The sequence below is a fragment of the Lathyrus oleraceus genome, chromosome 7 (assembly GCF_024323335.1).
Source record: "Lathyrus oleraceus cultivar Zhongwan6 chromosome 7, CAAS_Psat_ZW6_1.0, whole genome shotgun sequence".
Lineage (NCBI taxonomy): Eukaryota > Viridiplantae > Streptophyta > Magnoliopsida > Fabales > Fabaceae > Lathyrus > Lathyrus oleraceus.
Genome location: NC_066585.1, coordinates 342,109,686 through 342,181,774, shown reverse-complemented (window position 1 = coordinate 342,181,774; position 72,089 = coordinate 342,109,686). Strand labels below are relative to the sequence as shown.

The 72,089-nt window shown below is 37.4% G+C and overlaps 2 protein-coding genes across 2 annotated transcripts; one reads left to right on the top strand and one right to left on the bottom strand.

Moving 5' to 3' along the window:
- The first annotated feature begins 33,935 nt into the window (after positions 1–33,935).
- On the top strand, positions 33,936–39,056 carry LOC127101496 (proteinaceous RNase P 2). The gene is made up of 7 exons (XM_051038925.1): positions 33,936–34,139; positions 34,283–35,212; positions 35,443–35,544; positions 35,714–35,889; positions 38,223–38,343; positions 38,443–38,511; positions 38,605–39,056. The coding sequence occupies exons 2-7, from the start codon at positions 34,289–34,291 to the stop codon at positions 38,866–38,868; spliced, it is 1,656 nt and encodes a 551-aa protein (XP_050894882.1). The 5' UTR covers positions 33,936–34,139; positions 34,283–34,288; the 3' UTR covers positions 38,869–39,056.
- Positions 39,057–45,185: 6,129 nt separating this feature from the next.
- LOC127101497 (ALA-interacting subunit 3) lies at positions 45,186–48,757 on the bottom strand. Its single transcript, XM_051038926.1, has 9 exons — positions 48,573–48,757; positions 48,369–48,471; positions 47,421–47,479; positions 47,247–47,321; positions 47,025–47,135; positions 46,813–46,883; positions 45,933–46,230; positions 45,500–45,789; positions 45,186–45,395 (listed from the first exon to the last, which is right to left on the bottom strand). Exons 2-9 carry the CDS (start codon positions 48,433–48,435, stop codon positions 45,341–45,343), a joined length of 1,026 nt encoding a protein of 341 aa, XP_050894883.1. The 5' UTR covers positions 48,436–48,471; positions 48,573–48,757; the 3' UTR covers positions 45,186–45,340.
- Positions 48,758–72,089: the final 23,332 nt, after the last annotated feature.

Genomic DNA, 72,089 nt, shown 5'->3' with positions numbered 1-72,089 from the left:
ACCAGATTTTTCCCATGATCATGCTTGTCTATTGCTGAATGATGTGCTGTTGTTGGTTTGCTGGCTATGAGAATGTGGTACCAATGCCCTGCAGTTGTGATTGTATGATAGAAACTGGTTTATTTGATGTTAGTTGTTGACATGCTGTTATGATTATTGTTCGAACTTGTCTGATGATTGATGAACTTGCATGAGGTTGCCATGAATGCTGTGCTGCTTAAACATAACCTTGTCCAGAATTTGCTCATGATCTTGTTGGGATTGTATGCTGTGTGAGAAACCTAGTATTGCATGAAAACTCATAAAATTCAAAGTTGATTGACTACTGTTTGTGTGTTACATGAATCTGCTGTACCAAGGCCATAACATTATGTGTTTATGCTTGAAACTTATTGGATGATTGGTGAACCCTACTGCTGAACCGTGCTGCTACAACCAACTATGCTCATGACTTTTCCTGCTTGTGTATGCCTTGTTGTTCATGTTGCTTGATGTTGCCATACCATTACCATGCTGCTTTTGAATGATACCTTGTTTCGATTTCTGTTTACATGAAGATGGTATTGCTTGCTATTATGATGAACTGCCCAGGAATTCCACCTGTTGTGTTTGTATAGTTGCTGCATGATGATGATGAGTATGCCATGCTATTGTCTGTTTTGTTTGATTGCATAAGGATGAATGAATCCTGCTTCTGTTAAACCCTGCCACGCCTAGAATTTCTTTGATTTATGTCTGTTTAATATTGTTTGAGATCCACAATGCCATGCATGCTGCAGTTTTGGAGATCCCATAAACATAATGAGTGATGTTGTTTTGATGATTACATATTGATGATGAATATGCCAATGCTGCTGTTTGAATTTTCCTGAACATTGCTCATAAAAAAAACTACATGAATTGTACTTTTTGTGTTTGGTTTACTGTGTTTTGATGTTGCATAATTGAGAGTGGCCATGCTGTTACATGATTGCTTGGTGTTGCATGGTCGTGCTTACTAATTATGATATGCTTGTGTGTTTGGTTCGATGATGATGCTGTTTGCCAAGCCATGCTGTCTGCTGGATGTTGTTTGTCCATGATCGTTGCTTAACATGCCATGATTATTTGTGGATGATGATGAAACATGATAATGATGTTTGTTGCTGCTGTTATTTAAACCAATCACCTTGTCCATAATTATACCATGCTGTTGTTTATTTGGTTGGTTGATAAATGATGATGAATGTGTGATTGGTGATGAACCGTGTTGCTGTTGCTCCTATACCATGCTGCTGTTTCGAAACTTGCCATGACTTCAATGTTGGTTACATGAACCCTGCTTGCTAAATCCATGTTGTTGTGTGCTGTTGTTCATTTTGTTTGGATGTTGATAGACACCATGAGCCATGCTGCTAAAATGAACTCTGTCATTATTTCTAGCGGAAAATTCAGCTTCATAGATGCATGAGTATTGTTGCATATTTGTTCTGTTGTATGCTGCTGTCCATTTGGTTTTGTTTGATCGATTTGCTTGAAGCATAACATGATACCATTGCTGAATGCTGTTGTTTTTTTGGTGAACATTGTTGTATGATGGATGTCCTGCTGTTGAAATTGTTGGTCGAGGGTTATGTGGATGCTTGAGAATGCCTTTGCACATGCTGTTAGAAACCCCTAGGGTTTTAGAAAATTCAAAATTCAAGTTGGTTGGCCATGTTACTGTTTTATTGGCTGAGAGCTAATCAAAACATTTCGTTTTGTAGGGCCAAAACGCAGCACTTCAATAAGTGACTGCAGAATTACGCAAATGCCATTGTTGACCTTGTTTGCCATGCTTGTTTGTTCATATTTCATCAATTATTCATCAAACTTCCATAATTATTTGCTCTTTCATTTCAACTCCAAAAATTATGATTTTTTTTGCATGATGATCACAAAGATGTCTATTATTTAATCATGATTTTTAATTAATTTTTGGTTGGCTGAATTTTAATTGATAAATGATTTCTTCACATGTGTGCATAAATGATACATTGTGCCATTTCAATTGTGAAATACCCATGTTATATCCAATGCCTTTGAAATTTTTTGTGGTGAAACTAGACACATTGATCTTCATTTCCATATAAAGTTTGTGGATTTCTCATTTGTGGTTTGATAGATATGAATTTTTGAACTAGGGTGTGACAATTTGTGTCACACCAATGATATGCAAATGTATGATTTTTGTTCACATGCTTCCTCTTATCCAAATGACTTGAAATTTTGCATGAATGATCCCTTGCATGTCTAATTGCTGTATGAATTTTCTTGGAATTAATCTTGCTGTTTTCCATTTGATTGAGAATTTTCTTCCATATGTGGTCATTGGTTGACTTTTTGTGCTATACCTTGCCAAATCTTTTGTGAAATTCTCAAATCTTATTGTATGACCTTGAAATTTCATATGTGATAACTAGACATCTCAAGCTTTGCATTGATGTTAATCTCATTCATTTATCTTCTGTTTTCAAATTGATATGATTTTTTGAAGTTGACCTATGCTTGTTGACTTTCACCATGCTTGCTTGAATTTGATTTGACTTCATGAATTTCATTGACTGCCTTCCTCTCATCCAAATGCCATGAAATTTTACATGTATACCATGTTAGATGTTAGGATTGAGTGTGATTTATTTCATAATTTTTGAAAATGTTTGAGTTGACTTTTGAATGAAGTCTTTGCTGTTGACTTTTGTATGCTTCTTTTGCCATGCTTTGCATCCTTTTGCATATGAAATGACCTTGATGCATGATGTAAGTTTGAATCCAATTGTATTTGCTTCTTACATGATTGGAGTTGACTTTGATTGAATATTGCTTGCTGCCTTGGCCTTTTTCTTTCATCTTTGACCCTAGGCTAGTCTAGTGGTCTTCTGAGCTTACAATTGAGCTGTTTGTTTCAGGTTGAGCACCAATGCCCCAAAGACCTTTCAATTTTGATTGAGTTGGTTTGTTTATCATGTGCTAACATTTGTTTTGTAGGTGACTCATATGCTTGAGTCTTTGTGCCTTGCACAATTGGTCTTTCTGTGTGACTATTGGTTCATTTTCTTTTGCTTTTGATTGTTGACTTGTTTACTAATGAGTTTGACTTTTTCAGGTACTTTAGTTGCCTAAGTTCTTTGAACTTGATTGCTTGCTTTGCTTTATAGCATTTGCTTTGAGGTATAATTACTTCTTCTTCATGTAGTCTGGAGACCCGGTCTGTTATTTGACCGGGCAAACTGTCTGAAGTCCTCCTTAAGAGGCAATGCCTGTGTTTGTTTATATTTGTCCTAAGCAGGAAAAGTCCTTCAAGTAAGGCAATTGGTGGAAGGTAGGGATAAGCAATCTATCCCCCACTATTCAGTGTGTCCTCTCTTTGCTCCCAGTACCTGGTTGAAGCAATGAGATAAAAACCCAAGATCTAATCGAGTCAATAATGTGGAGAGAGTTCCTACTTTCTGAACTCCCACACTTTCTTTGATGCTCTCTCTGATTTGAGATAGAAGCAATGAGGCATACTCCTCATCTCCTATTCATCTGCTTCACCTGAGCCCCTCAATGGCCAGGTTAAGAGCAACCTTTACCCATTACAGTGGACTTTTAAAGTCAAACCCTCTTGTGTGAGCCCCCATTGTTTGGCTATAGAGTGTGTTGTTTGATATTCATTGATTGATTGATTGCTTCATGTGCACTTGCTTGCCTGTATGCTATGCATTTATCATCATCATCAATTGCCATTAATGCATGATCATCTCATTTATCTTTGTGATGCTATCATTGTTGTTTGCCCATTGAGGACAATTGTAAGTCCATTGCTTTGGCATTTGCTCCTGTGATATGGAAGGATAGAGTGTAAGACCTCATTGGTCACTCATATCTTCCGTTGATCTGTTTGTATGTGAGGTTACAGTTATAAGTCCCTGTAAGTTGGCATCTGTTAGCCTGTGATCATAATTTGATCTGTTTAGCTTCTGTATGTGAGGATACAGTTATAAGTCCCTGTAAGTTGGCATCTGTTATCCTGTGATCATAATTTGATCTGTTTGTTTGTATGAGAGGTTGCAATTATAAGTCCCTGTAAGTTGGCATTTGCATTCCTGTGATCATATTGTTCTTTTGTTCTTGTATGTGAGGATCCATTGTAAGCCCCTGTGATGTGGCATTGGATTTCCTGTGAGCATACTGTGGAGTTAACCTAAGTCCAGATAGATTGGCAGTTGACTTCCGTGTTTCATTTTTGTTTTCTTCTGAGGAGATTAGTGTAAGTCCATTGAGTGGCATCTGATATCCTATTCTGTTTTAGGAGACTGGTGTAAATCCATCTATTGGTATCCGGTATCCGCTTTTATTTCTTTGCCTGTGGAGATTAGTGTAAGTCCATTGAGTGGCATCTGACATCCCGTTTTGTTTTAGGAGATTGGTATAAGACCATTGATTGGCATCCGATATCCGCCTTTGCTTTGTTTGTTTATTATTAATTGCTATTCCAAAGGACACACTTGAATCATCTGCTATATGATTTCAAGAAGTGAACCTTCTAAGAAGTTTTACTATCCATCCTCATCCATTCATCATTCATTACGTCTTAGAACCTTTTCACACCTTATCTTTTAAACTTGACATAAGTGTTGTGCAAACATCTTCATGTTTTCTAACTAAAAACCTGGACTCAAGTCCTTGACCTTTTTTCAAAACTTCATTTTCATAATACTTATTTGAATTGATCTTAATCATACTTTGACTCCGTTTTTATAATCATAATCAGTAACTTCACTCATTCACTTGTTTTGGCTTTGTCCATTAATCTTTTCATACATGAGCTATAGGTTTGATTTATCTTAGTGGTTGATGTTAATCTCACCTTCTGTCTTTAGTGATTGAATTGTAAGTCTTCCTCGCCTATTATAGGGTTAACCCCTCTCTGGCCAGTTGAAGCTGTTCTCACATGGTGGACGTTGTTGTTTGTATAAGGTTGAGTTTTCTCCCGTGGATAACGTAAGACCTGGGGTTTGTGTTTAAAATTGAACCTAACCCACTTTTGGAAATCTTTTAGCCGAACTACGGCGTTCTGATCCTTACCTTTGATGGAAGGTACGTAGGCAACGGGTTCATCCGTTCGAACCCAATAACCCATTAACAATAAAATGTATATTCTTTTCTCATCATCCCAATCATGTTTGCACAATCTTTATGTCATAACAAATAATAATTTTTGCATAACAAGTGTGAAAAGGGCTCCCTAGGAGTACCTAGGACGTAGTGGGTGCCTAACACCTTCCCATTGCGTAATTTACCCCTTACCCAGACTCTCTGATCTTTTTATTAGTTTTCTACGTGTAAAACTTCTTAGGCTTTTGTTCGCTTTTTAGCCAATCCTTTGGATAAATAAAAGTGCGGTGGCGACTCGAAATTTTCATGTATCTCCTAGCTTATGATTTAATCGATAGATCATATAGCGACGAATACACCGCTACAGAAAAGTGGCGACTCTGCTGGGGATCGAACCCAGAATCTCTGGTTGTATTGCCTACTTTTCACCCTTGTTGTGCTATATTGTTATTCTTTATCTGACATATTTTTGTACAATTTGGGATGAATGTATTGATTGTAATGTGTGAATTGCTTGATATACATTTGCTGTGTGCTTTGGTGATCTGTGAGATGAGTTCTGTACCCGAACTCGAGTGCTCTCTAGGATAGGAGAATGGCATAGTCTTGTCGACTGGTGTGGAGTAGTCCTTAGCCAGTTGACTTGCGAGTCCATTCACTTGGTGGAGGTCATGTTGAACTAATAATGTCACACAAGTTATTTGTGGTTAGGCATTATTCTTTCAATCATGTTCCGCAGAAGCCAAGGACCTTAGTTTACCAAACCCATCTTGGCCTATTTTTAGGACCGTAGTGCGGAGGTCGTTCAGATGTCAGTTCTGATACGATTGTTACGCGATACTACACTCATAAGAGTTTCTCTTGAGAATATTCTTGGAATACGAGTATTCGTTCCTCCGATAATATTCGAAAGATGGAACGATGATTATGGGAACCTCTGATAGAACATGTCTGGCAGGTTTAAACCCTAGTACACTCCCTTTGGGTGGTTCTTAACCGAGACCCATGCTCGTGACTCTCAACAAACCCGTGATTCGTGGTTGAGTCGTTCAAGCATTGTTAATATCAATGGATCCCGGATCAGGTGTAAAACCTAAAATCCATCAAAGCGGCTGGTTGATATTAGGAATGTTTGAACCGGTTCATGTACCGTTAATATCAATGGAACTTGGGTGTCGATAAGGTGAAAACCTAAATCCACCAAAATGGATGATTGATATTAGGGATACATAGAGCTTTCCCACGACCTTTGTTTGGTGTGCTTTGCTTGATCCTTGAGTGTGTTTGTTGCATTCATGCATTCACGCATTCATCCGCATTCATGTCATCAAAAGAGAAAATTTTCAAGGAACTTAAAGGGTTATTTGCAAAATTTTCAGACATGGAAAGACCGAAAAGGCATACAAAGAAGTACAGCTTTAAGCAGCCTGATGTAAAAGAGTTAAGGAATCTGACATCATATGTATTAGATCCCTTGGGTTTCAAGGCTCGATATGGGAAGCTTCTGCCGTTGCTGACTACTCAAGTGGATGAGGGATTGATGAGCACTCTTGCTCAGTTCTATGATCCGCTCTATCATTGCTTCTTATTTCCGGACTTCCAGTTGTTGCCGACTTTGGAAGAATACTCTCACCTTATTGGGATTCCGATTCTGGATCAAGTGCCGTTCAGTGGCTTAGAGAGTATTCCATCTGCTCGAGAGATTTCCAGCTTGTTGCACATAGATGAAGATCTGATTAGAGCTAATCTGACTACCAAAGGCGGAATTCAGGGTTTTCCTTCCGAGTTCCTTATTGCTCAAGCCACTTTCTATGGGAAGGCCATGAGTGAGGATGCCTTTGAGGCTCTATTTGTATTGCTTATCTATGGATTGGTGCTGTTTCCCAACTTTGACAAGTTCGTCGACATGAACGCCATTAGGATCTTTTCAGTTCTTAATCCGGTTCCGACCTTGTTGGGTGATGCATATGTCTCCATGCATCTGAGGAATATGAAGAATGGAGGAGTCATTGTCTGCTGTTTACCCCTGCTGTACAAGTGGTTTATTTCGCACTTGCCGCAGACAGTTGCTTTCAAGGAGAACAAGGGATGTCTACGGTGGTCTCAGAGACTCATGTCTCTCACCAATGATGATATCACCTGGTATGATCGCGTGTATGATACCGTTCAGATCATCAATTCTTGTGGTGAATTCCCCAATGTGCCTCTTCTTGGTACATGTGGTGGGATTACCTACAACCCTACGCTTGCACGTCGTCAGCTTGGGTTCCCCCTAAAGGATAAACCCCATAACATTCTGTTAGAAGGTGTATTCTTTCAGGAGGGTAAAGATCCCCAAGGCCTGAAAGCCAGATTTGTCCGCGCTTGGCGCAATATTCGCATAAAGAGTAGGAATGAATTGGGTCCAAAGAACTGCATTGCTTTGGAGCCATATACCTCTTGGGTCAGACAGAGGGCTGCTACCTACCTGATGCCGTATGATCATCCGAGACCTACACTGTTGGATGTGGCTGGGCCTTCAACCCTCCCTACCCAACGTGTAGAGGAGTTGAGAGAAGAAGACCTTTCGCGTGCCTGGATCCGCGAGAGAGAGGAATTGCTGCAGCAGCTCAAGGAGAAAGATGATATGATTGAATTTCTCGAGCACCGAGTGATCGACGATCCGAACGACACTTGGACTTCTCTGCTTCCTCAGTCGTCCAAATTCTGGAAAAGGAAGTATGATCAACTTGCAAAGGAGAAAGCTGATATGGAGGCCGCCTATGAGAGAGAGATCAAGAAGTTGTACACTTCTCGTCTTCCAGCATCCCGAGCTAATAGGGATCCATAGGATGTTATTTGCCTTTTCTCTTTGTAATATTTAAAAGAATGCTGTACTTCTTTGTCTTAATATTTTGAATGAAATATTTTCCATGAGCAATCAAAATGTTTAAAGTTCAAAATATTGCAAACAAAACCCTAAGGTTTCCTTGAAAATCAAAGCATTTGCACAAGCATTTCATGCATCATTCCTGCATAAACAGGTACCCATTTTTTTTCTGGTCTTCCGGTTCTAACATCTGATCTTCATTTATTTTGAAGACAAGCTGACTCACCGGTATTATACGAGAGTCAACTCCGCCAGAATTATGGAGCAGTTGGAACAAGAGAACCAGAGTTTGAGGGATGAAGTCGCCAGACTTGGCGCTCTGATGGAGCAACTTCTTGCTGCCCAGAATCAGCCTGCTCCTCAACCAGCAACTCCCGTTCAGCGGACGGTTATATCTGAGAGTAGCTACTTCAACGGTGCCTGTCAGTGCCCATCAGCCAAATGCCATGCCTCCCGGTTTTCCTTGGGGGATGCCTCCTGGCTTCATGCCTGATCTGCCAGCTCCTATTTGCACAAATGCCGGCATCTAGCCCGGTCCCTATTCCCGTTCCTCCTGTCGTGCATACCATGCCGAGGGTAGACGACACCATTTATCACTCTGAAGCGTCTGAGGGCTCAGATGTTCATGAGAAAATGGATGCAATGAACGATCAATTCCTTGAGCTGAGAAAGGAATTGAGAACTCTTAGAGGCAAAGATCTCTTCGGCAAGTCAGCAGCCGAACTTTGTCTAGTTCCCGGTGTGAAAATACCAGTCAAATTCAAGGTCCCAGACTTTGAGAAGTATAAAGGGAACACTTGTCCTTTGGCACACTTGGTCATGTATGCCAGAAAGATGTCCACGCAGACCGACAACGATCAACTCTTGATCCACTACTTCCAAGACAGTTTGTCTGGTGCTGCTCTCCGTTGGTACATGAGCCTGGACAGTGCCAACATCCGCTCTTTCAATGACCTTGGCGAAGCTTTCGTCAAGCAATATAAATACAACGTTGACATGGCGCCTGACAGAGATCAACTCAGGTCTATGTCACAAAAGGACAAAGAGACGTTCAAGGAGTACGCCCAGAGATGGCGTGAGCTGGCAGCTCAAATCACTCCACCATTAGAAGAGAAAGAGATGACCAAGATCTTTCTGAAGACTCTTGGGTCATTTTATTATGAGAGAATGGTGGCCAGCGCTCCCTCTGATTTCACCGAGATGGTGAACATGGGGATGCGTCTTGAAGAAGGTGTCCGCGAAGGACGGTTAACAAAAGATGATGGTTCTTCCTCTAAACGATATGGAGCGTTTAAGAGGAAAGAAGGTGAAGCGCATGCTGTGCAGTCTCAGCCCAAACATCGAAGACCCTCTGTTCAGAGGAAGCCTGCACATCGTGCCGGACATCAGCATCAGGTGGCTAGTGTAGCGCCTGTATTCAAGGATAATGCTCAGCAGTATCAGCATCAGCAGCAATATCCACAACCGCAATATCAACAGCAACAGCAACGTCCACAGCAACAGGCTTACCAGCCTCGTGGAAGTACGACCAACCAAGCAAATGTGAACTATGATAGGAAGAAGGTCAGCTTCGACCCTATTCCGATGACATATACAGAGCTTTATCCCTCCTTGTTGGAGAGGAAGTTGGTTTCTCCTAGGGATCCTCCTGCTATTCCTGCCAACCCGCAATGGTGGTACAAACCAGACCAGCATTGTGTCTACCATTCCGGTGCTCCGGGCCATAACGTTGAGAACTGTTTCCCGCTGAAGAATAAGGTTCAAGACCTTATGAGAAGTGGAATTCTGAGTTTTGAAGACTCCAATCCGAACGTCACCAGAAACCCATTGCCTTCGCATGGGAAATCTGTGAATATGGTTCAGGAAGACCTTGGGAGATACAAAGTGAAGTACATCAGCCATATCCGGCAATCGTTGGTTGATTTACATAAGATGCTGTGTCAGCACAGTTATTTGGAGCATAACCATGACCAGTGCCGTGTCTGTTCTGTTAATCGCTTGGGTTGCGATCAGGTTCGCCGAGAACTGCAAACGCTGTTGAATGAAGGTACCATTGAGATTCTCCAGAATCGCAATGTTGATACAGTTGAACCCGAGGTGAATGTCATATCACCAGTGTTCAAGTTGCCAGAACCCGTTGTTATTCGCTATAATAGCAACAAGCCTAAGGCATCCCCTGCTTTGATTATCAAACCAGCTGGCCCTGTGCCGTATTCATCTGATAAAGCCGTACCGTTCCGGTACAATCCTGGCTGTCCAGGATGGGTTGAAGTGCCTCTGCCGTCCACTTCTGTGACCACTATTGCTGATGTTAGTGGATTGACCCGCAGTGGTCGTGTCTTTTCTGCGCCTGCTAAGGCTGTTGCTTCTGAATCTGTTGTACATCCCGTAGGGAATGCTGTGAATGTTCAGAATCCGGCACTTGATGTTGCCAAACCCTCCTCGTCTGTACAAAAGACTCCTGTTTCTTCAGATGGCCCGAGTGGCATTGTTGATGAAGAATCTGATGAGATGCTGAGGCTCATCAGAAAGAGTGAGTACAATATTGTAGACCAGCTTCTACACACGCCCTCCAAGATTTCTATTCTTTCTCTATTGCTGAACTCAGAGCCTCATCGGGAATCTCTGCAGAAAGTCTTGGATCTGGCGTATGTCGATCACGACGTCACCCTGGAACAATTTGATAGCATTGTTGCAAACATTACCGCTTGCAACACTCTGAGCTTTTGTGACGCTGATCTCCCTGAGGAGGGAAGAGACCACAACATGGCTTTACACATATCTATGAACTGCAAATCTGATGCAATGTCCAATGTACTGGTGGACACTGGATCATCTCTGAACGTATTGCCAAAATCCACACTCTCTCGTCTGTCATATCAAGGTCCTCCTATGAGGCAGAGTGGGGTTGTTGTTAAAGCTTTTGATGGGTCGCGTAAGACCGTGATTGGGGAAGTTGATCTCCCGATCAAGATTGGACCAAGTGATTTCCAGATCACTTTTCAAGTAATGGATATTCACCCATCATACAGCTGTCTCTTGGGCAGACCATGGATTCACGAGGCTGGCGCCGTGACATCCACCCTACACCAAAAGTTGAAGTTTGTGAAAAACAAGAAATTGGTTGTAGTAGGGGGAGAAAAGGCTCTCCTGGTCAGTAATCTGTCTTCTTTCTCGTACATTGATGCAGAGGATGAAGTTGGAACTCAGTTCCAAGCTTTATCTATTGATAAACCAATCGAGAAGAAGTCTCCTTCATTCACTTCCTACCGTGATGCAAAGCTGGCCATCGAATGTGGTGCAGTCGCTGGATTAGGGAAAGTGCTGGAACTTGAAGATAACCGATCCCGGGCTGGCATTGGCTATGGTTCTGGGGCATTCAACGAGCAAGGTCTGTTCACCAGTGGAGGATTCATTCACGCCGATCAACCTGTAGAGGAGGAAGCTGCTGCTATCATTGAAGAAGAAGATGCAGAAGACTTGAACAATTTTGTTATTCCTGGTGGTGTCTGCCACAATTGGGTCGCTGTGGATGTTCCTACAGTTACCCATAGATCAGAGTAATTGTTCATTTTGTTTAAAACCCTTCTCCCATGCCAAAAGGAGAAGTGATGACATTGTTGGCAAAGCATATATACAATGATATTTTCATTCAATTTTTGCATTGTCAAAACATTTGTTTTTCCTTTGTTTTCACTTTTTGCTTTTCTTTATGAAATCAGTGATCACAAAAAACCATAAAAACAAAAATAAAAGCTGTAAAAGCAACATTTTTCATCTGCATAATGATTTGTTTGTTTAAATTCTGAAGTTTTTCTTAACCAAAATCATTATGCAGGTTGATCATAAAACCCATTGAACATAATGATCCAACGCCATCTCCCAATTTTGAATTCCCTGTATTTGAGGCAGAGGAAGATGACGTTGAAGAGATCCCTGATGAGATCACCCGTCTCCTTGAGCACGAAGAGAAGATCATTCAGCCGCATCTCGAAGACTTGGAAACAGTCAACTTGGGATCTGAAGATTGTGAGCGCCTGGTGAAGATTGGGGCACTACTTGAAGGGTCTGTTAAAGAAGATTTGATCAGTTTGCTACGGGAATATTCAGATATCTTTGCTTGGTCCTATGAAGACATGCCGGGTTTAGATACAGATATTGTGCAACATTTCCTGCCTTTGAAGCCTGAGTGCGTGCCTGTGAAGCAGAAGCTCAGAAGAACTCATCCAGATATGGCAGTGAAGATCAAAGAGGAAGTTCAGAAGCAAATTGATGCGGGGTTTCTGGTGACTTCGACATATCCTCTATGGGTGGCCAATATTGTGCCTGTTCCTAAGAAGGACGGAAAAGTCCGTATGTGCGTTGATTACAGAGATTTGAATAAAGCTAGCCCAAAAGATGATTTTCCTCTACCACACATTGACATGTTGGTAGACAATACAGCTAAATTCAAAGTCTTTTCCTTTATGGACGGATTTTCCGGATATAATCAAATCAAGATGGCACCAGAGGATATGGAGAAGACAACATTCATCACACCTTGGGGAACATTCTGTTATCGAGTGATGCCCTTCGGTTTGAAGAACGCCGGAGCCACGTATCAACGAGCTATGACTACCTTGTTTCATGATATGATGCACAAGGAGATAGAAGTCTATGTTGATGATATGATTGCTAAGTCTCGAACGGAAGTTGAGCATATTGAGCATTTGTTGAAGCTTTTTCAGCGTTTGAGGAAATTCCAGCTTCGTCTGAATCCGAACAAATGTACTTTTGGAGTCCGTTCTGGCAAGTTGTTGGGTTTTGTGGTAAGTGAAAGAGGTATTGAGGTTGATCCGCCAAGGTCAAAGCAATACAAGAGATGCCCGCACCCAAAACTGAGAAGCAAGTCCGAGGTTTTCTTGGCCGCTTGAACTACATTTCCAGATTTATATCCCACATGACTGCCACATGTGCGCCGATATTCAAGCTCCTCCGGAAAGATCAGTCTCATGATTGGACCGAGGATTGCCAGAAAGCTTTCGACAGTATCAAGGATTATCTGTCCGAACCTCCGATCTTGTCTCCGCCAGTGGAAGGAAGACCTCTGATTATGTATTTAACAGTTCTTGAAGATTCGATGGGTTGTGTACTCGGTCAACAAGACGAATCAGGGAAGAAGGAGTTTGCTATCTACTACCTCAGTAAGAAGTTCACTGATTGTGAGTCTCGGTACTCTATGCTTGAGAAGACGTGCTGTGCTTTAGCTTGGGCAGCTAGGCGTTTGCGCCAGTACATGATAAATCATACAACTTGGTTGATATCCAGAATGGATCCAATTAAGTATATCTTCGAGAAGCCTGCTTTAACTGGGAGGATTGCCCGTTGGCAGATGCTGTTGTCTGAGTATGATATCGAGTATCGAGCTCAGAAAGCTATCAAAGGTAGTATCTTGGCTGACCACTTAGCGCACCAGCCAATTGAAGATCATCAGTCTGTTCAGTATGACTTCCCTGACGAGGAGATTCTGTATTTGAAGATGAAAGATTGTGACGAGCCTACACTTGATGAAGGTCCAGAACCTGGTTCCAGATGGACGATGGTGTTTGATGGCGCTGTTAATCAATATGGAAATGGAATTGGGGCAGTAATTGTTAATCCCCAGGGATCGCACATTCCGTTTACAGCAAGGCTAACATTCAAATGCACGAATAATATGGCGGAGTATGAAGCCTGTATTATGGGACTGGAAGAATGCATTGACTTAAGAATCAAATATCTTGATGTCTATGGTGATTCAGCTTTGGTTGTCAATCAGATCAAAGGTGAATGGGAGACAAATCAACCAGGTCTCATCCCGTACAGAGATTATGCAAGGAGAATTTCAACTTTCTTCACAGAAGTTGAATTTTATCATATTCCTCGAGAGGATAATCGGATGGCAGATGCCCTTGCAACGCTTGCTTCTATGATAGTTGTCAGATGGTGGAATGATGTCCCCAATATTACTGTGATGCGCTTGGATAGACCCGCTCACATATTTGCAATTGAAGACGTGAAAGATGACAAGCCTTGGTATTTTGATATCAAGAATTTCCTCCAGAACCAGGTCTACCCACCTGGGGCATCTGTGAAAGATAGGAAAACTTTGAGAAGGTTGTCAGGCAGTTTCTACCTCAGTGGTGAAGTGCTGTACAAGAGAAATTTTGATATGGTTTTGCTCAGATGCGTGGATAGACACGAAGCAAACCTGTTGATGACTGAGGTCCATGAGGGTTCATTTGGTACTCATTCCAACGGACATGCCATGGCTAAGAAAATGTTGAGAGCAGGCTACTATTGGCTGACAATGGAGTCTGACTGTTGCAAGTATGTGAAGAAATGTCACAAGTGTCAAATTTATGCGGATAAGATTCATATTCCTCCGACACTCCTGAATGTGATTTCATCACCATGGCCTTTCTCTATGTGGGGAATTGACATGATCGGTATGATTGAGCCGAAAGCGTCCAATGGACATCGGTTTATTCTCGTAGCAATTGATTACTTCACCAAATGGGTTGAAGCCGCTTCGTACGCGAACGTAACCAGACAGGTGGTTGTGAAGTTTATCAAGAATCAGCTGATTTGCCGTTATGGTGTGCCAGAGAGGATCATTACTGATAATGGATCCAATCTGAACAACAAGATGATGGATGAGTTGTGCGCTGAATTTAAGATTGCACACCATAATTCCTCTCCTTACAGACCTAAGATGAATGGGGCTGTTGAAGCTGCTAACAAGAATATCAAGAGAATTATCCAGAAGATGACTGTCACCTACAAAGATTGGCATGAGATGCTGCCATTTGCTTTGCATGGATATCGTACGTCTGTACGCACTTCAACAGGGGCAACCCCTTTCTCTCTTGTTTATGGCATGGAAGCCGTTCTCCCAGTAGAGGTGGAGATCCCATCAATGCGAGTCTTGATGGAAGCCAAGTTGATTGATGCTGAATGGATTCAGAGTCGTTATGACCAGTTGAATTTGATTGAAGAGAAGAGATTAACTGCCATGTGCCATGGTCAGTTGTATCAACAGAGAATGAAGAAAGCATTCGACAAGAAGGTTAAGCCTCGTGTATTCCGAGAAGGTGACCTTGTGCTCAAGAAAGTTTTGTCTTTCGCGCCCGATTCCAGGGGCAAGTGGACTCCAAACTACGAGGGTCCATATGTTGTTAAGAGAGCCTTTTCAGGCGGAGCTTTGATGCTCACAACAATGGATGGGGAGGATTTCACTCGTCCTGTGAATTCAGATGCAGTTAAGAGATACTTTGCCTAAAAAAAAAAGGTATATGCAAATGAAAAAAAATGAAATGAAAAAAACAGAATAGCTCGCTAAGTTGAAAACCCGAAAGGGCGGCTTAGGCAAAAATGAGCGTCTCGGTGGAGAACCCGCAAGGGTAATTCAGGCAAAAATTAGAGACTTGAAAAAAGAGATATATTTGCATCCCGCTAGATTGAGTACCTCACTCTGGGGCAATCTAGGCAAAAGTTAGGGATTTGGCAAGTAACTGCATCCTGACAAGACTTTCTGGTTCATCAGTCGTCATTTCGTCAGAAGATTCTCGATTCGTCGTCAACCGAAGCTTCGGATACATCGAGATTCAAATTGGTAGAGAAAGGATCATTATGTTCAATGTAGCCCTCTTCCAATATATATCACTGATTTCAAATTTGTACAGATCTATGGAGTCTTGCCATTTGCAGACTACCATTCCATTAAATCAATTTGAGCTTTTTATCCAATTATTTGCACTCTTATTTGTTTCAATTCAACAAATGTTTTGCATGTTTTAAATTGATAAAATGTCATTGTTTTAAACAAATCAATTTTTCAAAATTTTTGTTTTAAACAAAGTGAACATTCACAATATTGAAAGGATACTCAAGAATATCTCAGTGCTCTCCCGAGGGTGGCATGATTCTCAACAGGTAAGACACTTGTTCATATCCCTGGTTTGGTGGTATCTTCCTTCTCCAAATCTTTGTTGAGGTTGTTCCTCAAAGCAGAGTTGTTGTTGGGGCTGTTCCCCAGTACAGTCGCAAGTGATTTGTTGTGGAAGACTTCGTTTCTCCAGCAGCAGTTTTCCCCCTAGCATGGGTGTTTCCTTATAGAAGTTTCGGCGGTTGATGGTTTGTCATCTTGGTGCCCCGTCACTTTCTCCAGTGGGTCATAACCCCAGACTTTATTTGCCTCCTCAGCACAGTCATGAGTGTAACTGATTGATTGGTACTCCCCTCGGAGTTGCGAGTAGAGCTGTTATTAATATCCCCACCAGGGCTGCAAGTGGAGTTGTTACCGCTTTTCCCCGTGCAGTGTGCCAGTAGGATTTGTCTGTTTCCTCAGCACGTTTGTTTTCTTTTGAAGACTTGGTAAGTCAGTGGTTTGATACCCGGTACTTTACCTTTTCCCCGGCGAAGTCGTCTGCGGAATTGTTGCTATCTCTCCATCAGAGTGCTTATGTCTCTCCAGCAGAGCAGGATTTATTTTCCTGAGCGGTTTTGATTTGGGTTGACATCCCAGTATTGCAACCATCTTTTCCTCAGCTTAGTCTGCAGTTGTTTGTTGTGGCAGTTTCGCCTGTTGATTGCTCCTTCAATCCCCGTACGGTCGGATGATGGCTCTAGCCTCCAGTGAACGGATTGATTTCCTGACTGTTTGTGATCCTCAGTAGAGTGGCTTATATTGCAGAATCTACCTGTTGTGATCAGTTTGCTATGTGTATTCTTCCCAAGTGGAGTGGTTTATCGCAGAATATACTTGTCTGATCTGTCCTCCCTCAGTGGTTTGTTCCCAAGAGAGTAGCCGACAGTGTTCCCCAGTAGAGTTGCTTATGCAGTTAGATTCTATCTGGATAATATCATCCTCCCTCAGTGGGTTGTTCCCCAGTGGAGTTATGTGGATTTGCTTCTACAGCAGTTTGTGCCTGTGCAATGCACCTTTTTTGTTTCTCAGTTGACACCGGGATCCCCTGCAGATACTTTGGGACTTCTCTTGTTCCCCTACAGATTTGTCTTGGTGGCTGTCTTGCCCGTTGTGACTTTCTGTACCCTGATTGGGTTGTTTCCTGATATCTATGATTCTCTGCTTCTTCAGCAGTACCGCAGATCTTTGCTTTACAGCATGTAGATCTCCGCAGATTGGCTCTCCAGCTGGTTTTTCCCTGGAAGTATAATACCGGACGTTTGGTTCCTGAACCTGTTTGTGTTAGAATTGTCTGTTTTGTCAGCATTCATCAAACATAAATCACGCATATTCATGCATATTCATAAACATTCAGATATTCATATTGCATTTCTTGCCATATATCTTTTGTTTGTCGTGTCTCCTGCTATGGTGATATAGATCTCTTTATAGATCTCCCCAAGCAGATGTCGGGTGTTATAAATCTCTCCATATAGAGTCAACTCCATAAGCAGAAAATGTTTGTGTTTCCTTCTGCAGTTCCCTACTGAGATATATCCTCGTGGATGACGGTTTCTTCCGTTTCCTCCCAACATATATTGGGATGGATTTTCCTATTTTGAGTTATATCCTCATTAGGACGTGTCTTTATTCAGTCTGTCTTTTCGGATCATTCCCGAATCGGCTATTTGTCAGATGTCTTGTGCTTCCCAGTGGGTTGTTCCCCAGCGGAATGTTTTTTTTTTTGGGCCTCTACCCTCATACCCGGTAGTTGTAAGTCCTACTTTTCCTGGCTTTCTTAACAGAATTTGTGGTTATACACCTTTTATTCTCCAGCCAGAGTTTTGGTTTTCTACTCTCATACCGGTAGTTGTAAAATCCTATTTTCCTGCTCTTCAGCAGTTTGTGGTTTGTTATAACCCTATTTTGGTTTCCCGTGCGGATTTGTGATTTGTTCTATCCCCACGCGGAGTTGTTGGTCTTCTACCCCGTGTTCGGTAGATGTAAACCCTAATTTTTGTGGTTGTCTTCATCCAATATTTGATGATGATTGTCCTTCGCCTGTATAAGTTGCTCAGATTAGCACTTATATATTCAGCAAGTCTTTTGTGGATAATTGCCGTATGCTAGCAATTTTATCCCCAGTGGGTCTTTTCACCGTATGCTAGTGATTTGTTCCCCGGATCATTGGTTGTTCACCAGTGCATCCCCAGCTAGTCTTCTGTCGATAATTGCCGGATGCTTGCAATTTATCCTCAGCAGTTCACCTTTCATTTACCCTTTTTGTTGGTAATGTCTGTTGCTCCTTTTGATTGGTTATCATTATATACCTAGTTTGGTATCCCGATGCCTTTCTGTTCGGTTGATTTATCCTTTATTAACCCAGTAACCGGTTGTGGATAGTCTTCCATGCGAGTATATTATTCACGGTCTGCCGGTAATGAATAATATATCTCATGCACTCTCCAGTCGAAGCCTTTTGCGTTTCCCCGGTCGAGTAAGTTTCGTTATTTCCCTTTGTGGAGTCGAATATTCTTGTTGTTGGATAATTGCCGGATGCTTGCAATTTATCCTTTGAGTTGTCTTTCGTTTACCCGTATTCTTGGTATCGATTGTCTCTTTTTTTGGGTTAGTCACCTATTATATACCCAGTAACCGGTATCTCTGGTGTCTTTACCTTTCGAGTGTATTATTCACGGTCTGCCGGTAATGAATAATATATCTCATGCGCTCTATAGTTGGAATCCTTTGTTGATTTTCCCCAACTGAGCAAGATTCGTATTCTTTGTAGAATCGAATATCCATCCTTTAACCAGTTTGCGTTTTGGATGATGAGTGTTTTGGAAGTGAAAACCAATTCACGTTTTCGGTAGATCACCTATTATATACCCAGTAACCGGTATCTCTGGTGTTTCTTACCATGCGAGTTTATTATCTACGTTCTGACGGTAATAGATAATATATCTCATGCGAGTATCTTATCCACGGTCTGACGGTAATGGATATTATATCTCATGCACTCTTTGGGTTTGTGTCCCCAGTTGAGTAAGATTCGTTTTCCCGTTGTGGATTCGAATGTCCATCCTGTAAGTCGATTTGCTTTTTCAAGCCCTCCTTTCGGATGATGAGTGTTTTGGAAGTGAAAACCAATTCACGTCTTCGGATTTTATCCTATAAACAACCCAGTAACCGGTTCAGGATAATTTTCCTTTCGAGTATGTTATTCACGGTCTGCCGGTAATGAATAATATGTCTCATCTGAGTATTCTATCCACGTTCTGACGGTAATGGATATTATATCTCGTTCACTCTTGAGTCAATCTTTTGATTGTTTTCCCCTCAGAGTAAGATTCATTTTCCTTGTGGAATTGAATGTCCATCCTATAAACAAGTTTGCTTTTCGCTCTCTTCAGGATGATGAGTGTTTTGGAAGTGAAATCCAATTCACGCTTTGGTCGGTCACCTATTATATACCCAGTAACCGGTATCCTTGGTGTTCCCTCCTTTCTGCTCCCTATTATGACCTCGGTCCCCCTGTGGAGTCAGATTTTTCCTGAGTTTGTTACCCGTATGCTTGGTAACATCTCATTTCTTTGTTGCTTCCCCAGTGGAACCTTTCCTTTTGCTCCTCCCCCAGGAGTCAGCTTGTGTCTCTCCAATGGATTTATTTTCCTTTGGAATTCTTTTTCCAGTGTGAGTTCTTCACTCCCCAGTGAGTTCTCCTGTCTGTTTTCTGTTTTCCTAATCAGAGTCGTGTCTTGTTCACGTTATGTCAGTTTTATCTTCCCCAGTTTGGAGTCGTGTTTTGTTCACGCATTTCCTTTTCTTTTATTATCCCCATAGAGTCTTATTAGAGTCTCCGTTCCTGGTGAGTGTATTGCTCCGATGGATCGTCTTTTCTTCTGTGTGAATCATATTCCCCACAGAATTTGTGTCTTTTGCATGCATACATTTGCATCATGAGGTCTCTTAGGGACCAAAATTTGTCTCATTACTGTTATTTAAGTCCATTCTACCGCGTCGAGATGAAGATTTCTAAACTTCACTTCTCCGGCTAGAATGACCTTAAATAGGGGCATCTGTAAGACCCCAATTTTGGGCCCTAAGATCCCTCATGGCCCATATCATTCATATCATAACCTCAAGGATCATTGCATGCCTTTGCTTTCCTCTTAGTGGATAGATTGCCTTGTGGGTTTGTTTCTTGATCACCAAGCATACTTTGCATTTGTATATCCTTGCCTTTCACATGTTTATTAACTAAAAAATACAAAAATATTGTCTGTTTAACCTTGTTGCTTGCAGTTGAAGCAATCATCAGCAATTAGGTCAAACTCAGTCATTGATCAGTCAAAGCAATGGATGATGGCCATTCTTACAGAATTTGGGCATCATGGTCAATAATCAAAGGTTCATACATCTTGAAACATCATTTGAAGACAAGTTCTCAAAGAATTAGGGTTTGGAAATCATCAGAAGTAGTTCAATCAGTCCAAAACCCTAGAAAAAGTCAACAGAAAGTCAAACTTGGTCAACAGTTGTTTTAATCAGAGATTTGATGGTTAGAATTGATTTGAAGAAGTTCATTCATGCTTGTACAAGCCTCATATATCATGCCAAACCTCATCATGGAAGAAAATCAAGCCAATCAGAAAATTTTCCAGAAATAGAAAGTGGACTTGTAATTTCAACTGCCAAAAATGGAAACTTCTTGATCTTAAACTTACATCATGATCCAAGCTCCAAATGAATTTTTGCCCAACATGAAAGTTGAAGATCTTGTTCTCCCATTTTCAAAAAGTCCAAGAACATCAAAATCCCATGTGTGGTTGTCAAGATATGATCAAATCATTTTCACCAATTTTTGAACTTCAACAAGCCATAACTCTCAAACCATAAGGCCAAATTTGGTGGGGTTTTTTCCTACACACCACATTTTTCATCCTCTTTCCAAAAATATAAATTTCATGATCTAAAACCCTACCATTCAAAATGGCATTTTTGGACCTTTTGCATTTAAATTCAAAGTTTGACCAAACTTTGACTTTTTGAGTTTTTGACTTTTTCTTGATTTGGTCAATTGGGAAATGCCTTAAACCATATTTGAAACTTGCTCCAATCCCAAATTCATGTCCATACCATGTCCATACCATCATTTCACTACCTTTTTAACCAAAAGGCAAAAAACTTGAAAATTGGCATTTGGTTTCAAATAAAGGAAAACAAAGTACAGCAGTACATGTACCACTACAAATAGCACAAACATGGTCTGCTAGCAGCCTTTCCAGCCCATAAACAAGCAGCATTGCACCTCCATTTTCCACATTTTTCAAATTGACAAATTGTACAATCATTTTCATTTGAGCAAGGCATTGTTAGTAAGACCAAAACAGATGTAAAACAGCAGTTGGCAAGTCTGTTTACAGCCTGTTTAAGGCCCACTCGACCAACTTATACCCTCCATTTTCCACTTGTGGGCAATTAGCAAAAGTGGCAATTGGTGATTTTTGAATTAAGCCAGCTTAGCACTCGGTTAACCATTGCTAAACAGACATATAAAAACACATTTCCTGCTCTTTCTAACCCTAGCCACAACTGGAAAACACACAGAAAACCTCATTCATTCCTCTCTTGCATTTTCTGCATATTGGCAATTGCTATTCCAAAATTTCAAAGGCCACGATTTTCTTTTCTTTGTTCCATGTTCTAGTCACCAGTTGGGAGTTGTTTGCACCATCAAACCACCACTGTAACCTTTTCATTGTGCCCTGTTTTCAAAGCATCCTCCCATGGCAGTTTGGATTTAGAATCAAACCAAAGGTTGCTGAGCTAACATACATCAAAGATCAACATTGCCAAGCATAAGAGCCACCTGTTGCAGCACAACATCCATCAAAACCTCACTGCATTTTGCATTTCTTCAAAACCAAGTAAGGATTCAAATCCCTTCTTTCTCCATGCTATTATATGTTTATGAAAGGTCCTTCCATGCCTGTTCTAATGCAGCTCGAACCATGTTGAATGATCTATTGTATTGAGAGAAATCTGATTTTATTTCTTTGTGAGCAAATGATTTTTTGATCGATTTGCCATGCTGGTTTTGTTTCGATGGAATGTGATGATATATTTGTGATACTGGATGATTGTTGAGGAGATTGGCATACCTAATTTCGATTTCTGAGCACAATAAATTTTCGAGTTGCATGAGGTTGTTGAGTTTATGCTGTTCATGTTTAAACATTATTCTGTCCAGGTTTTCTCCCTCGATTAGGTGTGATTGTTGATGATTAATATTGCATGATGATTGGTTGATTACTGTGTTCATATGCTGTTGATTTTAATGATGAACTATGAATGCATTGTGCTGCTGTTGCTGCTATGCTGATTGGTCATACTGTAGAATGATGCATAAACCATGTTGCTACACATTGCCAAATACTTGCTGCTATGCTGATTGTCCATGCTGTAAACTGGTGATGAATTTATGCTGTTGTTCAAACCATCCTGTTCAGAATTTCATGCTCATGTTGTTTGTTGTTGGATGATGCTGCCTACCCAATACCAGATTTTTCCCATGATCATGCTTGTCTATTGCTGAATGATGTGCTGTTGTTGGTTTGCTGGCTATGAGAATGTGGTACCAATGCCCTGCAGTTGTGATTGTATGATAGAAACTGGTTTATTTGATGTTAGTTGTTGACATGCTGTTATGATTATTGTTCGAACTTGTCTGATGATTGATGAACTTGCATGAGGTTGCCATGAATGCTGTGCTGCTTAAACATAACCTTGTCCAGAATTTGCTCATGATCTTGTTGGGATTGTATGCTGTGTGAGAAACCTAGTATTGCATGAAAACTCATAAAATTCAAAGTTGATTGACTACTGTTTGTGTGTTACATGAATCTGCTGTACCAAGGCCATAACATTATGTGTTTATGCTTGAAACTTATTGGATGATTGGTGAACCCTACTGCTGAACCGTGCTGCTACAACCAACTATGCTCATGACTTTTCCTGCTTGTGTATGCCTTGTTGTTCATGTTGCTTGATGTTGCCATACCATTACCATGCTGCTTTTGAATGATACCTTGTTTCGATTTCTGTTTACATGAAGATGGTATTGCTTGCTATTATGATGAACTGCCCAGGAATTCCACCTGTTGTGTTTGTATAGTTGCTGCATGATGATGATGAGTATGCCATGCTATTGTCTGTTTTGTTTGATTGCATAAGGATGAATGAATCCTGCTTCTGTTAAACCCTGCCACGCCTAGAATTTCTTTGATTTATGTCTGTTTAATATTGTTTGAGATCCACAATGCCATGCATGCTGCAGTTTTGGAGATCCCATAAACATAATGAGTGATGTTGTTTTGATGATTACATATTGATGATGAATATGCCAATGCTGCTGTTTGAATTTTCCTGAACATTGCTCATAAAAAAACTACATGAATTGTACTTTTTGTGTTTGGTTTACTGTGTTTTGATGTTGCATAATTGAGAGTGGCCATGCTGTTACATGATTGCTTGGTGTTGCATGGTCGTGCTTACTAATTATGATATGCTTGTGTGTTTGGTTCGATGATGATGCTGTTTGCCAAGCCATGCTGTCTGCTGGATGTTGTTTGTCCATGATCGTTGCTTAACATGCCATGATTATTTGTGGATGATGATGAAACATGATAATGATGTTTGTTGCTGCTGTTATTTAAACCAATCACCTTGTCCATAATTATACCATGCTGTTGTTTATTTGGTTGGTTGATAAATGATGATGAATGTGTGATTGGTGATGAACCGTGTTGCTGTTGCTCCTATACCATGCTGCTGTTTCGAAACTTGCCATGACTTCAATGTTGGTTACATGAACCCTGCTTGCTAAATCCATGTTGTTGTGTGCTGTTGTTCATTTTGTTTGGATGTTGATAGACACCATGAGCCATGCTGCTAAAATGAACTCTGTCATTATTTCTAGCGGAAAATTCAGCTTCATAGATGCATGAGTATTGTTGCATATTTGTTCTGTTGTATGCTGCTGTCCATTTGGTTTTGTTTGATCGATTTGCTTGAAGCATAACATGATACCATTGCTGAATGCTGTTGTTTTTTTGGTGAACATTGTTGTATGATGGATGTCCTGCTGTTGAAATTGTTGGTCGAGGGTTATGTGGATGCTTGAGAATGCCTTTGCACATGCTGTTAGAAACCCCTAGGGTTTTAGAAAATTCAAAATTCAAGTTGGTTGGCCATGTTACTGTTTTATTGGCTGAGAGCTAATCAAAACATTTCGTTTTGTAGGGCCAAAACGCAGCACTTCAATAAGTGACTGCAGAATTACGCAAATGCCATTGTTGACCTTGTTTGCCATGCTTGTTTGTTCATATTTCATCAATTATTCATCAAACTTCCATAATTATTTGCTCTTTCATTTCAACTCCAAAAATTATGATTTTTTTTGCATGATGATCACAAAGATGTCTATTATTTAATCATGATTTTTAATTAATTTTTGGTTGGCTGAATTTTAATTGATAAATGATTTCTTCACATGTGTGCATAAATGATACATTGTGCCATTTCAATTGTGAAATACCCATGTTATATCCAATGCCTTTGAAATTTTTTGTGGTGAAACTAGACACATTGATCTTCATTTCCATATAAAGTTTGTGGATTTCTCATTTGTGGTTTGATAGATATGAATTTTTGAACTAGGGTGTGACAATTTGTGTCACACCAATGATATGCAAATGTATGATTTTTGTTCACATGCTTCCTCTTATCCAAATGACTTGAAATTTTGCATGAATGATCCCTTGCATGTCTAATTGCTGTATGAATTTTCTTGGAATTAATCTTGCTGTTTTCCATTTGATTGAGAATTTTCTTCCATATGTGGTCATTGGTTGACTTTTTGTGCTATACCTTGCCAAATCTTTTGTGAAATTCTCAAATCTTATTGTATGACCTTGAAATTTCATATGTGATAACTAGACATCTCAAGCTTTGCATTGATGTTAATCTCATTCATTTATCTTCTGTTTTCAAATTGATATGATTTTTTGAAGTTGACCTATGCTTGTTGACTTTCACCATGCTTGCTTGAATTTGATTTGACTTCATGAATTTCATTGACTGCCTTCCTCTCATCCAAATGCCATGAAATTTTACATGTATACCATGTTAGATGTTAGGATTGAGTGTGATTTATTTCATAATTTTTGAAAATGTTTGAGTTGACTTTTGAATGAAGTCTTTGCTGTTGACTTTTGTATGCTTCTTTTGCCATGCTTTGCATCCTTTTGCATATGAAATGACCTTGATGCATGATGTAAGTTTGAATCCAATTGTATTTGCTTCTTACATGATTGGAGTTGACTTTGATTGAATATTGCTTGCTGCCTTGGCCTTTTTCTTTCATCTTTGACCCTAGGCTAGTCTTAGTGGTCTTCTGAGCTTACAATTGAGCTGTTTGTTTCAGGTTGAGCACCAATGCCCCAAAGACCTTTCAATTTTGATTGAGTTGGTTTGTTTATCATGTGCTAACATTTGTTTTGTAGGTGACTCATATGCTTGAGTCTTTGTGCCTTGCACAATTGGTCCTTCTGTGTGACTATTGGTTCATTTTCTTTTGCTTTTGATTGTTGACTTGTTTACTAATGAGTTTGACTTTTTCAGGTACTTTAGTTGCCTAAGTTCTTTGAACTTGATTGCTTGCTTTGCTTTATAGCATTTGCTTTGAGGTATAATTACTTCTTCTTCATGTAGTCTGGAGACCCGGTCTGTTATTTGACCGGGCAAACTGTCTGAAGTCCTCCTTAAGAGGCAATGCCTGTGTTTGTTTATATTTGTCCTAAGCAGGAAAAGTCCTTCAAGTAAGGCAATTGGTGGAAGGTAGGGATAAGCAATCTATCCCCCACTATTCAGTGTGTCCTCTCTTTGCTCCCAGTACCTGGTTGAAGCAATGAGATAAAAACCCAAGATCTAATCGAGTCAATAATGTGGAGAGAGTTCCTACTTTCTGAACTCCCACACTTTCTTTGATGCTCTCTCTGATTTGAGATAGAAGCAATGAGGCATACTCCTCATCTCCTATTCATCTGCTTCACCTGAGCCCCTCAATGGCCAGGTTAAGAGCAACCTTTACCCATTACAGTGGACTTTTAAAGTCAAACCCTCTTGTGTGAGCCCCCATTGTTTGGCTATAGAGTGTGTTGTTTGATATTCATTGATTGATTGATTGCTTCATGTGCACTTGCTTGCCTGTATGCTATGCATTTATCATCATCATCAATTGCCATTAATGCATGATCATCTCATTTATCTTTGTGATGCTATCATTGTTGTTTGCCCATTGAGGACAATTGTAAGACCATTGCTTTGGCATTTGCTCCTGTGATATGGAAGGATAGAGTGTAAGACCTCATTGGTCACTCATATCTTCCGTTGATCTGTTTGTATGTGAGGTTACAGTTATGAGTCCCTGTAAGTTGGCATCTGTTAGCCTGTGATCATAATTTGATCTGTTTAGCTTCTGTATGTGAGGATACAGTTATAAGTCCCTGTAAGTTGGCATCTGTTATCCTGTGATCATAATTTGATCTGTTTGTTTGTATGAGAGGTTGCAATTATAAGTCCCTGTAAGTTGGCATTTGCATTCCTGTGATCATATTGTTTCTTTTGTTCTTGTATGTGAGGATCCATTGTAAGCCCCTGTGATGTGGCATTGGATTTCCTGTGAGCATACTGTGGAGTTAACCTAAGTCCAGATAGATTGGCAGTTGACTTCCGTGTTTCATTTTTGTTTTCTTCTGAGGAGATTAGTGTAAGTCCATTGAGTGGCATCTGATATCCTATTCTGTTTTAGGAGACTGGTGTAAATCCATCTATTGGTATCCGGTATCCGCTTTTATTTCTTTGCCTGTGGAGATTAGTGTAAGTCCATTGAGTGGCATCTGACATCCCGTTTTGTTTTAGGAGATTGGTATAAGACCATTGATTGGCATCCGATATCCGCCTTTGCTTTGTTTGTTTATTATTAATTGCTATTCCAAAGGACACACTTGAATCATCTGCTATATGATTTCAAGAAGTGAACCTTCTAAGAAGTTTTACTATCCATCCTCATCCATTCATCATTCATTACGTCTTAGAACCTTTTCACACCTTATCTTTTAAACTTGACATAAGTGTTGTGCAAACATCTTCATGTTTTCTAACTAAAAACCTGGACTCAAGTCCTTGACCTTTTTTCAAAACTTCATTTTCATGATACTTATTTGAATTGATCTTAATCATACTTTGACTCCGTTTTTATAATCATAATCAGTAACTTCACTCATTCACTTGTTTTGGCTTTGTCCATTAATCTTTTCATACATGAGCTATAGGTTTGATTTATCTTAGTGGTTGATGTTAATCTCACCTTCTGTCTTTAGTGATTGAATTGTAAGTCTTCCTCGCCTATTATAGGGTTAACCCCTCTCTGGCCAGTTGAAGCTGTTCTCACATGGTGGACGTTGTTGTCTGTATAAGGTTGAGTTTTCTCCCGTGGATAACGTAAGACCTGGGGTTTGTGTTTAAAATTGAACCTAACCCACTTTTGGAAATCTTTTAGCCGAACTACGGCGTTCTGATCCTTACCTTTGATGGAAGGTACGTAGGCAACGGGTTCATCCGTTCGAACCCAATAACCCATTAACAATAAAATGTATATTCTTTTCTCATCATCCCAATCATGTTTGCACAATCTTTATGTCATAACAAATAATAATTTTTGCATAACAAGTGTGAAAAGGGCTCCCTAGGAGTACCTAGGACGTAGTGGGTGCCTAACACCTTCCCATTGCGTAATTTACCCCTTACCCAGACTCTCTGATCTTTTTATTAGTTTTCTACGTGTAAAACTTCTTAGGCTTTTGTTCGCTTTTTAGCCAATCCTTTGGATAAATAAAAGTGCGGTGGCGACTCGAAATTTTCATGTATCTCCTAGCTTATGATTTAATCGATAGATCATATAGCGACGAATACACCGCTACAAACCTCACATCAATATGTTTGATCCTAGCATAATACACCTGATTGTTCATCAAATAAATAACATTTTAACTATCACAATGCATCTGAACTCCACCTTGCTCAACACCTAACTCTTTCACCAGCCCTATAAGCAATAATGCTTTCTTGGCAGCTTCATATACAACCATGTATTCTGCCTCAGTTGTAGACATAGTTACTATGGATTGAATTGATGATTTCCAGCATATAGGTCGCTCTGCAAGAGTAAAGACATACCCTATTGTAGACCTCTTATCATCCAGATCACATGCATAGTTAGAACCAACATATCCCACAACTGATGGAACACCCTGCTCCTTGTTGAACATGATACATGATCTATTGTACCCTTTAAGTACCTTACGATCCACTTGATTGTTTCTCAATGATGCTTCCCAGACTTGGAAATGAACTTGCACAGTTGACTAACTGCTTGTGCCAAATTCGGTCTAGTGCAAACTATAACATACAACAACCAACTGCACTAAAATAAGGAATTTTAGACATATCTTCAATCTCTAAGTCAGTATTTGGACATTGTTCCAAATATAACTTAAAATGATTCTCCAATTGAGTACTCACATGCTTTGCTTTGCTCATGTCAAATTTTCTCAAAACACCTTTAACATAGCTTTTCTGAGACAACCATAATTTATTAGCTCCTCGGTCCCCGTGAATTTCCATCCCAAGAATATTCTTTGCGGCACCCAGATCTTTCATATCAAACTCCTTACCCAATTTGGTCTTCAACTCATTTACATCATGCAAATGGTTGGCAACAATCAACATATCATCAACATAAAGTAACAGGAAAATAAAAGAGTTATCATTAAGGCTCCTCAAATAAACACCACAATTATAATCACGCCTTCTATAACCAATCCAGAGCATGTATGAATCAAAGCGCCTGTGTCACTGCCTTGGAGACCGCTTCAAGTCATACAAAGACCTCTTCAATGTGCAAATAAGTATGCCATATCAAGTATCACTGAATCCATATGGTTTCCCCATGTAGAATTTTATCTCTAGATTACCATGGAGGAAAGTTGTTTTCATATCTATCTTCTCTAAATGCATATTGTTGTTGGTTATCAGGGTCAATACTGCTCAAATAGAAGTGTTTCTAACGACAAGATTGAAAATCTCATCATAATCAATCCCCTTTTGCCGTGAATACCCCTTTGTAACTAGGCGAGCCTTGAACTTTTCCCCTTCTTTTTATGTTACTGTTGTCTTTTTCTTGTACACCCACTTACAACCGATAGCTCTCTTTCCCTGTGGCAACTGAACAAGATCCTGTGTCTCATTCTTTTTCAAGAATTTCATCTCCTCCACCATAGCACCCATCCACTTATCTTTCTCCTGGCTATCCATAGCATCTCAAAAGGTAGAAGGGTCTCTTGAAATAGTAAGAAGATCATATGTTGCTAAGTCTTCAAACTCATACTTGACTAGAGGTGTAATGTGATGAGGCTCCCAATCACGCATAAGTGTATAGTCTGGTACTCCACCTGAATCTTGCATTCCACTTGAGTCTGAGTCTGGTTCATCCTTTTGTTTGGCTACAATCTATCTTGGGCTCACTGGTGGCTCCTCAATATCCACCTGAATCTTATCATGACTAGAACTTTCTACACTAGTATCTGGCACAATTGTCATATTTGAGTGTTTCAACATCGACTGCTCATCAAATATAGCATCTCTGCTAACAACCACCTTCCTCTTAACCAGATCATGTAACTTGTACCCCTTCACACCTTTATTGTAGCCAATAAAGATGCATTGTTTTGACTTGGGGTCAAGTTCAGACCTATCCTCACTGAGAATATGCATATATGTTAGACACCCCAAAATCCTCAAATTACTTAGATCAATGGGGTTACCTGTCCACACCTCCTTTAAAACTTTGCCATCCAATGAAGCATGTGGTGATCTATTGACTAGATAACATGCCATATTGAGTGATGTTGCTCAAAATTTTTTGAAAGACCAACATTCAACTAAAGGCACCTTGCCTTCTCCGACAGAGTATTGTTCATCCTCTCTATAACATTATTTAGTTATGGTGTCTTCCTTATAGAAAAGTGCCTATGTATTGCATTCTCCTCACAGAAATGGATGAACTTCTTGTCTGTGTATTCAATTCCATTATCAGACTGCAAATACTTTATTATTCTCCCTCTCTGGTTCTCAACCTCCACCTTCCATAGTTAGAACTTGGAAAAGACCTCAAATTTATATTTCATGAAATAAACCCATACCTTATGAGAAAAATCATCAGTGAATGTCACAAAGTACTTGGAACCTCCAACTGAGGGCTCTTTTGTAGGACCTCAAACATTAGAATGAACATAGTATAAGATTTCATTGGTCTTGTGTTACCTGGTCTTTAAATGAACTTTGCATTGTTTCCTAAGAACATAATACTTGCAGAATCCAATTGTGAAACTACTAAAACCCTTAGAAAATTCCTCTTATGTAGCTCTATCATCCCACAATCACTGAGATGACTCAAGCGTATGTGCTACACTTTGGTTGCATCATTATTAATCTCAACATATGCTACATCACCCATAATTGTGCCCCCTAACAACTTATAAATGTTTTCTGCAGTCCTACTTGTCGTCACCACTGTCATTGCACCCTTGTTAACCCCCATTACGCCTCTATCTCCATTTGACCGAAATGAATAACCATTTGCTTGAAGATTACCTAGAGAAATCAAATTCTTCTGCAATTCTGGAAAATAATGCACCTCACTCAACATGCGCATGCCACCATCATCTAAACAAATTTTAATTATCCCCTTTCTAGTGATGGTACAAGTTTTATCTTCACCTAAATAGACAAAATCAAAATCACCTGATTTAAAAGAGGTGAACCATTATCGGTGCGGCGTCATATGGTAGGAGCACCCAAAATCAAGAATTCATGCATCAATGCACTTTTAGATGAAACACAAAGCAAATCCTCTTAACTACATGAGCTATCATATTGAACTACATTTGTTGAACTACTGTTTCCTGACTTGATTGGACAATCCTTCTTCCAATGGTCAATTCGCATGCAACCATAATATTATGTTGTTTTCCTGTCCTTGGACTTGAACCTCTTTTTCTTTCTAGAACTCACTGCCTTACCCTTGCCTCTGCATGATCTTGACCTTGCTTCATAAACAAACCTTCACATGAGCTTCCTTCACCTTCCTTTACACTTTGGCGATGTTGTGCATGTTGTAAAAGAGTAGAAGGAATAGAATCCAACGTGATTGTTTCATTCCCGTATGTGAGAGTGGTCATCAAGTGATCATAAGAGCTTGGTAAAGAGAACAACAAAATAATGGATATGTCATCATCGCCAACATTCACACCAAACCATGCCAAATTAGCAAGGATGTGAATGCGTTGACAAAATCATGCAAATCGCCTCCTTCATCAATCTCCAGGCTATAGAGACACTACTTCGCGAACAATTTGTTCATGAGTGTCTTGGACATGTACTGATTTTCCAATTTTTCTCAGACATCCTTCGGAGGTATGCGGTCTAGGATATGATTCATCACGTCATCAGAAACACAAAGTCTTATCGAACCTGCAACTTTCTCCTTCATCTTGTTCCAATTAATGGTTATAATGTATGTCGGTTTCATATCATGAACCGTCTTCTATAAACCTTGTTGAGCCAACAAATTCTTAACCGTCCTTTGCCATAAATCGATTTTTTTCGTTCCGTTGAGCCGAGTCACTTCAAGTTTTGCACCTCCTGATTAAGCGTCATTTGATACCAATTATTAAAACAGAAATGCAAGTACAAATCAGAGTAAATAGAAACAAACAAAAGCTTTGTTCACGCAGTTCGACCAAATTGCCTACGTCTGCGACTATAGAGTATCTATAATTCCTTTTATTTATGTCTTTTGAATTACATATAGATTACACTGTTACAAGTCATACATATAATACGAGGTTTTAGTTTGTCTAAAACCATAATCCCTAGTTTCCCTCAACAATCAATTATCTCTACCCATAATTATCTCAACAATATGAGATATTCTCTCAAGAACCTATAGTTATCTCAACAACCCATAATTATCTAAAAATATGAATTATACTCTTAACAATCCATAATTATCTCAACAACCCATAATTATCTCAACAATGTGAACCATATTCAACACTTTGTTTGTAAAATCCTTTAAATTGGGCGACCTTTTAAGGAATTTTGGATAAGTACTTTGGAATCCATGCTCTTATGTTTGAAATTTTAATTAGAGAATGTTTTTGGAGTCTAGTAAAACTTTATGGTCGTTATTGTTCTTGCTAATGTCGGAATATGACCGGAATTGTAAAGTCTTTGTCGCTTCTTTCTTATGTTACGCGGGCCTTACCACTTAAGAGATAATAACACACAGATAAGCGTGACAAAACCAATATACACTACTATAAATAACCCCAATTCACCTCGGACGCGAATGGGATATTACCTCGGCTACACAAGTGAGGTAACGAAGGGAGACATGAAAACCTACCATTTTAACCATAAGTTTTTGAGTAACCGAGGGGAAAAGTGACACTGGTCACAAGTTTGATCCCAACAACTGCATTTTTTGGATTTTTAAAACTGTGCTACTTTTTTTACTCGATTTTAAACAATAACTGAGGGGTAAAGTTTTGTTTACAAAATTTTAGTAACAAAATCCTGAACCATATTTCCAAAATTTTACCTCAATTTATAAAATTTATTTAGTTCACTCCAACCTCGTGTAAAATACAGAAGATTCTCTTTACATTGAATAAATATTTGAAACTCGTTAAGGTTTCTTTCAATTAAAGTAACGAAATTCGGAATCATATTTCCAAATTCTTTAGTAAAAAGAGATGTAAATTATGCGGTCACCGATTAAAATGAACAAAAACGTACACAAATGTTATAACTGTTACAATAACAAAAATAGTAAAAAAAACTTAAATTATATAAGAAAATAGTAAAGATGACCAAGAGAGTAGGATACTTCATTTTGATAAGTGCTAAAGTGTATATTCAAATTTTTGAATTGATAATAATAAAGTACTTGTATTCATTGGCGGTTTCTAACAAATTAGCATGATTGAAAAATAAGTCATAGACTAACCGTTAGTAAGTTAAGAAAAATGTATCATATTCTGGCGAGATATAACAATAACGTAAAAAAGGACCCTTTAGACTAAGCACAGTGAGTTCAATGTCATCCATAATTACATGCAATCCACGAGTTTGATGGGTGAAGATGATGATATATTCAGGGTCATAATGTTATGATTAAGGATGACAAGCGAGCACGTCCACCTATTTTAGGCTCGTCCAGCAAAAATGCGCAAAAAAATGAGGTGGGACAAACATAGTTAAGGGTGCGAGCCTGAAACCTAGGTATGTCCCACAAAAGTGAGGGGAGAGAGGGGACTTGCGGACACTGCAATTTTTAACCTAAATATGAAGAGAAAAAATATGTTAATGTCCACACCTGAAAAAAAATCGGGCGGAACGGGACAAACACATTAGTACAGGTAAAACAGACATTTCTAATGAATCAGACTCGTTTTGTCATTCCTAATTATGATAAAAGAGAGAGGAGAAATTATGGATTAGAGTACTGAAAATAAAGTAGAGTTGAAAAAAATATGTGTGGTATGTTACATATTTATAGTTGTGGATGTCCATTACGATAAGAAATCAGTAGGATTAGAATACATAAGAAGAAGGCTTATGTTGTGTAATAACTTCTGTAAAAGAGAATAACATTTAATTATATAGAGGTGGTGTTACAAGTAAATTTGGAATGAAAAATTAAGGAAGAAAGTAAAAACTATTAGTAAACTTTTCCAATTTTACATATAAATAAATCCGTTTGAACATGTTTTTTTATATAAAAAAACGACCCTGTTTTTTGTTTTTGTTTTGTCAATTAAATGAATTTGAAAACGAAATATTGAGACAGGAAAATTAAAACAAAAACAAAAACAAAAACCTAATTTCAGTGTTTCATCGCTAACCTCCACCCACAGTGCGCGAGTGGCGACGCCTAGAAAGCAAGAGCTCCGGTCGACGTTCGCTCCCCTCCGTGCCCCGCACCGCTTCGAATCAACACCACCTGCTCGGAAACCTCCGTCCACTTTGAGGAGTAAGGTACATGTTTGTTCAAATCTCTGCAACTCTGTATATTATTCTTTGCTATTCTTATTCTCGCTAAAGTTCAGTTCTTTCCAACATTATCATATTCACGCCCTTACTTTAACCATTCTTCTGAAAATGCCATTTACTACTCTTAGGATTCAATGGACACAACACTACGCTTAAACGCCACAATGAAGAAGAAGAAAACCAACCAAACACCAGAGAACAAGTTCCAATTTGAGCTCAATTCATGTTCTAAATCAAAGGACTTCCGCGGCGCAATATCTCTATACGACGATGCCGTTTCAAAAAGCACCCGTCTCAACCAGCACCACCTCAATGCACTCCTCTACCTTTGTTCCAATGCAGTCACTGACCCTTCCCTTAAACAACTCGCATTAGATTATGGATTTCGCATTTTCGACCATATGTCCTCCCAAAACATCACTCCTAATGAAGCCACTGTTGCCACTGTGGCTAGACTTGCTGCTGCTAATGGGGACGGTGAGCGCGCGTTTGAATTGGTTAAAAACATTGGTAATTACAATGTTGCACCTAGGTTAAGGACTTACGATCCCGCATTGTTTTGCTTTTGTGAATCTCTTAATGCTGATAAAGCGTATGAGGTTGAGGAGCATATGAATGGTGTTGGGGTTAGCTTGGAGGAAGAGGAAATTGCGGCACTGTTGAAGGTTAGTGCGAAGAATGGTAGGGCTGATAGGGTTTATAGGTATCTTCACAAGCTAAGGAGCAGTGTGAGGTGTGTAGAGGAATCGACGGGAATGGTTATTGAGGAGTGGTTTCGGAGCAGCGAGGCGCATGGGGTTGGTCAGGGGGATTTGGATGTGGAGAGGGTCAGAGAGGGGGTTTTGAGAAATGGAGGAGGTTGGCATGGTTTGGGGTGGGTTGGAAAAGGGGATTGGGTTGTGACTAGGACGAGCGTTAACGGTGATGGGATTTGTCGTGGATGTGGGGAGCAATTGGTTTGTGTGGATATTGATGATGACGAGATGGAGAAATTTGCTTCATCGGTTGCTGCATTGGCTGTGGAGCGTGAGGTCAAGGCAAATTTTAGTGAATTTCAGGTGAGTGAATGACTAACTGCAAAATAATTTTAAATTTGTATTAATGAATATGATTGTTTTCCAAAAAATCAATTTAATTGTCTTATAAATACATTAACTACTGAAGAGTGTGTCTACTTTTTTGCATAATGGATCAGTAATACAGAGATCATTGTTAACATTCTTGTAAAGTTATAATTCTAATTGTAACTTTTTTTTCACGATTATGTTATCTTTTTGGCAATTAAAAGGGCTGGCTTGAGAAACATGACTGTTACGAAGCCATAGTGGATGGTGCCAATGTTGGGCTCTACCAGCAAAATTTTGCTGAAGGTGGATTCAGCATTCAGCAGGTAACATGCCTATGTTGCAGGATTATGCAAGTTCTTACAAAAACACATTCATTTATTTATTCATATCCCTTTACTGTCAAATGAAGTTATGCAAGCTCTTAAAGCTTGTAAGTTAACTTGACATTTCATGTGCTGACTGTGTTTGTATGTTGATTATATACTAATGTAGCTTGATGATGTTGTGAAAGAATTGTACAATCAAAGCGGGGGAAAATGGCCCCTCGTTGTCCTACATAACAAGCGTGTAAGAGGGCTAATGGAAAATCCTTCCAGTAGAAAACTGGTAGAGGAGTGGATGAAAAACGGTGTGCTATATACAACTCCAAATGGATCCAATGATGATTGGTAAATTGCAATTTTTTTAAAGCTTTACTTATGTCTCTCCATCATAGGATAACGTTATTATTTCTTGAAATATTTCTGTACTGTAACTGCAAATTAAATGCCTTAACATTTGAACTTCATTATGGATTAATGGATAGCACTACTTAAAAATACTATTTTGGTTGCTGTTTGTTAACTATGTCAAGTTTTCGGTACATATATAGATTTGTTAGTTTTATGCATATAAAATTTGGGACAATAAAAATATGGAAAACTGGAAAGAATATTAGAAAGCTAAGAGACTAACAAGGTTGTGATCTATGAGAGAACTAAAGCTTTTGGGGGCTTATACGAATCCTTAAGCACCAAGGATGAAGAAAACTCTGTTTATTAAGTTTGCTAGAGGTGCAGAAAGAAAGACTAGAGACTTAGACCAAGTGAAATGTATCAATGATGAAGAATAGAAGGTTAAGTTTGAGTTAAGGAACATGATATTATAGATAGGTGCAAATGCAATAATCATTTATACAAATTATTTAATGAAGGATATTAAGTTTTATAGGGTTCTAATGGGCTCGACGAGAATGACAACTACACCTTTTATTGTAGAATTCAAGGGCATGAGGTTATAATAGGCTTACACGTGACTTTCATTGATTTGAAAATTATGTATTGTAGTATTAGGAGGCTAGCTTAGGCATTGATGTATGTTAATGTATGCGCATACATGCATAAGTTGTAACTAACTTTTGCACCATCCACCATGCATCCTTTGCTATAAATCCGTGGTTATGGTTTTATTAAATCTTGAGAGAGATTAAATGAATAATGTGAAAATCGCATTCTATCGTGGTATCAGAGCATGAGGTTTTGTGGGTAGTCCTAGAAAAGAAAGAAGAAAGGTGTTTGGATTGACTACATTCATGCTATCAAGGATTGCATGAGGGGGTCATGACTAATGAATAAAATTACGGTGGGGCCCCAACTGATCAAGGATATGCATGAGGGGGCCATGACTAATGAAGAAATTAGGGCGGGGCCACAAATCATTTCTCGATAATTGTAGGAATGCACCAATGGTCAACTTTAAACTCCCATCTTTTTACGTTTGTCTTGGGTCTACTTACAGAGAACATTAAAGAGCCTATACTGCAGTTCTTTCTTTTTTTGATGACATCTTACTTTGTAGCACCGACACATCTGAAAAAAGGTGAGTCATGATGTCCAAAACTGACACCACCACTTGTGATTACGTTTAATTTATTCATTTTTTCAAATTATTACCGGCGTCGACGTGTCAGTGTCGGTGTCATGTTTCCGGTGTCCGTGTTTCATAGTTTGAGAGTCAAAAAAGGAAATAAATGTGAGGTTTAAGAGTTAGAGACAATCTTTGGGAGCATGTGGCTTCTGTTTGAGTCGAAGTAAGACAAAGCATATTGAATCCGTTTGAGTCGAAGTAAGACAAAGCATATTGAATCCGTTTGAGTCGAAGTAAGACAAAGCATATTGAATCCGTTTGGGTCGAAGTAAGACAAAGCATATTGAATGTCCGTTTTGCAAAAGGCAAAGCATCCTTAACTTAGATATTGTGGATAATATTCGTGGATACTTTCTAGATACTATTTGAGGCCCCACATTCCACCAGCATGATTTTTGCTATCAATTTCTAATAGCATGTTTGTACTATATGGGCACGACGTTCGTGCTTTATGATATTATGTCAAGATCTCACATTGATTAGAGCTATGGGCAAAATAGTGCTCACAAGGCATGGACAATCTTCAATCTCTTAGTTGGCTTGAGGTTGAGTTAGACCTACTCCAAAATTCTAAGATGGTATTAGAATCTATATTATATTTGATGTTGGACAACCTGAATATGTCCAATTCTATATTTTGATGTAATTTATATGTTATCTTGATGAATCCCCGATGTAATTTACCTTTTTAAATGGTCAATTAAGACTTTGGGCTACATATATAGGTGAAAAATGAAGGTTGGTTATACATTATTTGGCGTTTTTAAACATAAAAGACTATCTTGACACAAAAATAAAGGGCTTGTTTGAAACTTTAAATTAAGTTAAAGGATCATTCCGCACAATTTTTCCTGTATTTTTATTTCAATGTATGCTAATTTTTCAGCCTTAATAATTCTCATGAGTAGTTAAATTTACCACTAATAGTCATCACTTCGATTCAATTTCATTATGCGCTGTTCATTTTTATATTGGTCAAAATTTGGTTTTGAATCTTTCAATCACTATTAAGTAAAACCTCTGTTTACAATATGCAGTTTTATAGCCTATTTTTGTGTTTGGGTTTTATGCACTTAATTTATCTTTTGTGATTCAGGTATTGGCTCTATGCTACCGTAAAACTCGGATGCTTGCTTGTGACAAATGATGAAATGCGAGATCACATATTTGAACTCCTAGGAAGCAACTTTTTTAACCAGTGGAAAGAAAGACATCAAGTAAGATACTTATCATTTCTAAGATCACTTAAATCCTTCATTGATAATTTAAGTTTTCAGATTTTTGTTCACATGTTTTTTTTCTCTCCTTATCTACAGGTTCACTACACTTTTGTTAAGGGGAACTTGAAACTTCAGATGCCACCATCATACTCATTGGTTATCCAGGTAACTTCTACTATGAGTCTCAATTATAAAAGTCGGAACTTTTTGTTTTGAAAACTATTTTTGAATGAAGTTCTTGAAAATATTGTATTTCAGGAATCAGAAAAAGGATCATGGCATGTGCCTTTGGCACTGGGTTCTAGCGACGAGTCTTCGAAACCTTGGCTCTGCATTACGCGCGCAACTGCTGATGATGTCGTTGCTACTGTTTCTAATGGTGTGGATACTTCTGGAAATGGCGATCGAGACGAGGCACAGAAATTAGCAGGCAATGTTCATAGCTTAGGTTCACCGGTCATTGAGAATAAAAGTACTTCTTCTGTGACTGGTAAAAGAAAAGAGAGGTCTCATCCTTCATGATAGATTTGAGTTATCATTTGGCATAATTTATGATAGGACCTTATGACATTATTTATTTCATGTTGTCCACCCATCTTATATGGAAAAGGCATTGGTGAATTTTTTCATAATCGATGTCTATTTCAATTGTTAACCATATATTTTCTGAATTGCATTGATTAATTTGATGGAAAATGTGTGTTAAAATATCAATTTTCTCCTTAAAATAACTTTAAAAAAAAGAAGTTAGATGTTACAATGATTACAAGTCCTTTACTTCAGTTTTATCCTACCCCTCATATAAGGAAGCCATAGTAATTCCTGAGCAAGACCTTTGACATTTAGAACTTCAAAAGCATCGAGCATATGGCTCATTATCCGAGCATATGGCTCATTATCCAACTACATGTGCTCATTTACTTGGACATTTCCACCCAGAGCGCATCCACGATTGAGGAAGTTCACTAGGAACATTATCCAAATTAGACCTACTCTTGATTTTGCGAAAAACTATGGAAACTTTTGTTACCGTTTACGACCAACAAGGTTTCACATACGCTTTTTAGCAAGAACATCTAGAGTTCACAGTAGGGCCGTGATAAAGTCAGTTTCCAACCATACTCCACATCACTGAGAAGATGGTATGAGTCCAACGTCTCCTAGGATAATGAGATTTTTCTTGCAATTCAAGCTGCTATTGACGAATTGCGACACAAAAATGACAAGTTTTAAACACTGGTCCAAGCAATCAAACAAGAATGAGTCGACGAAAATGACTCAAAGAGAAGCCAAAAAAATATGAAGAAATTTGATGGGATGTGAGATTCACAAGAACATTTGACCATCGTCAACATGAAAATGGAGATTATAGCACCACCAAAGAATTAGACACAAGCTTCTATTAAAAGCTCTAAAGGAGGTCACACTTTGGTGGTATATGAACCTATCTTATCACTTACACACTGATTATATTGATTTTGCTAGAAACTAATACACCGATTTTTAGCGAGTAAGAATCAAATAGTGTTAACGATAATCCTTTTCAAGATTTGGTAAGGGGCGTTAAAAACACTAAATGATACTCAACTCATTTTAATGAAGTCATCATATGAATCATAAACCCAAATCAAAAAAACTTCGTATGAGCATTTTAGAATGACTAATGGTGTCTCATCTCAACGAGACATTAGCATAAAAGTAGGCTACAAATATGTAGGAAATCATGAAGCGAATAAATACACCAAGGAAAGGGCACGAGAATAAATGGAGAACTAGAATAAATGGAGAACTACTCACTTTGGAGACATTAAGGTAATCATAATCATTGTAATAAATATCAATATGGAGAGAACACACAATACCATTTTTCCATTGCACAACTGAACACTAGGAGAGACCAAATCTTAAGAGAGATTGTGCACATCAGGCTAGCAGAAGCATCCACCAGACCAAGATGGATCGTCACTCTGACCACTACACAAAAGGGTCACAACACGGATAAATGTTATCAACTGAGAATATATATTTAGAGGTTATCCAAGGGGGAGATTTAAAGAATTACACATGAGAAGTGCCAATCAGGAAATATCTATGATAGAGAAACTTCATGTCTACAAAGATCCTAACCATACCCCAACAAGACTATAATAAATCATCAAGAAAGATGGCTCCCTAATAACGCATATCCTTAACACCATAGAGTAATCGTAGTTAAATTTTTTAACAAGGATGTTAGAAAGATTCTAATTAAAGGATTCTAACTTCATTAGAGAAACCAAATACTCCCCCCAGATGGAGAATGTCATCATGGTCAAGAAGTCATGGAAAATAGAGGATATGGGTGGGATTTGACCTGAACAACATGCCTAAAGTACCTTTACCCTTGCCAAGTATAGATAAGTTAATTGATTATGCCTCATGCTATACGTCTTTGATTTTCATGCTATACGTGTTAGAAGTAATTCATATTTAGTAGTAGTAGTATTAGTTTTTGTTAAGCTTAACCTAGTTAGTGTAGGCTAGCACTTTTGCCTACGTGACATTATTGTTGTGTATATATAAACAGTATGGTTGTCAACATTTGTTAGAGCAGTGCAATACTAAATGTGTGCATTGTGTACAGTGTGTGTGCAACTATTTGTCGTAACTATTTTATAAGAGTAGTGAAAGTTTGTTATTCTCTCTTCTCTCTCTTCTTCCATCTTCATCTTCTTCACCTTGTGCACCAACAATTGGTATCTAGACCTCTAGTTCAGATCCACAAGGAAACACCAGTGAAAGGTGAGACATTGTGTGATTGATTTCGTTTCTTGAATTCGTGTTGAATTTTTAATTGGAACCATAACAGAATCACATTTCTTGATTCTGTGGGACTGGGAAACACTAGTGTTTGGTGAGATCGGAGTGATTTGCAGAAAGTTGAAGATAAATGAAAACGGTAATCTGAGTACTAAGCTTCTAGTGTTCGATGGCAAGAATTGGAATCGGTGGATGGTTCAGATGCGTGTGTTGTTTGGCGCACAAGATGTTTTTGATCTCGTCATCGACGGTTACGTTTCGATTGCACTTCCAAAAAATGCAACGGATGCGTAGATGAATACTCAGCGTGATATGAAGAAAAAGGATCAGAAGGCATTGTCCTACATCCATCAGTGTGGATGTGAATGTGTTTGAGAAAACCGCTGATTCGACGACGACGAAGGCTGCGTGGGTCACACTGGTTTCGATGCTACGACAGTGATGCATCAGTGAAGAAGGTAGAAGTTCAGTCTCTACGTAAGGAGTATGAGAATCTAAACATGAAGAACAATGATAAGGTACCTAACTACATCTCCATAGTGATTCTGATCACAAATGAGATGAAGTCGTGTGAATAAATTCTCTCTGATGAAAGGATCATTGAGAAGGTATTTAGATCTCTTACTTCTCAAATTGATTACATTGTGGTAGAAATTGAAAGTTATAAGGATCTTAACACCATGAGAATTAAAGAGCTGCAAAGCAGACTAGAGGCACAAGAGTTGCGTCTAACTGAGAGAAACTTTGAAATGGAGGTAGAGCAGCAGGCTCTAAAAGCAGCTTCTGGAAAAAAATATCAGAAGAAGTCTTGGTCAGAAGGCAGGAAGAGATCTGATGGTGTTCATAAGTCAGAAACCTCGACTTCTAAAAGAAAGAAGGGTGCTCAAAAGGGGGAAAGAGAAGTATGACAAGAGGAAAGTTTAGTGCTACTGTTCTAAGAAGTTTGGCCACTTCGCTGCTGATTGTTGGTCAAACAAGGAAAGGAAGTCAGAAGAAGGAAACGTAGCCAGAGAAGATCCTGATGATGAATCTGTGTTATTGATGTCTTCTGAATCTAATGATGCGTATTTGGAAGACTGGTGGTATATGGACATTGGCTGCTCAAATCATCTTACTAGAAATAAGAAATGGCTGGTTGATTTTGACTCTAGAAAGAGGAAAAAGATCAGACGTGCTAATGATAAATACCGCAATGCTAAAGGTATGGGATATGCCAGAGTAGTTCTGAATAATGGTAAAACCACATTGATTCAAAACGTGTGGTATGTTTCTGGCATGAAAAGGAATTTGATGCGTGTAGGTCAATTAATTGAGAAAGGATTTTCAATTACCATGAAGGAAAATATTTTAAAGTTGTATGACTATAATCAGAAGTTGATTATGAAGTTAGAACAGGGGAGGATAAAACATTCCAAGTGAATGTTAAAACTGCAGACTCCGAATGCCTTAGTGCAACAAGTGTTGTGAAGGAAAGTGAATTGTGGCACAAAAGATTTGGTCATCTGAAATTCATAAGCTTATGACATTTGAACTCAAAGTTGGTACATGGAATTCCTGCCATTAAGAAGCCAAAGAAGTCATGCAATGTGTGCATGAGAGGGAAGCAACCAAGATTGTCATTTGCATCTGAAATGCCTCCAAGAGCAAAGCATGCTCTAGGTGTGTTGCATTCTGATATGTGTGGACCAGTTCCAGTACCTTCACTTGGAGGGAATAAATATTTTGTGTCATTTGTTGATGAGTTCACAAGGATGATGTGGGTATCCCTTATAAAGTTCAAACACAAGGTGTTTGCTGAACTTAAGAAATTCGGAATCAAGGTTGAGAATCAGAGTGGTCAGAAGCTGAAAATTCTCAAAACTGATGGTGGAGGTGAGTATAACTCTACAGAATTCATAAGGTTTTGTGATGAGAATGAAATTGAGCATGAGGTGACTGCTCCATACACTCCTCAACACAATGGTCTTGCTGAAATAAGAAATCAAAATTTGCTTGATATGACAAGGAGCATGTTGAAGGAGAAGAAGCTACCTTACACCTTGTGGGGAGAAGTTGTTGCCACTGCAGCATATGTGCTCAATAGGTGTCCAACCAAGAAGCTGAAGGAAATTGTTCCTACAGAGAAGTGGACTGGAGATAAGAAAAGTGTAAGTCATATGAAGATGTCTGGTTATGTTTGTTACAAACATGTTCATGATGCTAAGAGAAGGAAGTTGGAGGACAAAAGCAGAGTTATGTTATTTGTAGGGTACCACAGTACAAGTGCTTATAAGCTATATTGTCATGTCACTAACAAGGTTGAATTCAGCAGAGATGTTATTGTGAAAGAATCAGAAGTGTGGGATTGGAAGAAATCTCAATCCAACTCTGGTGTGATGTTAACACCTGAGTTAACTTATGAAGATACTTCAGAATCTGAAGGTTCTGAAGATGAGTTAGAATCGGAAGATGATTCTGAAGACGACTCTGAAGGCGAGTCTGACTCTAAAAGTGAATATGATTCTGATCCAGATTCTGATGGTGATTCAGACTCTGGTGGAGATCCAGACTATGGGAATATTCTAGACTCTGAAGGTGGTACTTCTGGGGTTCTAGCATATGATATTGTTCCAGTGTCCGAAGAATATTCTGAACAAGTTCAGAGGCCACGAAGAATCAGAAATATTCCAAGAAGGTTTGCAGAGTTTGACATGCTGCAAGATACTGAAGTAGACTCTAAGAGAGAAGTCACTCAGTGTGTCATGTTAGTAGACTCTGAACCAATGAGTACTAAAGAAGCTCTCTAGAAAAGAGTGTGGCTGAAGGCCATGAAAAAAGAACTTGAGGCTATAGAAAGAAACAAGACATTGGAGTGACTGAGCTTCCAAAGGACAAGAAAGCCATCAGCATCAGATGAGTTTTTAAGGTGAAACTGAAGCCAGATTGATCAATTGGAAAACACAAAGCAAGGTTAGTGGCAAAAGGTTCTCTAAAGAAACTTGGGTTATACTACTTTAAGGTGTTTGCTCATGTAGCAAGACATGAGACAATCAGAATGGTGACTGCGATAGCTGCTAATAGGAATTGGCCTCTGATGCATCTGAATGTGAAATCTGCATTTTTGAACGGTCTATTGCAAGAGAGGTATATGTCCCACAACCTCTTGGATTTATGAAAAAGAATCGGGAAGAGATGGTGTATAGGTTACATAAAGCGTTGTATGGACTAAAACAAGCTCCTAGAGCTTGGAATCTAAAAATTGATTCATTTTTCAAGCTTTAAGGATTCAGAAAGTGTGAAATGAAGTATGGTGTCTATGTTCAGCATACTTCTAAAGGCAATATGATTTTGGTGTGTCTGTATGTTGATGACATATTGCTAATAGGAAGTTGTGAACATGAGATAGCTAAGTTCAAAAAGGTGTTGACGAATGAGTTTGAGATAACTGATCTAGGAAATATGACATATTTTCTAGGGATGGAGATTATGTATTTTGAGAATGGTATCATTTTGCATCAGCTGAAGTTTGAACTTGGACTTCTGAAGAGATTTGACCTACTAAATTGTAAGGTTGCGGTCACACCTGCAGAAACAAATCAAATTAGATTATGATCCTGAAGGTGATGTAGATGCTACAATTTTCAAGCAATTAGTTGGATTTTTGCAATATTAGACCTGATATTTAGTATGCAATTGGAATAATTAGTAGGTTCATGAGTAAACTAAAGTGGTCTCAACTAAAGTGGTCTCATTACCAAGTCGCTATCAAGATTCTAAGGTATATCAAGGGTACTCTAAAGTATGGAGTTAGGTTTTTGGTTTATGGTTCTGTTATACACTCCCTCCGATCATTTTTATATACAAACAAACATCAAGATTAAAAGAGTGTAGCAACATTTAGTAGTTTTAAGAATTAATCTGTTTTAGATAAAATGCAGAGCTATTTTCTAAACAAATTTAATCTCATGTTTACCATTTTACTATAACGTGTTTCTAGAATCCTATGCATTATTACACTATTCAACACAATATCAATATCTCAATTCTATTTAGAAGACAAATAAAATAATTTTTTTTGGGAAATAAACAAATGTAATAATGATTCGTGTGTTACATGTATTAGTAATAATAACATTGATGTACAAAATAACACCCCCCCACTTTAGTCCTTAGAATAACAAATCTTGGAAGATCATGCTGGAACTAATTCCTCTGCTCAGTGCCCTGATGGACTCCTATTCCATGACAAATATGATGGATCTCCAAGTTGCCTATAACATAAGAGACAGATTAGGACCTAATAATATTCAAATTTTCCATTCTGCATGTCTCTTGGAAATATGAAATTGTGATATAATGCAGGTGATTTTCTTACCTTGGCTTGACAAAATATAGAATAGTAAAAGCCATGGCCAAGAAAAAGCTTAATCCACCAACAGAGAGATAAGCAATGCCAAGGAAGTCATTCTTCCCACCAAGCCAGCTAGCAGTTGACAATACAAGCTTCTTCTTGCCGCTAAAACTATACGTGTTGTAGCGGTTTTGCACTACCACGTTTATTACATCGCCTTTCTCCAAATCCACCTCAATCCTTCCATACAACTTTCTAAAAGTTGGTAAAGCAGCAGTTCGCATCCAAACGATAAGGTCCTCCTGCTTACTCAACTGTTTCATAAACATTCAGTGAGAGCAACTTATAAGGACTTTAGAGAAAGTGAAAATCATAAAATTAATATAACAGGAAAGATTCTTAATACTCCAAATTAGGCCTAATTCAATAAATATTTGGGTTCAGGTAAAAGATTTACCGGTATATCTTCATCCAGACGAGCACCGCCAATAATAGTACCATTCTGGAAATTTTTAGGGAAAACATCTTTTCCAAATTTGTGATCCCTATCACTCTTCCATGAGATTTCATTCTTGTTCACTGTAACATTCTGGCTGTTGCGAGAGAAGCTGTATGTATCATTGAACATACTCCAAGCGATAAGACCGCAAGGTACAATTGGAACACCGTTTACATAATCTTCAGGCTGACAACCACTTGTTGAGTTTCCTTTTTTTGAATCCCTCAATTGCTCATCATTTCGGCTTTTCACATACCTAAATTTAAAAAATATATATTTATTTATGAGATTATGAACAATTATACATCGTATTCGTAAGAAGCTGTCATTGAAAGTGGAAATTACTGAAGGAAGCTTGCAAATGAATTTCATGTCAGTTATCGTCAAACTAGATATTTTCTGCATTATTTATTACAATTTGTTCTTCACAAGTAAGCTTTCCTTGTTATACAACCAATGGAAACAGATACATAGCTCCAGATTGCAATATGTGCTAACTTTTTCAAACTTATAGTTCTATTACTTTCTAATACTATGACTTTAAACTCTAGCATGCACACAAAGAAACAGATCGACATGACGTAGCAATATGCAATACACGATGATATCATGGTAGCAAAATAGAACTATTGCCGACTGTTTTTCCTCAAAATTTAATGATACCGAATAAACCCTTTTGCATGTTAGAAAACCATAATGGAAAACAGAACTAAAATGCAATGCAACTATACAACATTTGTGCACAGGAGAAAAATATATAAATTGCCAAAAAGATGATTCTGATAAAACAATTGAGAGATGTGTGACTATGATTCATGAAAAATAAAAGGATATGTACCGGCGATGATTTTGGTAGAAGTTATCAAGCTGATAGTAAACATGGATAGGAGACTTCATACGCTTCGGCACCTATTGATAAGAGCAGTGTTTAAAACAAAAGGATCATCAAAATTTGAAATCCACAATTCCCCAATTATGAGAACAGAGTTAGTGCAGAAATAACAAACATGAAGTAAAAAAGAGAAATTATGAGCAGTCAAGGGTTCATACTTCCAGCTTCCTTCTGCAAGCTTTATCAGCATTACTCTGAATGAACGCTACCTTGTCCGTCCAATTTGACGGTACACATTCTTCCTCATACCTATCAACAATTTCAACAACCTGATATGGAGACAACAATAACAAATTCAAAGTCAGCATAAAGAATTATACATATTTGTATAGAGTTGTAAACAGCAAAAATCAAATTCAGTATATTGCACTCAAGCGTACATCTCGTGAAGCAATAAGCGAAGCAACTCCAATAGGAATGAATACGACGGTAACAATCAAGAAAGCTGAAATAACCTGCAGGGAAAGTAATATACAATGTAAATTGGTGATCTCTAAATGCATATGGGTTAAATAGATAATCACAAACACTAATATACAAACAAACATATTTACCGCTTGTGGTGTAAGAATCGGCTTGCATGCTGGAAGTTCTTGTTGCGTGAACTTTGAGTCTGAAAGACATTAAAAATTTCAAAGATAGTCAGAAAATTTGTGTAAGTAGAAACACAAACACATAATACAAACGTATGTTTGGTTCTGCGATTAAAAAAAATTAATTTTAAGTGAATTGATTTTGGTTAAAAGTTAATTGAATGTAAAGTGATTCATGATTAGAATTTCATGCAAAATTGAGTTAATCACGTTTAAACTCAAAAGTTAGCTTCAAGTAGAATCAATTCTAGAGGCATAATCAACCTCAAAATCATTCCAAAATCAATTCTACATCTCTAGAATCGATTTTGTCTCTTCCAAAAGCTAAACCAAACATACACTTAGTCTGTGTTTGGATTGGCGGTGGATAAAATTAATTTTAACATAATTGAGTTTGGTAGAATTGATTTAAGCATAATTGAGTTATTCAGAATTGATTTATGTTTGGATACATTTATGTAAAAGTGAGTTAAACAACAGATTTCAGTGTAAAAAATCAGTGTTTAAACTCAAAAACTACAGATTATAGCTTCAAGTAGAATCAATTATGGAGGCAGAACCAATTCTACATTAGAAGATCCAAGCACCTCAAAACCACTCCAGAATCTTCCAAAAGTCAAACCAAACATGCTATTAAAATTGTTAACAAATCCTAACATATTGTCTAAGAGCTAAACCAAACATACACTTAAATTTCCTTTCAAATCCTAATATATTGTCTAACTTCATAACCAATCCACAACTAGCTCAACCATAATAATCAACATATGAAATTAAGTTTAAAAATCCATCGGTGAATTTTATGTTCAAGTTAAGCTCTATTCATGAAATAGAGCCTCAAAAAATTACACCAAAAAAGCTGAAACTAACCCTAAAATCCAAAACATGGACATGAACAAAAATTCTTACACTTAGGTCGTTTCGTTTGTGGTCTATTAGCAGTAGGATCGCTCGATCCAGCGCTGGTGGTTGCCATAACAAAAGCAGAAATCTTTGGAACTTTTGCGAAGTGCTTGAGAGAAGAAAGTGAGAGAAATTGAAAGAATGAAAATAAAGAAAGAACGAAAGAGGAGAATGTTATAATCGAAAGAAATGAAGGAGGAGAAGGGTTACCGGTTGAGCAGGTGAACGAGAGGATTGAATTTGGATGATGGAAGGAAAGGGGGAGGAGGTTTCGTGTGACGGGGGCGGCCGGTGACCCTTTCTCTCTCTTTCTCTCTCTAGGTTCTTTGTGTTTCTTTGGAGTTGTAGGATGAGAGAAGAACAGAGAGGAAAGAGAGAGAAAGGGACATCTTGTGGGACCGAGGAAAGTTCCAGTCAAATGAATACAAATTACACGCTTTGAATTCAATGTTTGATTGGTTCTTTGACAATTCATTTTGTTTTTTGCTTTTCTTTCTATTTTGATTTTTTTTTCTGTTTATTTCAAATGTTCTCGAATCAGGATAATCCACCTGATTTAAAATAATTTTTAATTATTATTATTCTCCTACCAAAAACATTCTCATATTTAAATTAAATTTTATCGAAGATGTTGATGAATTTTGTTTTATCTAAACATCACATTTTCCTTATGGTATAGTCGGGTCAGTGTCCAAATAATCATAAGAATAATCAAATTTTATATCATATGTGGCACGTATTCATTTACTAGTAATTCTTTTACCATTAAAATAGGAATGACAATAGAAATATTAATAACAATGAAATATTAAATTCACATTGACTATTAATATTTATATTTGTTGCAAATACATAAATATTATTTTAAAAATAAAATCACATAACGATGGCTGGTAAAAGAAAACATGCATGCAATTCATTATCTGGCTTTCACTATGAAAATATATATTTCATTATGACATAACAAGATATATGTAAATCATTTTGAAAAGTATAGATGGTTTAACTTTTGAGGGCATAAATTATGGGAGGATGAATTAGGTTTAAATGTATTTTTCAAGATGAAAAAATGGATGATACATTGACAGTGTAAATTTATTTTATAATATCAACTATTGACGATCATGCACTCCGTCAAGTTAGACTGAAAATTTTAAAATACTTGCATGACATGATAAAATGATATATTCTTATTGGATGATAATGTAAAACTTTTTTACATTATTAGTGTATCACCATTAAACTCTTATCACCATTAAACTCTTTAAAGATTTATGATACTTTTTCTTTTCTTAAAATTTTTCAGAATTATGAACTAAGAACGAATGATAAATAGAAAAGTAAATTGCATTAATATAAAGGGACACAATGAATTATACTAATTCTCCTTTCCAATCAAGAGTATATCTAATCCTCTCACATCTTTGTGAGAGATTTTCACTATTATTATTAGATCTTTGTACAAGTCTGCATCTGACTTCTCTATACAATCTTCTAACAACAATCATCAAGACTAACACCATCTTGATTTTACAACACTAGAGAAAAAATCATACTTTTTCTTGAATCACATATGTTACCATGATCTTAGGAAACAAACAACTTTACAATTTTAAAAAGATTTAAATAAATATGAGTGCAACAAAATTCCAATAAGAATTTTCTTCTCTTTCAATATAACAATTCAAAATAAATAATCACTAAGTGCTCAAGAAACTTTTATCTGATATGAATGTTTCATGCATAAAAGTTTCTAACAAATTTCAAAGTTATGGAGTAGAATTGTTATGAAAATTAAATTGAAAGAGGTAAATTTGAATTATGAAAAAATAATAATTTTATAGTATTCTTGACACCTATAGAAATCATGACAACCTTTAAAAAAATTCATGATCATTTTCTGCTGATTTGAAAAAGATATGATAAAAGTGTGCATGAAAAAAGTGCGAAAATTGTTCAGAAGTTTTTCACCAAGTTACCGAGGTAAACAAATTTATCAAAAAGGGAGACATGTTTACCTTTCTTGCAACGTACAAAATTTTGAGAATTTACACTAAGCAAACAAGTTTCCTCATTAGGGAAAGAAATTTCCCTTTTTTTTAAAGACTACGTAAATCGATTTACCTAAGGGAGAATCAATTTTCCTTCATATTTCTTTCACAAATTCGTTTGGTAAAGAGGAAGGAAACATATTTCCTCAAAAAGGAAATCGATTTCCCTAGGAAAAAATTCAAAATTTTACTAAGTAAAATTTATATTTAATTTTGCCAAACTTTTGAAGGTATGAGATGAAAGTTGTGAACACCCAATGCTTACAAATAATGAATTGAAATATTGTACCTTAGCATAAATACCATATCTTCATTATGATCAATCTTATAACAATGAAGCTTTCTTTATACTTTGATCACTTGAGAATCCTTTGATTTTTTCATTCTTTTCACTTATTTGTCTTCATCAAAATATCATATAAAATGAGGTTTGACTTCATAATCTCCCCATTTTTGTGATGACAAAGTCATACTTGATATTTGTGATTTTTTGGAATACTCCCCCTTAATCCATGATTTCGATGCATCTTGATGAAAGATAAAAACAAGAAAAACACAAATATGTATACATCATTTCTCTCCCTTTTGACATTATCAAAAAGAAGAGAAAGTTGGGTCAAATAAAATCATACAAGATTCAAATATGAAACTGTAAATTACCCATTTAATAATATAAGAAGAACAAGAATCATGTACCTTTGATATATCTTTAAAATATCATTATCATGACAATTGAATATTTGACATTGTGATTTTTCATACATTGCTTTCATCCAAAATGCCTATCTCTCTCCTTATTTTGTAGAAAGGTTCTTTAGCAAGCGACTTTATAAAAATGTTAGCTAATTGATTATGTGTATCCATGATCGCGTAGAAAGTGATGTCAAATGTCTATGTGTTTGGTTCGAGAATGCATGACTAGATTTTTTGTTATGTTGATTACACTTGTGTTGTCGCATTTAAGTGGAATGCATCCAATGTCAAGTCCGTAATCGCAAAGTTGTTGCTTTAGCCATAGAATCTGAGCATAACAACTACTTATTGTTATGTATTATGCTTTTGTTGTACTGAGAGCAACATACACTTGTTTCTTACAAGACCATATTCCAACGTTTGTTATTCCTTTGAGATATTTCATGATTCATTTCACGGAGGCGAGATGAGATTCCTTTGGATTTGCTTGAAAACGGGCACAAGGGCAAACACTAAACATAATGACAAGACGATTTGCCATTAAATAAAGTAAAGAGTCAATCATACCTCAATTTATTATATCAAACGAAATATTGTATTCTTCTTTATTAACATATGTTCAGGAACCCATTTGAGTAGTTATTTCTTTGCAATTCCATATCGAACTTTTTTAACAATTTTTTACAATACTTCGATTGATTGATGAAGATGTAATTTTTTAATTGCTTGATTTGAAGTCCAAGAAAATATTTCATCTTATCTATCATGGACATATCAAATTCTCATTTCATCATCATTGAAAATTCTTCACATAGGTCTTTATTTGTTGATTCGAATATGATATTGTCAACGTAGATTTGAACCAATAATGTATGATCTTTGATTTTCTTAATGAATAATATAATACAAACCTTATCTTTTTCAAATCCTCTTTCACAAATAAAGTTTCTAAGTGTATCATACCAAGCCCTTAGTGCTTGCTTCAATCCGTAAAGAGTCTTTCTCAACTTGTAGACATGTGAAGGTTTCTTGAAGTCTTTAAAACCAGGAGGTTATTTGGCATAGACTTTATCATTGATGTATCCATTCAAGAAAGAACTTTTGACATCCATTTGGAATAACTAAAAATTTAAAGAACAAACATAAGCAATTAATAAACAACTAGCTTCTAATCTTGCAACCGGAGCGAAAGTTTCTTCAAAGTCGATTCATTCTTCTTGATTATATCCTTGGGCCACCAATATTTTCTTGTTTGAACAATTATACCATTCTCATCAAGTTTTATCTTAAACACTCATTTGGTAACAATCACGTGTTTATCACTTGGCCTAGGAATAAGTTACCAAACTTTGTTTCTTTCGAATTGATTTAATTTCTCTTGCATGGCAAGTATCCATTGGTTGTATTCTAAGGTTTCATTAATCTTTGAATGTTCTATTTGAGAAACAAATGTCATATTCAAGTAAGCATCCTTGAGATTTATTCTTGTTGAAACTCCTTTTCTAATTCCACCAATAACTTTGTCGATTGGATGATCAAAACGGTTTCTCCATTCTTGAGGAAGTTCACTTTGATTTTGCTCTTATTTAATGTTTTCCTCTTTGTGTTCCGATTGATCAATGTTGTCATTTTTAGCAATGTATTCCATAGGTACTTCTAAAATATTATCAGCATTATCACAAATAATTATATCCTCATTATAGGGGTTAGTTTTATCAAAAGACACATGCATTGACTCTTCAACAGTTAATGTTCTTTTATTATAAATTCTATAAGCCTTAATTGAGAGATATTAACCAAGAAAAATACCTTCGGATGATTTTTCCTCGAACTTGTGAAGATAAGCTTCTCAAAGTTTTTTGATGAAGACATGCTCTACAAGCAAATGTGCATCGCAAAAAGAATGGTTCAAGACTCAAGCACAAGTCAAGCTTCACTTATAAAAGAATTTCAAGTCTTGAAGAAATCTATTGAATTGATCAAATTATTAAGGTATAAAGTTCTCAATCTCTTTATGTTTATTCAAGTGCTCAAGAGTTTCATTCATACATGTCATGTTTCACTTAGGCCTCTTAAATATTTTCATTTGGTTTTACAATTCATTTTCAACTGCATTTGATCATTTTGCATTGATGGTAATCGATTACCATGTTTTGGATAATCGATTACATGGTGAAAATTTTCAAATTTTTTAACATTGGTTCAGGTGTAATCGATTACACCATATTGGGTAACCGATTACCACTGAACCAGTGGCATAAATAAATGCATTTTTCATGAAAACATTTTCTGAATTGTGTTCTTGAATCATGGCATCCATTCATGAATTATGCCCATTTAGAAAGGTGTCTAAGGTTTATATATACCACATATTTTCAGAATTTGAATTGACCTCCTTCACACTAATATTTCAAACAATTTTTCTCTTCGTGTTTTCAAATTTTCTCAATTGTTCTTGATTAAATTTTCTGGTGAAACTTTCTACATAGAATTTTCAATATACATTCATATAGTTTCATCCATACCATTCTTAGAGCACTTGTATGTCATAAAGAGAATTGATTTCTTAAAAGGAGAAGATTAATCAATAGATTGATATATTGTTCCATCTTTCAAAAACTTTTAAAAACTCATATTGTTCTTGTTATCCTTATTGTCCAGGATTGTTGGAAACAAGAAAGTCATTAAGAGAGGATTGTTCTCTTAGTGGACTTAGTAAAAAATCCAAGAGGATTATTCTTGGTGTTTTTGTTAGAGTCTGTATAGAAAGACTAGGTTGTCTTGTTCATAAGATCTAACAATAATAAAATCTCTTACATATAGTAAGGAGACTGAATTACTCTCGGATTGTGAGGGAAACTAGTATACGTCTCGGTGTTCTTTACTTTCCGCACTTTACCATTTCATTGCATAACCAAACCAAAAAAATAAGAACAAGTTTTCATAAAACCGGAAAAGGTTTTCAAAGAACCTAATTCACCCCCTCTTAGGCACATTCTTAACTTACATTTGACATCAGAACGGGTTGTTGGTAACTTGCTTCGTAGATCCAGGACATGGCTTCCGCAAATAATCCGGTTTTCAAAGATGGCGGTAATAGTAGCAAGCCTCCTCTATTCTCTGGTGAGTATTTTGACTTCTGAAAAGTCTGCATGAAGACACATCTAGAGGCAAAAGGAGAAGGCATATGGGAAACCGTCGAAAATGGTCCACATATTCCAATTAGTATGGTTAATGATGTTGCCACTCCTAAGGCTAAAGGCTCCTAAGATGAAGATGACAAGAAAAAGATCCTAAATGAAAAGAAAACTATCAATATTCTTCAAAGTTCATTAAGTACGGATGAGTTTTTTCGTATCTCTCAATGTAAATCGACAAAAGAAATTTGGGACACTTTGGTGGAGATTCATGAAGGAACTACTAAAGTGAAATGATCTAGATTGAACACATTAAGTGAAGAATATGAAATGTTCAGAATGCATCCCGAAGAATCCATCATTGCATTGCAGAAGAGATTCATCCATTTAACGAATCATTTGATTGCACCCGGAAAAACCTTCATAAATGATTACCTAAACCTTAAAATACTTAGACCATTAATAAGAGAATGGCAACCGAAAATAATGGCCATATCCGAGAAGAAGAGTCTCTCGACCATGACATCTGCATCGTTGTTCGTAAATCTTCAAGAACATGAATTGGAACTTGGAAGACTTGAAAAACATGAAAATCAAGATAAAAAGTCCAAAGGTATCGCTCTAAAAATCGACTCAAAAGAAGAACGAACAAATGATGATCCTGAAGAAGATGATAATTTTATGCTTCTTGTTAAAAGACTCGGTAAGTTCTTTGGTAAAATTGACAAATCATTTAACTATGCAAATAGAAAGAAATGTTTCAGGAAAAATGAGGCTTCCACTTCTACACAAGATGTTACATGTTATGAATGTGGAAAGCAAGGTCATATAAAGTCATATTGTCTGAAACTTTCCAAGAAAGATGACTTCAAAAGCAAGAAGGAGACCAAGAATAAAAAGGCTTATGTTGCATGGGATAATAATGAGATACGTTCTTCATCAAATTCAGATAGTGACGAATGTGCAAATATAGCGTTGATGAATTCACACCACTCCGACGATAAAGAAGAGGTTAATAATGAATTTTTCATTTATGATAATGATGCACAAGGTGTTATCAGTGAACTCCTTAATGAATGCAAAGTTTTGTACAAAACCATTTCTAGTCAAAAGAAACAAATTACATCTCTTGGAGAAAAAATTGACACTATGGAGAAAGAGTTTGAAATGGAAAAACAAAATGTTATAAGTGAACAAAAACAGAATTTTGTATGTAAAAATTGTGAGTCACTTTCATTTCAAATTGTCCAACTAAAAATAGTTTTAGAAAGATATGAGAAAGGAAAGTTGGATTGTAAGGTGTTCTTAGCCATCAAAGATATTCAAATGACAAAAGTGGTATTGGTTATTCAAAATTTTCTAAGCCAAGTTCTAACCAAACCATTTTTGTTAAGCCTAGTGAACAATCTAAAAAAGAGAAAGTGACCAAAACAAAGGTTGTTCATAATTATCCTAAAAGGAAAATATTTTCTAAAAATAAATCCTATGTTCCTAGATATAAAAGAAATTTTGTTCCAACTTGTTTTTATTCTGGTATAAGTGGCCAAAGCAAAGGTATAGATGTTAGAAACTTTAGTGTGGCAAGTGGGAATTACGTGTGAGTAAAGAAATATACTAATTATGAAGGAACCAAAGCAATTTGGGTACCTAACAAAACTTAATTTGTTTTTTAGGTATGCTTGAAAGCCACATCAAATCTATGGTATCTAGATAATGGTTGTTCCAAGCATATGACAGGAGACCCAAACAAAATTTTAAATCTAGTGCTTAAGGCCAAGGGTTATGTTACTTGTGGAGATAACAACAAAGGAAAGATTATTGGCATAGGCAAAGTTGGAGCACCACCTTTCACATCCATTGAATATGTTCTTTATGTTGAAGGACTAAAGCACAATCTTTTAAGCATTATCCAACTTTGTGACAAAGGCTTCAAGATCAAGTTCACAAAAGATGAATGCTTGATTAAAGATGAAGTCACCAATAAGGTAAAATTCAAAGGTAAAAGAATCAATTATATATTTATGATTTCCCTTGATGATTTGTCTTTTAAGGTAAAACATCTCATGTTGAACAACAATGATGCATGGCTATGGCATAAGAGAATTGCTCACATTCACATGGAAGACTTGAATAAACTAGTCAAACATGATCTTGTCCTTGGATTTCCTAAGATGAAGTTTGTCAAAGATAGATTATGTGATGCATGTCAAAAGGGAAAGCAAATCAAATCAACTTTCAAACCTAAGAATATGGTGTTCACTTCAAGGCCGCTAATTGTTGCATATGGACTTATTGGGTCCATCAAGAACATGAAGCTTCAGAGATAATGTATACACTTTAGTTATTGTTGATGATTTTTCTAGATATACTTGGGCATTCTTTTTAGTGCAGAAAAGTGATGCATTCGAGGCATTCAAGAAGTATGCAAGGCAAATCCAAAATGAGAAATCATAAAAATTGCCTCCATAAGAAGCGACCATGGCGGAGAATTCCAAAATGCCTCTTTCGAAGAATTTTGCGAAGAACATGGAGTCTTTCACAATTTATTGGCACAAAGGACTCCTCAACAAAATGGAGTTGTGGAGATAAAGAATAGGTCACTTATGGAACTTGCAAGAACAATTCTTAGCGACTCGAATCTTCCAAAATATTTTTGGGCGGATGCGGTAAGCACGACATGCTATGCAAGTAATAGAGTTATTATAAGACTTATTTAAAAAAAGACTCCTTATGAACTTTTCAAAGAAAGGAAACCAAACATTGCTTACTTTCACATTTTTGGATGCTAATGCTTTGTCTTAAAAAATGATAAAGACAACCTCGGTAAGTTTGATGAAAAGTACAATGAAGGTATTTTTCTTGGCTATTCTCTCTCTAGTAAAGCATATAGAATTTATAATAAACGAACTTTAACTATTGAAGAATCTATACATGTTTATTTCGATGACACTAACCCCTCCAAGGAGTATGTTGTTTTGTGTGATGATGATGATATTGTAGCTGTTCCTCAAGAAGATACTTCCGAACTCAACAATGATAATCAAATAGAACATCATAAATAACCAATTCAACAAGAGTCAAATGATAATGATCTACCTAAATAATAGAGAACTCATAGAGATCATCCAATTGATAAAGTCATTGATGATATTAGTCAAGGCGTTGCAACAAGATTAAATCTCAAAGATGCATGCTTGAATATGGCACTTGGTTCACAAATTGAACCTTCCAAAGTTGATGAAGCCTTAGGATACGACCAATGGTAGTTGCAATGTAAGAAGAGTTAAACCAATTCTAAAGGAATCAAGTTTGGGAACTTTTCCCTAGGCCAAGTGGTAAAAACATCATAGGTACCAGATGGGTGTTTAAGAACAAGCTTGATGAGAATGATATAATTGTTCGAAACAAAGCAAGGTTGGTGGCCCAAGGATACAATTAAGATGAAGGAATTGATTTTGAAGAAACGTTTGCTCCGGTTGCAAGGTTAGAATATATTTGTTTATTACTTGCCTATGCTTGTTTATTAAATTTTCAGTTATTCCAAATGGATGTCAATAGCGCCTTCTTGAGTGGCTACATCAATGAAGAAGTCTATGTCAAAAAAACTCGGGCTTTGAAGACTTCAAGAATCATTCACATGTCTTCAAGTTTAAGATAACTCTTTATGGCTTAAAATAAGCACCAAGGGCGTGGTATGATCGACTTAGCAACTTTCTTTGTGAAAGAGGATTTGAAAAAGTTAAAGTTGACAAGACCTTATTTGTTAAGAAAATAAAAGGTAACACTTTATTGATTCAAGTCTATGTTGACGACATCATATTCGGATCAACAAACAAAGAAATGTGTGTATAATTTTCTTTGATGATGCAAGGAGAATTCGAGATGTCCATGATGGGTAAAATGAACTATTTTCTTGGAATCCAAATTAAGCAACTAAAGGATGGCATCTTCATTAACCAATCAAAATACTGCAAAGATTCATTGAAAATATTTGACATGGATAGTTGCAAGGAAATGTCTACTCCAATGGGATCCGAAACTTATGTTGATCAAGATGAATCAGATGTTTCAATTGATATCACAAAGTATCGAGGTATGATTGGTTCCTTAATATATTTGATGGTAAACCGTCCTAATATAATTTTTAGTGCGTGTCTTTGTGCAAGTGGAACATGTCACATCCTAGGAAATGCATTAGTTTCTTGGGCGTGCAACAAATAAGCATGTGTTTCTCTTAGCATGGCAAAAGCAGAATACACAGCAGCATGAAATTGTTGTGCTCAGATTCTATGACTAAAGCAATAACTGATTGATTTCATACTAAATCTTGGATGCACACCACTTCGATGCGACAACACAAGTGCAATAAATATAACAAAGAATCCAATCATGCATTCTCGTACTAAACACATAGACATTCGACATCACTTCTTACGTGATCATGTTCTCAAAGGCGACATTGAAGTCTTATTTGTGGATACACATAATCAGCTTGTCGACATATTCATAAAACCTCTCGCGAAGGAATCATTTTACAAAATTCGGAAGGAACTTGGTATTTTAGATGATTGTGACATTTAATTCTTCAAAATTAATCAATGCAAACATAAAGGCTGATCCTGGCGAACATTCTTTTTTTTATTGAGGTAATCGGTTACCCCTTATTCAATAATCGATTACATGCCTGCTTGCGTGACTCATTGCAACATTTTTCCATAGTGTAGCTGATTACACCTGAACGTTTTCCATATTTTTTCTTTTTATTAAATGTTTGTTATTTGTCTATTTTTTTTAAATAAGTGCTTATTTATTAAGTTATCACTTTCCAATACTTTTTCTGAACCCTCTCACTCTTCATCAAAACCCATAAATTAGTGAGGAAGAGGAAAGTGGTGAAGATGAAGGAGATGATGAAGAGAATGTGGAAATGTAGGAAAGTGATTAAAGTGATTAAAATGATTAATGTGTTTGTTTCTTGTTTTTTGTTATACCGATTTTTCTTGTTTTTAAGTTTATGTTTTAATCATTATGTATGGACAAGTTATTTTGTATTAAGTATGTGCTTTTGGTTGTTTTGTTATTTGTTTATGTGTTCATATTATATACTATATTATCATACAACATATGATTGTTCAATGTTTAGTCTTTCCAATCCTTTTTGCTAATGACAAAGGGGGAAAAGATATATTTGATTGTTGTATGTTTCTCTAACAATGCAACTAGCAATTACTTTAAAAATTCTCTCAATCATGGATCAAGGGGGAGTTTCAATTGCTAGAGAAAGCAAGATTAGATAAAACTTTCAATAAGAAGTTGTCATCATCAAAAAGGGAGAGAATGTGAATACAAGTTTCTCAAAGTGTTTTAATGAAGACATGCTCTACTAGCAAATGTGCATCGCAAAAAGAATTGTTCAAGACTCAAGCACAAGTAAAACTTCACTTATAAAAGAATTTCAAGTCTTGAAGATTTCTATTGAATTAATCAAGTTATTAAGGTATAAAATTCTCAACCTCTATATGTTCATTGAAGTGCAAAATAGTTTCATTCATACATGTCATGTTTCATTTAGGCCTCTTAAATATTTTCATTTGGCCTTACAATTCATTTTCAACTGCATTTGGTCATTCTGCATTGATGGTAATCGGTTACCATGTTTTGGGTAATCAATTACATGGTGAAAATTTTCACTTTTCTTAATGTTGGTTCAGGTGTAACCGATTACACCATATTGGGTAACCGATTACCATTGAACCAATGGCAGAAATAAATGCATTTTTTCATTAAAACATTTTCTGAATTCTGTTCTTGAATCATGGCATCTATTCATGAATTATGATCATTTAGAAAGGTTTCTAAGTGTTAGTACCTTAGGATTGACATTAATTTTGTAAAACAAATAATGTAATCACCTCTGTTGTTTTAATATGTTGGGTTGAAGAAGTTCAACATCTGGACCAACATGTCATGTAGGATGTCATAACATCGTGACTGTGACATCGCGCCTGTGTATAAAACTGAATTAGTTAATTCTGTTATGTGTTAACTGATTCAATATTCTGGGATTAGTTAGAATCCTATGTGGAGTTATTTGTGGAGGTCTTGAAGACTCAATCAGAATATTTGGTGAATATACAGTTTCTAAATATGGAGATATTTTAGGAACTAAAAGGTTGAAGACCTTGATTGTAGCAGAAGTTTTCTGCTGGCTTTGTAACAACAAAGGAGAAGTTTGCTGCGATTTCTGAAGGCCCAAATCCAGTTGGGTGTTTAGGTTATAAATAGAAGATTGTAACCTAGGTTTCATAAGCCTCAAACCATGTAAAATTAGGGGTGTATGTGCGGTAAACCTCCTAACCTGTGGGAAGGTTACCATGTGTTTCTCAGTGCTCAAAGCATGAGATTATTTGTAACTCAAAGCCTGTAGGTAAGAGTTGTTATGGTCTTGAACGAAGCTGTGAAGCAAGTTCAAGTTGTTTAGCATTACATTGTAATTGTAGTGATAGGAATGGAAACTGGTGGTTTCTATCTAGGAGTTCCTAGGTATAGATTGCATTGGGTAGGGATTAATTGAAGAGTTGTAAACGGGGGAGTTTAACTCTGAATTAATACTGCTGATAGTGGATCTTCTTCCTGGCTTGGTATGCCCCCAGAGTAGGTGATGTTGTACCGAATTGGGTTAACAATTACTTGTGTTTTTACCTTCTGCATGTTATAATCTTGTCTGTTATAACTCAGTATGTATTTCAGTCTGTTTATTAAGAGAATAACATACCTGGTACATAGCCTACTGTCTGAATGTCAAACAGAATGTTATGACATTCATCATTGACAACATATACTGAATAATAGACTGGTTGGTCTTGTATAGTATAACATTTAGTACAGTCTGTTTTCAGGAGAATGACAGACCTAGCATATGGTCTATGATCTGGACGTCAAACTGAATGTTGTGACAGCATATGCTAAATTGTAGGATGGTTAGTTTTTCTGTTTCAGCATTCTTCTCAGGCTATTCTTCAGGAATCCAATAGCTGAGCTAAAATCCAGGAAACTAACAACTGAGCTACAATTAATGAACCTAACAAATAGCCTATTTGTTAGCACCCTAATATGTGGAAATTAGGTTAACTTGCTTAACCTTAATTTTAGGAAATACAAGTACAAGCCCCAAGTGCTGCAATGTAAAAGTTCAGTACTTATTTCAGTCTGTTTTTCAGGAGGATAACAGACCTGGCATATGGCCCATTGTCTAAATGTCTAATTGGATGTTATGACAGTTATCTCTGTCAACTGATACTGAAGTATAGCCTGGTTGATCTTTTACAGTACAGCTAACTGTAAGGCTGTAACAGGTGATGTTCAAATCAATGTTGAGACATCATGCTGAGAACTGTGCAGGCTCAACAGAAGTAAGTGTTATGTTTGATCTCTGCTGTGTCTTTGTACCAGATGGACAGAACTGGGTGTTCTTCCATTCTATGGTGATATAGTAGCAGATGTCGTGACATCGGTGAATGTGTGCAGATAAGTACTGGGTTTTAATTTGTATAACTGTCTTGCTGTATTAGTAACAATGTTGGATCAGATGTCATGACTTGGAGTAGAACATCTGACCTCTGACTACGCCAGAATTTCAATTGGTATCAGAGCAGGCATCCTGTTCTGTTTCTGGATGAGATCCATGGGTGATACGTTCTGGTATCTTGCAAGGAGTTATGTTAGTACTGATGTTGGAACCTGTGGAAGGTTCTGTGATTTCCCTGAATGGTCCCTTGAAGTAGGTGGATGGAATATTCACGACAGGAACTGTGTGTACCTGTCTCTGGAGGTTGGCAATTGGCTTTTGTGTGGGACAACTGTGCTAGTATTGAATCATATTCAAACTTGGTATGTTCTTGGAGGCAGATCTGGTGAAGTGTGTGTTCATAGGTTGAGTTGTATTATGATTTCCGCTGCATAATACCTGGCAAAACTCAAACTCTGATGTAGTTTCCCCTCATGTGGATGAAAGGCTGTTGTATTCAAGATTTCATCATAATCTACTGAAGATGTCAAAGATACTTGAGTCTCCTCAAGTCCACTTATCATGGTAAGAATCACCTGATCACCGATTCTTTTACTCTCTTGGGTAGTGTATATGAAGACCTTGAAGACTTTTAAGAAGGGTTTGTTCCAAGGAGGTGGAACTAATGTTCTATGTGATGTTAGAACATGTTGTTCAACAAGTATGCAGCTACTGGTTAAAGAGCAGATGTTTTTAGGTGTCAAACAAAGGGATACTTTTGTTTGGAACCTACTCCTGACCTGGAAGAGGAGACATCTGTGTGTGCTAAGTTGACAAGGGTAGGGTCAACTGTGTGTGTGCTCAAGAAGGTCACTTTTAGAAGTCCGATCTCTAGAAGTGGAGCTGGTTGAGATGTGACATTGTGCAATTTCCTGCTGTTTGTCTTATTCCTGTAGATTGATCAGGGTTGGATAGTTGTTCCCTGAAGTACTATGTTGTGTTGGAAGACAAGTCCCCTGGATGTTAGAAGTCAATAATGGGGTAACCTGATTGCTATTTCATTTACGAGGATTGGGACCATGAATCTTGTTATTCAAACACCATGCTCAGAAGTGGCAGTTCTTTCAAGGAGTGAGAATATGAAGATTCAGAGGTTGGTTGAGGTAGTATGCTCTGGCAATGCATATCTACTATTGACTGGTGCTGTTTTTTTCACTAGTACTTATGGTCAGCTGGAGTCTGATTGGTGTGATTGGAGTATGTGTAGGTATAACTCATAGAGTTAGTTGCCACTGGTAGGGATGGTGTATGTCATGTTGAGACATTTGTGTATAATGCATGGATATTGGTGTGGAGTTTCCATGATTGTTAATTTGAGGAGGAGTTTTGGTTAACCTCCTCACGTTTGGTCAGCCTAGGGTCTGGTTGGCTGTTGACCTGTGTCACATGGGTTCTGGTTGTTGTGTGACACATGTGCAAGGAAGGATTCATCTCTCTCATTCCTAAGGGTGAATCTAATCTGGAAAGATTCTCAAAACTATTGAGGTGCTTGCAAGCAGAAGATGTTGACACAAGAAGAGTATTTTCAAAGTATTCTTATGGTGGAAGTATCTGAAAGGATAATTGGGAAAGGATTTAAGATCAATGTCTACTTGTGCCAAGTACAAGTATTTAATTGATTATCCTTGGAGCTCCAGATAACTGATGTTCTTAAAGATGTTGGAACATCTCTTCTTCAAGACCCTGTGCAGAATCACAGGAAAGATAGTACATTGGTTTATGATCTATCTCTTTGGTGGCAGCAAAAGCATATGATCTCTGAAAAGGTTTCCTGGCAAGAAACATGTTCAGCCTTGGTGTGTACAAGAAGAAGAAGACATCATAGTCTTGATGGTGGTTACTTGGATCAATTTATTTCTGATCTAGGTAAGGAAGTGCATTGGCTAATGCACACTGTGGAGTTAAGAACAAGTGGCAGTATTCTTGACATCATGGAAACATCCTTTATTTAGGAAGTGGAATCCTTGGTATAGCTGAAGGGTTAGTTTCTAACTGGTCATTCTGAAGACTCATGCATCAGAATGTCTGATGTCTTTGGAGTAGAAGCAGGGATTCATCAAGGTGTGAGCTTGGATGACTTAACTGCAAACCTGCAGGATGGAGGTTGTTTACTCAAACTTGGGTCCACAAATCAAGTCTATGAGAACGTTGAACTCTTGTTCTGTGAAGGGAGGAGGTTCTTTCAAGTGGTAGAAGAAGGAGCTGAATTCAACCGCTAGATGTTAAAACACAATGTTGTGACATTTGGTTCAACATCAGAATCTTAGTTGGTAAAGTGGCACATCAACTTAAGATAGAAGGGTCTACAGAGTTGTAGATTGGGTACTTCAAAAAGATCGTTCTCATTGCAGTTCTTTGGAGTTGCTGGATGGAGATGATGTTACATGTTCATGTCTTAGAGAATCTAAGTTTTGTGTAACATGTAGCTTGAAGTTCAAGTCTCACTTGGTACGTCAGAATATCTTTGGGAGAAGTCTGATAAACGTGGAGAGGTCACAAAGTGGCATTTTGACCTTTTCATATGAGGATTCATGAAGGAGGTAATCAACCAGTGGCATTTGGCCTATCTCAGAAGTGAGTTCGAAGAATCAAGATGATCAACTTATGGCAGCTGATTATTCTTGAGGAAAGTCTGAGACAAATTACTTTTGAGCAGAAAAGTAGTAAGTTGAAGACAAAAGGAGGTGTTTTCTATTCATCTCTTGGAGCTTGTGGTAGGAGTTCTGAGCTATATATGGAAGATTATCTCTTGTAATGAGATGAGAATGTATATGTCCCAATTTGTGTCTGGGTTCTTTTGGATCAAGCTGGTGACTCAGTGATATCTGAAGATTATCAGATGGGGTTCTTTGTTATGTTGTGAAGGATGTCCTAACTTATGTTAGAATATTTTGTGAAGTGGCTTTCTGTTCTGGTTAGAAGAGAGATTGACACAGAGTGTGGATGTGTTCAACCAAGAAGGTTGAACAGAGGGAGTGCTCTTGAAGACATGAAGATGCGTCTTATGTTTTCCATTCATCAAGTGGGTTGGGTTCTCTTTGAATCAGGAAGTATGTGAAGGTCCAACTTTGGGGTGTTGGATATGTTCATGTGTGATCTCCAAGTTTCAAGAGGAGAGTTGGTTGTTCATGACAGGGGGAGTTCTGTCTTTGCGCTACAAGTAATCATCAAGCTTGTGGTCTATTTGTTCTCAGATAACAAGGTATGGCACCTTGTTAGTTATTGGGATGATGTGGTGTGTGTCAAGGCTGAGTGAGCAGAAGAATGTCTGATCGGATGTCATGACATTGCCTTGGACAATACTGTTATTTCCTTCTGAAACTTACAGTCATGAGGAAATATGGATGTGGTGTGTCTCATTATAATAAGCCTGAGTGTTACAGTTGTGTGGTACAGGGGGAGTAACCATCTACAGTTGTAGTGGTGCCAGATGTCAAGCTACCACTGGAGGTACGAAAGTGGTTTTAGGAAATGATGATAGGGAGAATACATGAAGAATGCAGGCAAAAGTCGTGTTGAATGTTAAGACATCGCTTGCAACGTGTCTGACAGCATATATGGAATAGTCTACATGCATTGGAACTGCTATTTCTGAAAAGAAACAGTCAAGAGCTATAAAAGGTATTCAAAGATAGTCTGAGATATTGTTGGTGATTCTCTGACTGATTCTCAGCAAATATTTATGGATCTTGACCAAGCATTTACTCCTACCGTTAATTCCTAAGCACGGTCTGGCCTATTTAAAGGATGTATCAGCATTACTCTTCTCACAAGAGCGACATTCCATTCCCTCTAAACCATGGGGTTTGTTAAGATTTGGGTATACTGCGCCTGGATCTGGTTTTGTGAAGGTTTCAGTTATAAATGTTTAGCTAAAAAGGGGGAGAGAAACATTGTCCTGAGAATGTACCAGAAGCAAGCAAAATGTGGTAGCGAGCAGAAGTTGGCTTCAGGCACAAAAGTCACTAACTGGGTATATCACTTGTGTCTTGTGATCTGAGTTAAGAGGACAGTTGTGTCTTGTGATCTGAGTTATATTATCTATGTACTCAGCATTACATATTCTTTAGGAAGCTCTAGGGTTGAGGGGAAGGGTTGTGATGCAGCTGATTCTTGTACAACTTCTTCTTCATGTACACCAAAGTTGGTGTTCATGATGGTGCTGACAATGACAAAGAGGAAGTGCAGACCCATATTGGGATGTGGTGTCTAGTGTAATGTTTATTTGTTTTAGCTAAAATTTGCCAAAGGGGGAGATTGTTAGTACCTTAGGATTGAAATTAATTTTGTAAAACAAATAATGTAATCACCTCTGTTATTTTAATATGTTGGGTTGAAGAAGTTCAACATCTGGACCAACATGTCATGTAGGATGTCATAACATCGTGACTATGACATCGCGCCTGTGTATAAAACTGAATTAGTTAATTCTGTTATGTGTTAACTGATTCAATATTCTGGGATTAGTTAGAATCCTATGTGGCGTTATTTGTGGAGGTCTTGAAGACTCAATCAGAATATTTGGTGAATATACAGTTTCTAAATATGGAGATATTTTAGGAACTAAAAGGTTGAAGACCTTGATTGTAGCAAAAGTTTTCTGCTGGCTTTGTAACAACAAAGGAGAAGTTTGCTGCGATTTCTGAAGGCCCAAATCCAGTTGGGTGTTTAGGTTATAAATAGCAGATTGTAACCTAGGTTTCATAAGCCTTAAACCATGTAAAATTAGGGGTGTATGTGCGGTAAACCTCCTAACCTGTGGGAAGGTTACCATGTGTTTCTCAGTGCTCAAAGCATGAGATTATTTGTAACTCAAAGCCTGTAGGTAAGAGTTGTTATGGTCTTGAACGAAGCTGTGAAGCAAGTTCAAGTTGTTTAGCATTACATTGTAATTGTAGTGATAGGAATGGAAACTGGTGGTTTCTATCTAGGAGTTCCTAGGTATAGATTGCATTGGGTAGGGATTAAGTGAAGAGTCGTAAACGGGGGAGTTTAACTCTGAATTAATACTGCTGATAGTGGATCTTCTTCCTGGCTTGGTATGCCCCCAGAGTAGGTGATGTTGTACCGAACTGGGTTAACAATTACTTGTGTTTTTACCTTCTGCATGTTATAATCTTGTCTGTTATAACTCAGTATGTATTTCAGTCTGTTTATTCAGAGAATAACAGACCTGGTACATAGCCTACTGTCTGAATGTCAAACAGAATGTTATGACATTCATCATTGACAACATATACTGAATAATAGACTGGTTGGTCTTGTACAGTACAACATTTAGTACAGTCTGTTTTCAGGAGAATAACAGACCTAGCATATGGTCTATGATCTGGACGTCAAACTGAATGTTGTGACATCAGATGCTAAATTGTAGGATGGTTAGTTTTTCTGTTTCAGCATTTTTCTCAGGCTATTCTTCAGGAATCCAACAATTGAGCTAAAATCCAGGAAACTAACAATTGAGCTACAATTAATGAACCTAACAAATAGCCTATTTTTTAGCACCCTAATATGTGGAAATTAGGTTAACTTGCTTAACCTTAATTTTAGGAAATACAAGTACAAGGCCCAAGTGCTGCAATGTAAAAGTTCAGTATTTATTTCAGTCTGTTTTTTAGGAGGATAACATACCTGGCATATGGCCCATTGTCTAAATGTCTAATTGGATGTTATGACAGTTATCTCTGTCAGCTGATACTGAAGTATAGCCTGTTTGATCTTTTACAGTACAACTAACTGTAATGCTGTAACAGGTGATGTTCAAATCAATGTTGAGACATCATGCTGAGAACTGTGCAGGCTCAACAGAAGTAAGTGCTATGTTTGATCTTTGCTTTGTCTTTGTACCAGATGGACAGAACTGGGTGTTCTTCCATTCTACGGTGATATAGTAGCAAATGTCGTGACATCGGTGAATGTGTGCAGATTAGTACTGGGTTTTAATTTGTATAACTGTCTTGCTGTACTAGTAACAATGTTGGATCAGATGTCATGACTTGGAGTAGAACATCTGACCTCTGACTACGCCAGAATTTCAATTGGTATCAGAGCAGGCATCCTGTTCTGTTTCTGGATGATATCCATGGGTGATACTTTCTGGTATCTTGCAAGGAGTTATGTTAGTACTGATGTTGGAACCTGTGGAAGGTTCTGTGATTTCCTTGAATGGTCCCTTGAAGTAGGTGGATGGACTATTCATGACAGGAACTGTGTGTACCTGTCTCTGGAGGTTGGCAATTGGCCTTTGTGTGGGACAGTTGTGCTAGTATTGAATCATATTCAAACTTGGTATGTTCTTGGAGGCAGATCTGGTGAAGTGTGTGTTCATAGGTTGAGTTGTATTATGATTTCCGCTGCATAATACCTGGCAAAACTCAAACTCTGATGTAGTTTCCCCTCATGTGGATGAAAGGCTGTTGTATTCAAGATTTCATCATAATCTACTGAAGATGTCAAAGATACTTGAGTCTCCTCAAGTCCACTTATCATGGTAAGAATCACCTGATCACTGATTCTTTTACTCTCTTGGGTAGTGTATATGAAGACCTTGAAGACTTTTAAGGAGGGTTTGTTCCAAGGAGGTGGAACTAATGTTGTATGTGATGTTAGAACATGTTGTTCAACAAGTATGCAGCTACTGGTTGAAGAGCAGATGTTTTTAGGTGTCAAACAAAGGGATACTTTTGTTTGGAACCTACTCCTGACCTGGAAGAGGAGACATCTTTTGTTTGGAAGAGGAGACATCTTTTGTTTGGTACTTGCATCGAATTATTTATTAATAATAAAAGGCTTTTTCTTTATTATGTTTGTTTAATAAAGTCCCTGGAATAGATAGTCCGTTTAATGTATCAAGTTTGACTTAATCATGAGAGCACATTAAACATAAGGACACTATTCTTAAAATATCCGTAGTCAAGCTTTATTGTGAAGTGGGATAACATTAAAGCATGGAGACTATTATGTTTATAGACTGATGATCACATCTCATGGATCATGGATAAGGAGTTATCAAGTCTCAAACATAGGTATGAATATTAAGAGTAATATTTATACTGGATTGACCCGCTATGAGAATACTATATAGAATGTTATGCAAACTCTCATTAGTTATTCTCATGGTGATAATGGTGTATACCACTCTTCGACCTGAAACCACTATGGACCCTAGATGTAGAGTCGAGTGCTTTATTGCTGATCCAACGTTGTCCGTAACTGGATAACCATAAAGATAGTTGATGGGTACTCCACAAAGCATGTTAAGGGACATGAGAGACCTAGATGGAATTTACCCATCCTGCGTAACAGGACAGGATAAATGTCTATGGGCCTAATATTGAACTGGACAAGGATGACACGGTCTATGCCTTGTGTTCAATATAGACATAAGGGCAAAAGGGTAATTATACACATAATTATTATCACAGAAGGATTTGTCAAATCACATTACATTTTCGTGACTTGGGTAGCAGTGATGTGTTGCTAGATACCGCTCACTGTTTATTATGTTAAATGCGAGATTTAATATAATTGCCAACGTCGCGAAAACCTACAGGGTCACACACAAAGGACGGATTGATGAGAGATAGAGTAACTAAGGAACAACGTAAGGTACGGTGCACTTAAATGGTAAGGTACCACACGCTTAAGTGATTTTGGGCAAATTATAAGATATGGGCCAAAATACACTTAAGTGGGCTTTTTAGCTTGAAGCCCACACAAGTGGTTCTATAAATAGAACCCTTGGGTAGAAGCATTATGACGCTTGCATTTTGTTTCTCTCTCTCTCACTCAAAGCCTTCATTCGTAGCAGCTAGCACTGAGATTGAAGGAATCCATTCGTGTGGACTGAGTAGAGGTGTTGTCATCATTCAACGTTCGTGATCGCCACAAGAGGTAACGATTCTATCACTGATCATGCTCATTCGTAAGGATCATTAAAGGAGAAATTTTTAAATTCCGCTGCATTTTGGATCGCCCTTCTCCTTCAGTGGTATCAGAGCCACTTACGAAACCATGAATCTGATAACTGTTTTTTTCTGTAATAATACGATTAAAGACAGAATGAATCAAAGATTAAATTGAGACTGATCAAGTTATATATATGATATAAGTAATCCTTATGCAAAAAACATTATATATGATATAGTGTTCTTGTTTCGTTCATTCAAACACTCAATGGTTGTTTTCCTTTGAGCGATCAATGGTCGTTTGCTTCTTGATCCGACATTAGTATGGTGAAGCAATGACGTGTTGATCAATCATACTGAATCAACAATCGAGATGTGTTTGACAGTCTGAAATTGGTGCATCAGGGTTAGTGACGGCACAAGGGTTGTGTTGTCAGAGAGTTATACGATTGGGGTTGTGACTGCACAAGAGTTGTGCTTTCTAAACACTTTTTCGAACAGTGTTAACCGGTTAACGCATATGGTTAACCGGTTAACGCAAGACGGGATACTGTTTTCTAAAAGATTTTCAGACAGTGTTAACCGGTTAACACATATGGTTAACCGGTTAACGCATAACAGAATACAAATTATGAACAGATTTTCAAACAGTGTTAACTGATTAACGCATATGGTTAACCGGTTAACGCAAGGCAAAATTCACCCGTTCGGCTAACTCTGAGTAATGTGATTGGTCGTCGAGATTTAATTTGGTTTTAATTGATTAAAAGAATTAAAATTGATAATAATAATAATGTGTTTATTATTGTCTTGTGATGATCGGTTATGGCCTTAGTTTTCCTTTATTTTGTTTTGGGTTTTAAAATACGACCTGCGTGTCGTGCCTCTCTTTTAATCTCTCAATGTAACTTCTTTTCTCATCTCACTCCCTCGTATGTAAAACGAGTTTCTTTATGTAATGTAATGTTATGAAGAAAGCAAAGAAGTCAGTGTCAAAGGAGGACAGCCTTGAAGATCTTGCTTGGAGAAGCTTAGATCGTTATTAGGTTAGCTTAGGTTCTCTCATTGGCTTGGGAGAACAATTGCGCTAGGGGCCATAACTGTTTCATTGTATATGTATGTTGATGCATGTGTATGTATGTTGATGCATGTGAGAGACGATTTATATGATAAATAAGCCGGTGAGATCAGAATAATTGCAAGTTCCCTCAAATTAAATATTAAGTTTATGCTTTCCAAGTTTTAACACTCATCAAGACTAGTATCAGATAATGTAGGTTTCGCCTACGCGAGGTGCATGTTCTATACTAGTAAGGTGCGATGGGATAATTGTAATATCCAATTCTTAAAACAATGGGTCAAACTTGACTAAACAAATTATAATAAGATTATATATGTTTAGAAGCAATAGTTGGAAATTATCCATGTGATGGATTGGAATAAGGAGTTATTCACCCAACTAAAATATTCGAGAGTTGTATCAGATACAATTGGAAAGAGTTCCTACCTAAATAACCTAGTTTTGTGTAATCCGCCTACGCGGACTTAGAACGAAGTGAAATATGGATCTCGACCCACTAGAAAATCTTCCAACGGGATTTTCCGAATCAAATGATAAGGGTCATTTGTTTTGAGTAAAATAGTGGGAGCATATTTAATTAAAAGCCTAATTAAATATGTCAATGATACTTATATTTTCATTAATTTTTATGTAGATTACCATGACAACAAACACCTCTAACAACATCTTGCGATCAATCCTTGACAAAGAAAAATTGTCTGGGACAAATTTTCTGGATTGGCACCGAAACCTGAGGATTATCCTCAAACATGATAAAAAGTTGTATGTCTTGGAGAAACCTGTTCCTGAAGAGGAACCTCCTAGTTCTGCACCTAAGGCAGAAAGAGATGCTTATAAGAAGCATGTCGATGATGCCAATGAAACTGCTTGTCTCATGCTAGCTACCATGAACTCAGAATTGCAAAAGTAACATGAGAACATGGCAGCGTTCGATATGATCGAACACCTGAAGATGCTCTATCAAGAGCAAGCAAGGCATGAGAGGTTTGAAGTTTCAAAAGCCCTTTTTCAAGGAAAGTTAGCTGAGGGAGCCCCTGTAGGTCCCCATGTGCTCAAGATGATTGGGTATGTGGAGAACCTTGAGAGATTGGGTTTTCCCCTCGGAAAGGAACTTGCGACTGATTTGATCTTGCAATCGTTTCCAGATAGATTCAGTTAATTTGTCCTAAATTTCAATATGAATGATATGGAAAAATCTCTTCCTGAACTGCTCGCCATGTTGAGAACTGTTGAGCAGAATCTGAAGTCAAAAGGAAAGTCCATTCTGATGATCGGAAATGGAAAGAGACAG

Excerpts from the sequence above, each read along its gene's own strand:
- LOC127101496 (XM_051038925.1), top strand. The coding sequence starts at position 34,289 with ATGGACACAACACTACGCTTAAACGCCACAATGAAGAAGAAGAAAACC. Across the intron at positions 35,545-35,713 it reads GTGGATTCAGCATTCAGCAG|CTTGATGATGTTGTGAAAGA; the intron begins GTAACATGCCTA and ends ATACTAATGTAG. Across the intron at positions 35,890-38,222 it reads AATGGATCCAATGATGATTG|GTATTGGCTCTATGCTACCG; the intron begins GTAAATTGCAAT and ends TTTGTGATTCAG.
- LOC127101497 (XM_051038926.1), bottom strand. The coding sequence starts at position 48,435 with ATGGCAACCACCAGCGCTGGATCGAGCGATCCTACTGCTAATAGACCA. Across the intron at positions 47,480-48,368 it reads ACAAACGAAACGACCTAAGT|ACTCAAAGTTCACGCAACAA; the intron begins GTAAGAATTTTT and ends AATGTCTTTCAG. Across the intron at positions 47,322-47,420 it reads CGATTCTTACACCACAAGCG|GTTATTTCAGCTTTCTTGAT; the intron begins GTAAATATGTTT and ends CTTTCCCTGCAG.